We start from the raw sequence: 72,089 nt of genomic DNA, 5'->3' as shown, positions 1-72,089 counted from the left end.
TTACGTACCTGTGGTGATCGCAATATGCTACGTACAGGGGATGTTCTCTATATACTCCGTACCGGTGATGTTCGCAATATGTAACGTACCAGTTATGTTTGCTGTATTTTACGTACCGTTGATGTTCGATGTAGGTAGATACCGGTGATATTCGCAGTATATTACTTAGCGGTGATTTAAGGCAGTATGTTGCGTAACGTTGATGTTCGATGAAGGTACATACCACAAATATTTGCAGCAGGTTACGTTCTGTTGATGTTCGCGATATGCTACGTACCATTGATGTTCGCAGTATGCTAAGTATCGGTGATGTTCGCAATATGCTAAGTACCGTTGAGGTTCGTAATATGCTACATGTTCGTAATATGCTACATACCGGAGATGTTCTTAATATGCCATGTACCGGTGATGTTCGTAATATACTACGTACCGGTGATGTTCGTAATATAATACGTACCGGAGATGTTCGTAATATGCTACGTACTGGAGATGTTCGAAATATACTACGTAACGGTTATGTCCGTAATATGCTACGTACTGGAGATGTTCGTTATATGCTACGTAACGGTTATGTCCGTAATATGCTACGTACCGATGATGTTCGTAATATAATACGTACCGGAGATGTTCGTAATATGCTACGTACTGGAGATGTTCGTAATATAATACGTACCGGAGATGTTCGTAATATGCTACGTACTGGAGATGTTCGTAATATGCTACGTACCGGAGATGTTCGTAATATGCTACGTACTGGAGATGTTCGTAATATGCTACGTACTGGAGATGTTCGTAATATGCTACGTACTGGAGATGTTCGTAATATGCTACGTACCGGTGATGTTCGTAATATACTACGTACCGGAGATGTTCGTAATATGCTACGTACTGGAGATGTTCGTAATATGCTACGTACTGGAGATGTTCGTAATATGCTACGTACTGGAGATGTCCGTAATATGCCATGTACCGGTGATGTTCGTAACATACTACGTACCGGAGATGTTCGTAATATGATACCTACCGGTGATATTCGCAATATGTTTTGTACCGATGATGTTCGAAATATTCTACGTACCGGAGATGTTCGTAATATTCTACCTACCGGAGATGTCCGTAATATGCTACGTACCGGTGATGTTCGTAATATTCTACGTACCGGAGATGTTCGTAATATGCTACCTACCGGTGAGGTTCGTAATATGCTACCTACCGGTGATATTCGCAGCAAGCTTCTTACCGATTATGTTCGTTATATGCCATGTACCGTTGATTTTCGGAATATGCAACATACCGAATATTTTCTCGATATGTTACGTACCAGTAATGTTTGCAGTATTTTACGTACCGTTGATGTTCGATATAGATATATTTAGATTCACACTTCATTCCTTAACGATGGTTGTTGTTTACCAATTGCACTTTATTTCTGTATAAAGTGCAATGGCATTTCCCATCGATATCGCGTGCGTTTGTTCGATACTTCTGTCCTGTCATTCGGCGCAATAATACAATGGGCGGGGCATATTTACTACGGAACTATTTTTTTCAATATTTCGTAGTAAAATCATTGGCAACATGCAAAACTGTAATCAGTAAAGCAGATTAAACATAAGATAATGTCAAAATAGATGGAATAGGTGAAGAAACGTTTGTGTTTAAAAAGGCTGTTAAATGTCACGAAAATGCAACAACAGTTAGTTAAAAATATTTTTTTCTAACTTAACGGGTGCTTGTATGACGTCATAAGTGATGTCATTGAAACAGTTTTTCATTAAGCTCGATTCGGGCCGCAATATAACTCGGCAGCTGCATTTTGTTTCAACGCCATATTTTGCAGTGTCCATTCGTTTTGAAAAAAATTACAGGATTATTGGGATTATTTACACACAATACCAATTGGGTAATCAATTAATTACCTATACAGTCCTACTTTAACCATTATTTGTTTTGATAACTAATTTAAGCCTGAAAATTGTGTAAACATGTTCTTGATAAAATGTACAGCATCTTCACCTTCAGAGAAAAAAATGTTTGAAATTTCTTTGTTCATTGCATACGACGTAATCGAATCATGTAAGATAAGATAAGATAAGATAAGATAAGATAAAATTTATTTAAAGTCGGCAAGACAGATGTACAGACAACAAAAGCTCTGATGAGCTTTTATAACCGACTTATTTGTCGATATAAGTCTGGACATACAAGTCGTATGTTCTGAACAAAATCGACAGAAATAACTAAACTTCGGAGGAGCTAGTCGTTTTAGACATAATTTAATGCTTTTAATAGTCAAAACAACTGCAATAAAAAAATCGTTAGTAAACACATCAGCTTGCCATGAAAAGACAACTCGACAGAACATATGTAAGTTATATGTGGTTTATTTCATGTTTTGGTTTTTGTATGCAGCTACATTATATATATGCTAAATTATGTTTTTGTGCAAAAGTTTGCATCGTTTACCAACTTTCGGTCAGAAACCAGGTCGCTCAGCCTTCATTGTTATGATGCGGGCCCTGATAGCGCATATGTAAAATAAAAAACAGGGCATTAACGGCACGTAAATTTACTGAATAATGCACGTTTTCTACCAATAACGCCCAGGTTTTTGCGTTTTAATACACCACGATAACGGACCGAAAACACATATTTTATGCAATAATACGTATTAATAATAGCATTGACCTTGAAAAGATAGAAAATAAACATACAAATAAGGAACTATGTTATCTGTGCATTCATTGTCGTATAAAATTAGGTTACGATAGCTGTTCTAATATACACACCGTTGAGAACAACGAGAGAAAGAAAAAAGAGAAAATGCTCTTGAATAATCTATTTATTTTAGCAGAAATGTGATTTAAATGAATGGTAATATAAATATAAAAACTCGACATGTTGTACTAAATTGGGGTAAGGTATGCAATAATATGCAACATGTCGAATTTTAATCCTTAAATATATCCTTGATTTTCAAAGTATATTACGTACCGGTGATGTATGCAGTATGTTACGTACCGTTTATTTTCGATGTAGGTATATACCACAAACATTTTCAGCATGTTACGTACCGTTGGTGTTCGCGAAATGCTACATACCGCTGATGTTTTAAGTATATTATGTACTGGTAATGTTTTCAAAATGTTACGTACCCGTGATGTTCGCAAATTGCTTTGCACCAGCGATGTTTGTAATATACTACGTACCGGAGATCTTTCGCAATATGCCCGGTACAGGTGCTGTTTGCAATATGTTACATACCGTCGATATTCACAGTCTATAACGTACCGGTGATGTTAGCAGTATATTCCTTACCGTTAGTGTTCGATAAAGGCACATACCAGAATTATTTTCAGTATGTTACGTATCGTTAATTTTCGCAAAACTACGTACTGCTGATGTTCTCAAAATGCTACGTACCGGTGTTTGTTAGCAGTATGTTACGTACCGGTATGTTACAATCTACCAAAATGAGCCTTGATTTTCATATCAGTTCATTTAACATATGTGCCCAATTGAGGTCCCTCAGAAAACCAATTCAGTTATATATCTTCACGCATAATTGTGGTCATTGTTGATGTTTATATGTATATGAACAGATAATTACTGTACTCTGCTTGCATTGAACTATACTCTGGGTGAATGATATGTTCGAACTCGCAAACATGACATAGATAGAATTAGAATTTCCGAAAAAACAACACTTGAATATGTCTTAAAGTTGTAGACTCGTGCTGAATTTTATTTTTCTAAATGTACGAAATTATTTTCAAAGTAAGTAATATAAATGTTTAAAGATAAGAGACTGTTTGTAAACAAATTTTGCAACAAACATTTCATACGATATTTGTCATTAATTTATGTTTTGTAAATAAGGCTTGAACATTGGTTTGTCTCGAAAATACCGTTTTTATTTTTAATTCTTAATTCTACATTTCCCAAATGTGTTGAAATACTTCTTGTTTCAACGTAAGGTGTCTAGCCTACTTAGATGAATGTAACGATGGGATTATGTCATAATAACTTTTACATGATTTCGTTTCAGGCAGGAGAAAACGATTCAAGATCTGAAGGATGAAAAATTGAGCTCGACAATTTATGTTTTATGTCCTTTTTTTATTAAACTTTCACTAGTCAAAACAAGTGACTATTTCAATACAGTTTGATTCAACATTAGGTGTTTATGCCAATCGGATGGTCTAACGTTTGGATTGTTTGAAAAATATTTTCTTTTCAGGCAGGAAGAAACGAATAAAAAGCTGACGGAAGATAATTTGAGGTGAATGATTTATGTTTTACGATTTCTTTATTAACCGTTATATATGCAGTATCGTGCATTGTCTTCGCGTGTGAGTTTACTCTGTCCTTGATTATCTGCATCTACGACACTACTTATATAAGGTCAATTTCAAGATTCATCTGAAATTAAATGACTCTCGTTTACTCTGAATGGTTCTGAACTGATATAAGTATTTAAATAGAATGAAACAGTTTTCTACAGTATAAAGTATGTATGGATCATATAGTTCGTAAAGTTAATACTTTATACTCCATCGCGGGGATAAACTTAGAACTGTTCTGCAACTATGTGCATAACCTTAACAAAGTTTGTTAATTATTTACACAGACATGTTACTTCAATGAAAATGAAGAAAACAATTAAAAATCAAATACTTGCTTTGAATATAACTTGTTTCTCAAGAGACTGAGGACGTATGTTTTAATACTGATAATTAAGAATTTGATAGAAACAAAAACGCGAAAGGAAACAAAAAGTAGCTGCAACGAGCGTAAATGTATGCACTCTTTAGTAATCCCCTAGTTATGACACGAAATTAGGCTACGAATAAAAAAAACTAACTTACTAACAATATGATATTTTATTTAACACAGTAATGCCTACTTTATTTGACATAGCGTTGTGAAACCTAAGGTACCAAAAAACGACCGGGATTTGACCAAATTGCAAAAGAACACTTAAGATTACAAAAGGCAGCCACTTATGTCATGTTTACAGACACTATTCACGCTAAAGTTAAACGCATATAACGTTTGAAAAGGCAATGATTTACATTTCAGCAGCATTCGACAATGTGCTTCTCTTCACATTTATTTAAACACATTTGGAAATTGGTATACGTGGACGAGACTAAGAACACTAGTTAGCTGGTTCCAAGTAATCAGTAGCTAATCAGTCGTAAACAGGTATCTGTCCGCACCATTTACAGTACTCCTTGAAATATGTCAGGATAGAATTGTACTTCCATGGCTATAGTTATTTTTAATGCATCTATTGATGAAACTCAAAACGACTCAATCATCGGTGGACTTAAAACCGTAATCGAGACACAACCTGGCGACGTCACACAGTAAGCATTTTGCTTGACAGAGTGTGCGTTAAATGTATACGGACTTAATACTTCATATTGAAGACCTGGCGTCCGTGTTTGCATCCTTGTGTTTAAGTATTTTTAACACTTATTAAAGGGATACTCTCAAATATTCCTGTTGAAATATTCTCAGTAAGTTACGTACCGTTGATGTTCGCGAAATGTTACGTACCGTTGATATTCGCAGTACGCTACATACCGGTGATGTTCGCAATATGATACGTATCGGTGATGTTCGGAATATGCTTCTTCCGGTGATGTTCGCAAATTTCTACGTACCGGTGATGTTCGCAATATGCTCCGTACCGGTGATGTTCGCAAAATGTTACATACTGGTGATGTTCACAGTATATATTGTACCGGTGCTGTAAGCAGTATGTTACAAACCGTTGCTGTTCGATGAAGCTACAGATCAGAAATATTTGCAGAATGTTACGTACCGTTGATATTCGCAAAATGCTACGCACCGGTGATGTTCGCAATATGTTACATATCGTTAATGTTCGATAAGGGTATATACCAGAAGTATTTGCAGTATGTCCCGTACCGTTAATTTTCGCAAATCAACGTACCATTGATGTTCTCAAAATATTACGTACCGGTGTTTGTTAGCAGTATGTTACGTACCGGTATGTTACAATCTACCAAAATGAGCCAAAAACTTTATTTCATTTATCGTATGTGCACAATTGAGGCCCTGTAGTAAAGCTATTATAATAAATAAGGTTCATCCGTGACAACAACTCCTATGGCATTATCCATCTATTTTTATCCGGTTTGATGAAAATGATTCAGTTCTATATCTACACGCAATATTGTGGTCATTGCTAATGGTTATATGAATACGAACAGATAATGCCTGTACTCTGCTTGCCTTGAACTATCCTCTGAGTGAATGATATGTTCGAACTAGCAAAATTCGTCGAACATGACATAGATAGGATAAGATTTTCCGAAAAATGCACTTGAATATGTTTTAAATTTGTAAATTCGTGCTAAATACTTTTTATCTTAATTTACGAAAATATTTTCAAATACAGAAAAATAAATGTGTCAATATAGAGACTGTTTGAAAACAATTTTTGCAACAAACATTTCATCCGATATTCGTCATTAATTTATGTTTTGTGAAAAAGGCTTGAACATTGGTTTTTCTCGAAAATAATGTTTTTGTTTTTAATTCTACATTTCCCAAATGTGTTAATATACTTTTTGGTTCAACATAAGGTGTCTAGACTAATCTGATGAATGTAATGTTGCAATTATGTTATTATAATCTTTAAATGATTTCGTTTCAGGCAGGAAAAATCGATTCAAGATCTAAAGGATGAAAATTTGAGGTGAATTATTTATATTTTACAGCTTTTTTATTAATATTTCGTTATGCAAGCGACTATGTTAATACAGTAATATTCAACATTAGGTGTCTATGCCAATCGGATGAATCTAACGTTTGGATTGTTTAAAATATGTCTTAAATGTGTTCCTTTCAGGCATGAAGAAATGAATAAAAAGCTGACGGAAGAGAATTTGAGGTGAATGATTTATGTTTTACGATTGTTATTTATGCAGTGTCTTACATTGTCTTCGCGTGTGAGTTTACCCTGTCCTTGATTGTCTGCATCTACGACACTACTTATATAATGTCGATTCCAAGTTGCATCTGAATTGTAATGACTCTCGTTTTCTCTGAAAGCTTTTGAACAGATATAACTAGTCAAGCAGAAGTTCCACAGAAGTCAGTATGTGTGGATCATACAGTTGGTAAAGTAATACTAAACACGCAATCGCCGAGATAAATTTAGAGCAGTACTGCAACTATGTACATAACCTTAACAACGTTTCCTAATTATTTTCATAGACATGTTTCTTCGATTAAAATTAAGAAAACAATTAAAAATCAAATACTTGGATTGAATATATGTTGTTTTATCAAAAACTGAGGACATATGTTTTGATACTGATAATTAAGAATTTGATAGGCAGTCAGACAAATTTACAATTCACTATTTAATTATTCCCTAGCAACACAAACTTAAGCTACGAAAAAAAAAACGAACTCACTAGCAAAATGATATTTATTTAACATGTACTCCATGAAATCCGTCAGGATTTAATTGTACTTACATGGCTCTAGTTATTATAATGCAAGAACCTCCAAACGGCTCATGCATCGGTAGACTTAAAACCGTAATCCCTACACAACCTGGTGACGTCACACTGGTAACATTGTGTTTGACAGACTATTCGTTTAATGTCGGTTTGAATATCCTTTAAATATGACATGCTGTCAATAAGAAAGTCAGAACAGAACATGCATCACTATTTCACTGATGATAATTTGAGCAACTCCAATGACATTGACCATACGCGAAAATGTGGTCATTGCTAACAGAGACAGATGACACTAACAACAACACAAACATGTACTACTACTACTACTACTACTACTACTACTACTACTACTACTACTACTACTACTACTACTACTACTACTACTACTACTACTACTACTACTACTACTACTACTACTACTTCTACTACCACTACTACTACTACTACTACTACTACTACTACTTCTCCTACTACTACTACTACTACCACCTCTACTACTACTACTACTACCACTACTACTACTACTACTTCTACTAAAACTACAACTACTACTACTACTGCTACTACTACTACTACTATTACTACTACTACTACTACTACTACTACTACTACTACTACTACTACTACTACTACTACTTCTACTACTACTACTACTACTACTACTACTACTACTACTAGTACTACTACTACTACTACTACTACTACTACTACTACTACTACTACTACTACTACTGCTACTACTACTACTACTACTACTACTACTACTACTACTACTACTACTACTACTACTACTACTACTACTCCTTCTACTACTACTACTACTACTACTACTACTACTACTACTACTACTACTACTACTACTACTACTACTACTACTACTACTACTACTACTACTACTACTACTACTACTACTACTACTACTACTACTACTACTACTACTATTTATGAATATTTGTTACATGCAAATCAGACATTTAGTGTGTATCTCATTCCAATAAAATTTGCTTCACCATTTTGAAAGTGACCATAATTCATATTTAATTACATTTCGTGCTTGTTTTTATGAGCAAGTAATCAAAAAGAGTGTGTTTTTTTTATTTATCATTGAAAACACACACCAGACAGAATGACATGCACTATTTCGATGTCTGACCCTATAAAACATGATAGTGATTTTGGCTGAACAAGGTTTTAATAACACAACCTTAAAAAACAAACATCAATAAGCTTTATTTACCATTTTGTATATGAACATGAATGTATCCGGGTGAAAAGGTTGAATTCATATTCTATTAGATTTGATTGCCCTCGTAGTATTGTGTATGCCTTGTACATCGTTGTATTTGAACTACTATATTTCAGAACAAAGCAACTTGAGAAATACTGTTTCTTGTATTACTGGCTGCATTCGGACTGTCATGTCTCTCTTGAAACACCTGCAAGAACATACATAAGTATCCACCCACCTGACACAAAAGGCTCTCATCCAAATCAACCGAACGTGATACAATCTCTGGAGGAGGATATTAAACGCCTAGGGAATCCAACTGAGATTATGCCTTTAGTCGGTCTGAATGCTGACGAAATAGATGAATGGTACAAAACAATTGATGTCCATTTTAAACAGTGGACTGATGATTACCGAATGCTAGAAACAGCTCTCGTTAAAGGATCAGACGACTTCAAGAATTACTTAGAAAAACACAAACCAAGCATTCAAAACAAAATGTGTCCACTCTACATATATTCAGCTGCCTGGGATCACACATTGACACACTGCGACAGCTCAAGATGGCACAAAGATTGAGGATACTAAGCACTTACGTTCCTGAACATAAATTATCCATTTTGCATAGCTTATGTTTATACATTCTCATACTGTAACAATATATATGTTCACTATTATTTCATAGATTGGTTTTTTAGTATTTGTAGAATTATAGTGACGTGTTAGTCTTGTTTCTGGTGTATGAATTAGGGTATGTAATGTTAATATGTATGTGAATCTAGTTCATTGTCGTTAAGGTTCTTGTAGTGTGTCCATAGACAGGTTCTTCTTCATATTTCCCTGTAGTTTGTGTTGTATCATTGTGTAAAATGCCAATAAAACACTAATAGTGAAAATTATAGTAATACTTGCGTGCAATATGTAAGTCACCTGACAGTTAAATATTTCGAATCTCCTTTTTGTATTACTGCAAAACAATAAATTTAAAAAGTGTATAAACTATCCTGTGAACAACATAGCTGATCTCCTACTATGCAATGTATTCCATTTCTTACCTTCTAATTTAAAGTGACAATCTTATTCAAAATCAATACATACCCATGTATAACAAACATAAATTTATGTATCAACACTGATAAACCTTTAAGTACTTACTAAATAATGCATTTCTGGAACATATTTATTACTGACAGCAAGATTTTAACCGTTTATTTTATAGCAGAACGCTCAAAAATATTAAATAATTGGTGAATGCTAAAAGATTTACTGTGGTCTACATAACGTAGAAATACCGTGTTTTTTGCTCATTTCATTCAAATTAAACGTTGTATCCTTCACAAGAACCATTGTTTTCGACATTTATTATTTTTAAATATTAGAAAGGTATTTTTAATTGTGGTAAATATTGTTTGGGAGTAAGAGTGCATCTTTAACTCTAAAGCACAAGTAGATTGAAAAATAATTGGCTTTGTCATGACTTATATATTGCATACTACTCAGAATAAGTAAAATAAACTTACTATACTTTAACACATATTGTTTGAGTGTGCAAGTGTTGTTTCCCCCAAAATAAGAAATTGCTTTGATAGTGTAGCATGTGCACACTTTTTGGTATTTTTACATAGTTGAACATTGAATAAATGGTACATTATATAGTATTTGACTGTTCTTTATGTTGTATTGTGTGAAATAAATGATTTTATTTTTAAACAGTTGTTGTTTCATTAATTAAAAAAGAAAATAATTAAATGGGAAATCCAAAATATTATGCTTGTAGTCAAACAAACAAGTATTTTAAACAAACTATAATTACATGCCAAAGTATTGTTTTATAATTTTGTTTCCTGAAGAAATGGTTGTGGTAAAATAAAACATAGGTATATTACATACCCAAACTTCGAAAAAGTACTTGTTACAGAAATGAAAATAGTAATAGTATTTGACGAAATCAAACGACTTATTGGATAACTTTATTAAGACTAGATTCAAACGTGTTATGTTTTTATCTGTCTCTGTCATGCTACAATATACCAAAATGCATGGGATTTAGTTGTTCCCATCACATATTTTAAAAACTCCATTTCAAAAAGTGTCGGACAGCATTTGCTCCGAAGAATATATATATTAATAACTTTACATTTGGCATTTAAGGAACCATTTAGTTTTTTGTTGTTTTTTTTGATATTGACAAACCAAGGAAGTTAGTTAAAATAAACGTTAATGGAAACTAATATATATTGTGGTTATGTTTCCGGACAATCACACAGCACCACGAAAGCAACACGTTTACTAAAGATTTTAATCACACACTGTGCTATTAGACTAGTTTTTATTTACTTTTCTTAAATATTAAATTATGTTCACAAAGAAACAAACCAGATAAATATTTTACAAAGTTATATTGGCTTGCATAAAGATAAAATAAACCTTCTTGGGGATCCCAAAGAACCGTTTGATTACGTATGCAAAGTATGACATATTGATAATTGAAAAAAACATAGTAGAATTATAGCAAACAATCAGAGTTCAAGCATATACTGATGATGAGTTATCGGACCAAAACAATGATGCGGGTTACATTAGAAATTAAGAGAACAAATAACCACCGGAGCGGAATCACTAAGACAACTATTTGGCAGATAATTAATTGATGCAGATTTGTTACAAACATAATTAAACAGCATTTCAAACAAAAGTCGCAATCAACGAGATGCCCAATATTAAATGTTGGACACAAAAATGGTTATGCTTTGAAGAAAACATAGTTGGCGAAATTCGTAAGTAGTGGGGATGAGCAATTTTGAGAAATTGCCAAAAGCTATGCGGTTCTCCATTCTTCTGATAAGCCTGTCTGGCGTTCTCGCTCTGCAAGTTTGTTGAGTGCTTAACCAACATGGAGTTCTTTGAGATCATCAAGGATTATGTGGACGGTAAATTCTTACTCTTATGTTGTTGTTTTTTCGTTATAGTCACATTAACCTAATGGTTGTAAAATCCTGGTTTGGTGCCATTGCAATTTAGAGGCATTTAACCTAAAATATGTACTCTCTTCTTCATATTTATCAAAGGGGTCCTTCCTACAAGCTGTCTAGCACTGAAGTTTAACAATGTCAGAAATTCTCGTTAAACAGGTGCCATGTCAAATAAGTAGATATTGAGAGTTCCTTACATTACATTAAACATATATGGCAGTAATAAGTCTTCAAGTTTTATATGGGTTTTATGTACATTTCAACTGATTTCAAGAAGATTAATTTTCGTTTTTTTTAAATTGCATTTGTATTACCTGTGTCATTTTTCTGTCGCAAACAGCCTCGGATGTATGACGGCGCATGAGTAAAAGTCGTTCACAGAGTTATAAATATTTTATTAACTAATTATGATGAGTTGACATGCAATTTTCTTCTTTGAAGTTCAAACCGATTCATAGTGAAGTGTATTATTGCATACACATTAAGAATCCTCAGACTAAAGTTTCTAACTAAACTGAAATTGCAAAATAATACCAGCATTTATTTTCCTCATCGTCTTTTTTTTCGTTTGACAAAACAAAATTCATGGGATTCGCTCGTGTTTTTGTAAAACACACCAATTTTTATGTATGACGTATGATAGGTGACAAATTATAACAAGTGTTTAAACTAAGATACAGGCGGCCGGACCCCTTTAAAAAATGTTGATAAATGTCCTTAAAAGTGAAGGTGTATGAGTCCTTGTGGTCGTGACGTTTTGTTGTCAGTTTTCATTTAATGTACCATTTTGGGTATGCTATAAAATAAACGGAGAATATGTTTTTGTACTTTACACGTACGTTTCTGCAATTTCGGTAACAAATCATAAAACAGTTTCAGTTTGGTGTTTTCATATGCATAACCGGAAATATTTATGTTGGTGCCAAAATAGGAGCGAGTCCGTTTTTTTAAAAAAAGACGTTTGTAAAATTAAATTTCGGGTACCGACCTAACCGTACAAATTCCTGTCTGATTTGTTTGTTTATTGGAGTATATCAAGGTCTGCCTGCACCTATTGGCTGCATTATGTCTTGACCCCGTCGTGACGCTGCTATCACGACTTAAATTATGTTTCAACGCCATAAGTGACATCCGATAGAATTGACAGATATTCGCAGTCAATTTCAGACTTGAGGAAACTGAGTGAGATACAAGAGACCCTAGCTATTTTCGAAGAGACTCCTTGGTTCATTAACTTGCTTGGTGTTAAGCACCGAATCACGGGATACAACTTTCCTGCGTTGAACTAGTACTAAGTACACCATTTGCTAAGTACCACTCGCGGTACCAGGGCAGGGGTTGGGGGCGCACCCGGCGCATGCCTCCCCTATAATAGTCCAATTTACTTTTTATTTCAATAAAGGAGAAACAAACCAAATGAATTTTGGTTCTAGGGGAGGGGCACAATTCAAAAGGTTACGCCCCTAGGTTACGCCCCCTCTAAAGTGGAATCCTAGAACCGCCTCTGAGTAGTACCCTTAAAATGCCGATCGCTAGGCAAGCGAGGGACTGGTACCATATTTAACATTTTTCGATTTGACACTGCCTTTAACCCCGACCTTCCGCACCCAAAGCAAACGCTCTCCCACTGCAATATTGGGCGGTCTTATACAATAAAACAAAATATTTATTAACTGAATGCCCTTCAATTATACGCCTTGCACTAGATTAAAATAAGAATCGGACACTACTATATTTAGCTTTGTTGAAACGTCAAACACGAGGTAAACTGAATCACGACGAACAAGTTACGTACTACTGTCTTACAATCTCTATTGAAATGGTGTCATATGCTTATATTCTGATTACATCATTCCTTATTGATCACGTCATAACTTTATGTAGTAGTCGAAGAAGACGTTTCCAGTGATGACGTCATAACTGACAATGATGATGACGTCATTGACTTTCCTGGCGGTCCCGATGATGAGGTGGATTTCGATTTCCTGATTGACGCAAAAGACCTTTCCAGCATTGGGGAGAAGATATCGAAAGTGATGGAAGGTTGCACACTATTCTTATCAATATTGGTGTTTCTCAAACATATCTTATGAGATATCATCAGAAACAACATGTTTCAATGATATGCTTATGAGGCTATGGTAATATGCTTATATAAACGGTATAACATTATTTTATATCATAAGAATGCAACCTACACTCGCAGCCAATGCAGTTGCAGTAAGGTATTCAATTAGTTCAAGGTGTAATCATTAGGAATTCGAATTTTCGTGTGTTTTAAAGATCCGCATACTGCCACTCATCCGATACATTTGCTTGCGTAATATTTTGCGTTTGCAATGCTCTGAATTGAATCTCAAATCGCAGTCACGATGTCAACTGGTGACAACACTACCGCCATTTAAATATCAGCCAAACCAACATCAACGCAAGCCCTACTTTGTACTACAAACACTACGGACTACTTTTCGATAAGATTTATGAGTTAACATTATAGATTAGCCGTGGTCTATGAAATCACTGCTTCCATTCCCACAAAATGTTTACCCCAGTAGCCATCTGAATTTTAAAGGCGACACAATAAGTTCCAACCACTATCTTTATTTCGGCAACTCAAAGCAGCCATTGTCTAAGCTTGTGGCGCACCGAAACGATAACTAAAACCATCACCAATATCACAACCATCAACTCCACAATAACTAAAACCATCACCAGTAACACAACCATCAACTCCACAATAACTAAAACCATCACCAATACCACAACCATCAACTACACAATAACTGAAACCATCACCAATACCACAACCATCAACTCCACAATAACTAAAACCATCACCAATATCACAACCATCAACTCCACAATAACTTAAATCATCACCAATACCACAACCATCAACTCCACACTAACTAAAATCATCACCAATACCACAACCATCAACTCCACAATAACTAAAACCATTACCAATACCACAACCATCAACTCCACAACAACTAAAACCATCACCAATACCACAACCATCAACTCCACAATAGCTAAAACCAACACCAATGCCACAACCATCAACTCCCCAATAACTAAAACCATCACCAATACCACAACCATCAACTCCACAATAACTAAAACCATCACCAATACCACAACCATCAACTCCCCAATAACTAAAACCATCACCCAAACCACAACCATCATCTCCACAATAACTAAAACCATCACCAATACCACAACCATCAACTCTACAATATTTTATCCTATCTTTAATTGTTATGCAAAGCAAATGCCATAGATAAATTTTTTCATCACTTATACTTGTTGCTTCACAAAGCAGCCATGGTCTAAGCTGGTGGCACCATCACCACCATCACCACAACCACAGCCCCCACCGCAAGATATGCTCATGTCGCCATCTCTACTGCAAATGCTGCATCAGCCACACGTTCCGTATCAATCTTATCTTCAAGAAGTTCCACTTCCGGTTCAATCGTAAGTAGTACAGTGTTGCATTGGGATAACTTCTTTTTGATATTAAGATTCATGGAATTTGCTCGCGTGTCCTTCTCAATCTATATCGAAAAAAATCCTCTGTCCATAATTCGATAGCGGAAAATGCATTACTTATTCCTGATTTCCCTGCATACCATTCTATAACCTCCATAACACAACAAAATCAATAATTTTTAATTGGTAGTCTCAGTGAACCACTTGGGAAACAGATTGTCATGGACAGCATTAACTTGCAACATGAGCAAAGTATGTCTAGGTAACAACATGCTCAAAAAATGAAGCTTACAGACGTGGTCGACTGGCCGAGGAAAAACTGAGATAAACCCTCCTTCTGGGAATAACTCAGAAACCTCTGCCTGATTGTCATCCAGATTTACAGGATTTGTCTCGTACCACTAAATGTCGGGCCTCATCATCCATAAGCTCCTTAATAATGATGTATAGAAAACATATCGTTTTCATGATTCTTGTTTACGTATTTATCAAGTTGTACAAATGAATAGTACATCAAATTGTTCATTCATATCATGAAATAGCAAAGTAACAGAAACTTTCACAAACATATTTTTTTTGTAAAATTTAACCATCAATTGAATCGATGTGAACGTATCGATTCCCCAAACCTGAATGCCTTTACATGCATATGCACACGAATAACTCGTGCTTATAAATCACCACTTGGTGTTATTTGGTCATAAACAAGGAATAATAATTTCCTGCTAATTCTTTTTACTCAAACGTAGAAAATTATATCCAGATGTGTATTATGTCGTAAATGGTAATTGAACATTTCTATGTTACGAATAAATAAATCATTCAACTGTGTGTAAGCTTATTTATATTCGCATGCGTATCGTTTGACTACCTTCCTTCTAATTACGGGTTCGAGTTGACCATCACGTTGTTTCGTTCTTTATACAACATGCTTATTGTTTGGCTGCCTTCCTTCCAATTACGGGTTCGAGTTGACCTTCACGTTGTTTTCTTCTATATACAGCATATATATATCATTTGGCTACCTTCAAACTACTGGTTCGAGTTGCCCATCACGTTGTTTTGTTCTATATACAGCATATGTATCGTTTGGCTACCTTCCTTCCAATTACGGGTTCGAGTTGAACATCACGTTGTTTTGTTCTATATACAGCATGTGTATCGTTTGGCTACCTTCCGTCCAATTACGGGTTCGAGTTGACCATCACGTTGTTTTGTTCTATATACAGCATGTGCATCGTTTGGCTACCTTCCTTCCATTTACGGGTTCGTGTTGACCATCACGTTGTTTTGTTCTATATACAGCATATGTATCGCTAAGCTACCTTTAAAATACTGGTTCGAGTTGCCCATCACGTTGTTTTGTTCTATATACAGCATGTGTTTCGTTTGGCTACCTTCCTTCCAATTACGGGTTCGAGTTGCCCATCACGTTGTTTTGTTCTATATACAGCATGTGTATCGTTTGGCTACCTTCCGTCCAATTACGGGTTCGAGTTGACCATCACGTTGTTTTGTTCTATATACAACATGTGTATCGTTTGGCTACCTTCCTTCCATTTACGGGTTCGTGTTGACCATCACGTTGTTTTGTTCTATATACAGCATGTGCATCGTTTGGCTACCATCCTTCTAATTACGGGTTCGAATTGCCCATCACGTTGTTTTGTTCTATATACAGCATGTGCATCGTTTGGCTAACTTCCTTCCATTTACGGGTTCGTGTTGCCCATCACGTTGTTTTTTTCTATATACAGCATGTGCATCGTTTGGCTACCTTCCTTCTAATTACGGTTCGAGTTGCCCATCACGTTGTTTTGTTTTATATACAGCTTGTGTATCGTTTGGCTACCTTCCTTCTAATTACGGTTCGAGTTGACCATCACGTTGTTTTGTTTTATATACAGCTTGTGTATCGTTTGGCTACCTTCCTTCAAATTACGGATTAGAGTTGACCATGACGTTGTTTTGTTCTTTATACTGCATGTGTATTGTTTGGCAACCTTTCTTCCAATTACGGGTTCGAGTTGCCCATCACGTTGTTTTGTTCTATATACAGCTTGTGTATCGTTTGGCTACATTCCCGCCAACTACGGGTTCGAGTTGACTATCACGTTCAACGATCATCGTCTGTTCCACAAGGAGATTTCACGTAAGCATTAGTGTAATAGTTTAATCATTATTTCATTTTATAACGATTAAGAAAATTATGATAACTTTAATTAAGTCACTCTCGTTGGCACGATGATGCTCGAGAGTGTAGTCTTGTGTTTTTGGAGAAACCGGAGTACACAGAGAATACCCACTTGTCAAGCTTAGTGACCACTAATCAAACCACACTCAACATGGCTGGGAATCGAACCCGGGTCGCCTTAGTGAGAAGCGATTATGCTTACAGAACAACATAGGCATACCTAGTTTAGTTTTTCTTTAAACACCTTTAAAAATGACCGTGCGTCTGACAAAACTTGTTATGGCAGAAGAAAGGGAAACATTTTCATTAAATCATGTAATATTTATGTTTTCGACCATTCAGTGAAGCATCCCCCTACGCTATGTTCTGGCGTTCCTGGGCTTCGAACGTTTGCGCGTGTCTGTCTTGAAGTATACAACGTGAACCTGCAAACCAAACACATCTGTGTTCGCCTAGTCGGTGTCCTTGACCTTAAGGTTAGTTTTTTCCTGTTTATATATTACGTCATTTCCTGTTGTCCAGATAAATTTTACGTAAATCAAAAAGTAATGAATAAATAATATGTGCTCGTCTGGTTGGTTTTCCTGACCTTCAGGTTCATACTCTCTGTTATCTGTGACGTCATATTTTTCACGACTGTGACTGTGAATATATTTTAAGGTATTGTTAGATCATTTGATCTAAACCTTGTTTATTTGAGCCATTTGTATTTGTACTTGTTTTGACATTAATTGAAATGTTCAATTAAAATTTACAAAACATATTGCAGCTAAGCATAAGCATTTAAACTCAAAATTACAACTTAAAAAGTCAATTTGTGTGTTTAAATATCGGGGTCTTTTCATACTTCAAACATATTTGCTAGTGACATATTTTGAACCTGTTATTTTCTTATCCATCTTTTTATTGAACGTTTCCACTCTTGTTTCGATCATGGACCACAGCAGCATGCCTACCAAAGTCATGAATATAACGTTGTAATAACCATGATACAACGTCGTTATATCTCGCGACTGTGGCAGTGAGAAATTGGAATATAGTGTTACATCATTCTTAAGAATACTAACGTGAAAAACTACAGAAAAAAGACATAGACCCGGTTTAATGGCACTGAGTACACGCCAAAGACATAGAACACAAAAACAAAAATTCACAAATAAGAAACATGCACAAAACTCCACAAACAGCACAGTGCATATATTATATATAAACAAACTAAGTATGTTTTTTCAAGGATTGTTAGGTACCGCCTTCTAACGGTCAGTAATATGTAAATTTACTGGGTGGGGGGGGGATTAACCGGTTCACGTGCACAAATCTAACTACAAATAAACAAATAATAATTAACTAATAAGTAAACCCCAAGTACTTCAATGATAAGAGATCTGAGTCTGCAGACGGAGGAAATCAATTCAGAACACCTGATGCAAAAACTTTTCAAAGATAGGATGCAGTCATTGTTTGAAACTATGAGCATCACACACAGTCTGCCTTATAGAACAGAAGTTGTGTGATCATAGAGTTCCATAATCAAATGCATCATTGCACTAAAACTGGGAACAAATAAAGATAACATTATTAAAAATAAAAGCGACATAAATGAGCTATGTTTTCTTCCAAATTTTGTATGTTTATATAAGCCATAGTTACTTTGTGTTATGACATAAGTCAACATGTACTATTAAATTTTATTAAAGTTATATAGTTCAACTAAGCATGACTAACTCAAAATTACAATAAATAAAAGTCAAATTGTGTCCAAAAATAAGCGTTCCGTTTTTAAATCGAAATCTTACACAGGTCTGCTAGAGTTTTTTTACGTGCTATATTGCTTTCTTGCCCCTTTTGAATATTGAACATAAATACCCTTGCAATATCGTTATATGGGCGTATTATTCCATTGTAATTAGCATTTTCAGATTGTTATAAGTATTTACAAACTTATTCAAGTAAAAAAAAAAAATATTGGCATTTTCTCTAGTCAGTAAGGTCCCTACTATTTGAGTAGGGACACCTGCTATATTTCAAAGGCAATGCTAATTTATATTTTTCGTACTAAATTTCAGATTCACAAATTCAAAGTTCATCTGAAAATAGCCTGCTTCCGTATCCCCCTCATCGAGGCTGAGAGAGTCGCCCAGATGTTGGAGTCACGTGACTTACACGTGGCATCACTTGCAGAAACAAGATCCACCAATGGTAAGCGTGTACGGTTGTTTATGTATAAAGCTATTTTGAAATCATTATCATCAAAAAGAACTGAAGTGGTGAGAGTTGTCTTGTGGTATAGGTGTCCGCCTCTCTCACCCAACATATCGTGGGTTCGATCCCCATTAATGTTGCTCTCTCATTGTCTTTCAAAAAGGTCACTCTACTGGTTTCTGCCCAGGAAACGGACTCGCGAGTGATTCTTATACCTTTTAGATTTCGTCACAAACGAGCTAAAATAAATCCGTATATACTGAATCTTACCTTAAAAACTAACACATATTGAGCACATGTAATTTATTTATCCAGTTTGAATTACAGTCACTGTTATGTCGTGATAATAACATAAGGCGTGTTAAGTATGAATAATAACATTTCCATGCATCTATTATTAATTCGTTATTGAATCCAAAGTAGTACATCGATGTATGTTTATGACGTGATAAATAACATATTAAATGCTACGTCTGAAGGCAATGAGTTGGTTTGAATAACGACTTAAAATAAATTAACTATTATTTCCTTCCACCATGTTAAATTAAAAAAATTGAGGTGCATGCCGCTTGAAGAGCCCCGCCTCTGAAAACAAACTCTGGTAAACTACCAAATGACTGGCTTTGTAGACTGCGCTAAGTTTGATTTGAAATGGTGAGGAAATAATAAAGTGATCTTTTTTGAATGTCTTTATTGGAAGTCAAATATTGCCTTTCGATGAATCATTTATGACGCAATTCATCACGTGGTTACACACACTGTACATATCGCCATCAAACGATTGCTTAACATTCTGGAATAGTTATGATGTTTTTGTTGTGATTCAGAAACAACTGTCTACGAAGTGGAATTCATCCACGAACTATTTGACCTGACGAAAAATCTCGACTTGACCAATGACGTCACTGAGAAAATGACGTCCGAGGACAAAGTCATCGATCTTTTCCGGTCGCTTCAAGTCCAGGATGACAACGAGTAATGAAATAATCAGAACAATGGCGACTTCTTTCAAAAACATTAAACATATTTAAGAAGCAGTTGGAATAAGTGGATGTAAACTACAGGGACATGCCTAGTCGCCTGCCTTTTACACATGTCCAGGGGCGGTATTCATAAAACTTATGGGGGCCGTTTCAAGAAAGGATTTCAGTCATAATTTAACTTATCTTAAATCTGTATAAAGGGCACAAACGGCAATACAGCATATTGTTCTAATTTCCTCTTCTCTGTGTTCATCTTTAATGATGGTATAAAGCTCATTTCACTCAAATTAGAAGCAAAATGATGGAACTTTGGTACTAAGATGATATCAATTTACGACTAAAATCGACTAATATGTTTAATTGAAACGGTCCCAGAACTTAACTTAAGTCACTTACTTAATTTTAGTATCTCTTTAGTCATATGACATTGAAATAAAGGTTTTCAAAATTACATTATTTTCATTGACCTTATTGAAAAAAAAAATACTTTAATGTTAAAAACACTTATGCATTTCTTGCAATTTAATTATGAAAAATTTACGAAATCCACTTCAGGTAGGAACACTCTTAAGATGCATTATAAATATGGCCCCTGGCCCCAATATCTCGAAACTTTAATTCCTATAATGCTTATGTTGCTGATTTTGATCAGCCGAAATAATATTTTAATTTGGTTTTGACAATGAAAATATGGTTAACGGGATAATCATTAAAATAATTTTGATTTGAAGTCTAAAATCTCTTAAAAATGTATATATTACGCGAATTTTAGAAAAAAACAACAACTCTAGCTTAGCTAAATCGTGCTATTAGAGAGTTCAGAGGTTTCGTGATTTTTGGGCCTGTTTAAAGACTGAAGACTAAATTCCTGTGAGAAAACCTGCAGATTACAAAGTTCCAGAGAAGAAAATATTTGAAAAAGTATTGCATCGATGACGTCAACGATATAAATAACTGACCAATAGTGTGAATGGAGTCAACGATGTATGACCATTAGATAAACAGACGTTATATATTAAAAACCACCCAAGTTCCGCTAATCGTTCAAAGGCGTATTTGATAAGCTTGTGTTGAAGAGTGTTAGACCTTTCTTGGTTACTGGACGGTGTTTTTTTTTTTCGTTCAGGGTCTGAGTATTGTACCTTTTAATAGGGTTATTTTATAAATTGGTTACTTGGTTTGTCCAGTTATTTTCATTGTAATACTATATTAAACATTAATGCTCCAATTTTTTTGCTGTGTACAGTTTATGAATTGTATAAAAAATGTCATATTTAAAGGCAAATCAATACATTTGAGAAAATGTGTGTGCGTAAATTATTGCTTCCTTTAACTTAAAGAACAAATATTTTGATTAATTCTGATTATACATAATATGAGTTTTTTTTTAATATTTTAATAATTTCTTGATTGTTTAACCGTAAAACCAGAGTTCAAGAATCAGAAACAAATAATGTGCTCAATTTCAAATTAACATAGTATTACAATTTTATCCAAATAAGTTTTCGGTTGTTTGATCAATAATTAAAAGTTCGTAGATTACGGGTAATATTTTGGACATTTATTTTACACCTGTTTGTATGTTTAAAATATAAGCTAATAAAATGGCATTCACAGCGCATTGTCCGTTTTTAGTCCCACGTCTTTCCTTCTTTGTAATTCATTTGATATTTTAGGACATACATGTTCACTAGTAGAAGAAAAAATAATGGAAAGGACCCCGGGGCCTTATCATTCAAGCGATGGGTATGTGCAGTAACCGTTTTTCAATATAAGGTACACTTTTTTATTTAAACATAGTTTATTTCAGGTTGGAAGTTCTTGTTTCTCCTTTGTTATTCCTTTGTTATTTGTTAGACGACCAAATTCCATATACACTTTTAAAAGAAAGGACCCCTCCCTGGACACCCGGGGCCTTATCATTAAATCGATATGTATGTGTAGTAATTTTATTCATTTTGAATAATAGGTGCAATTTTCGTTTGAACATAGTTTATTTCATATTATAAGCAACTTGATAAATATATTTGAACTTCAATCTTTCTTATTTTAAGTCGAACAAACATGGAAAGATGGTTATGTCATTCGGGGCTCCAATAATTGTTGTGGGGACTGGAGTGGGATCTTTTCCCTGGAGTTAAGTAAGCAGATCAATTTTGAATGTTTCCAGACTTGTATCCATAGCGAGTATTCCTATCACATCCTACATAAAGTGAAGACATATTCCTGCCACGTGATTGTCCCATTTTGGCACAAGTTATATTTCTAACTATGGTTGTTGGGATGTAAGGAAATACGATTATGATGTATTAAACAAACTGATTTGTACGGATACCTATATGCATGCTTAAAACTTTGAATACAATAAAGTTGTTATCATCCAAGTGATCGTCGATAAGTCCAGATTTGTTTTGAATGTAGCGGAGGGTTCGGTTATAATTGCTTACGTACTATTGCTGGTGCTAAATACAAAAACGAAGGTACACCACAAGCTTTAGAAGAGGAAACGTATGTGGTACGGTGTCAGAAATGTACAAATTGCCCATTTCCTGAAATTTTACAAATGAAGAATTAAAACTTTTACCTATATATAAAATCGAGGAATGTGTTTTGCTCTTGGCTGACAATGCATCCCAAATGACGAACGATGTATATAGCATTGCTATGTCAGGGGTTGGTATACTGGAGCAAAGTAACACTTTTTTGCACTTAACCACCTACTGATGTAGTACAGAGTATGCAAAACCAAACCGTTTGTGAGGGCAGAGCTTCGGTCCTGGTGAGAAATGTAATGGAAGAGCCTTTCCCAACTGTATGTTGTTTACTTAATTTGTTCCTTTAGTTTTAATATTAATATGTTTTAGTACTGGGCTCGTCCATGCCAGTTTCAATGTGTTATGGAATCAGCAAATTCATGTTATAACAATGTATTAATTACCTTCACAACGTGATCATTTTATTAATCCTGAATCCAACGGAAACCGCAGGAAAATTATATTTTTCAGCTTCATATTAAAGCAATATAACACTGTTGAAGAAGTGTTCAATTGTATAAAGTATTAAGATAAGCTTATCCAGCTATGCAGCAATATTTGGACAGCACTCAGCTGGAAAACTAGTGTCGGTGTGATCGTATTATACGTGACATGATATATTACGATAATATAGAAAGTAATTGTTTGTTTCTGTGTAATATGTTTCACCGAGTTAGCATCAAATCTATATTTCATGAGTTGCTTAGAAATAAAAGTATTTCCTGTTTTGTTCATGAGGTGAAATATGATAAAAATAAAAATAATAATAATAAAAATATAATAATAATAATAATAATAATAATAATAATAATAATAATAATAATAATAATAATAATAATAATGCGTTTAAGATCGTAATCTATATCTTTCATTGTTCGATATTTTAATATGTCTTTTATATAACTCGTTGTAAAATTGTTAATATATTTATGTACCATAACACTCGTTTTACATTTGAACGCTATTCAAATTGAAGCCATTTTTTAAATAAGTCATGTGATGGCGTTCTTATAGGCTTAAAGAAAATATTTTTTGCAGCTCTTGTTTGAAGCATGGTTATTCGTTTCATATGCGTTTGCTTACTTATCCCCAAACACTACAACAATAGTCAAACATGGGAAGTATATTTAATTTATAAAAAAAGTGTCTCATTAGTCCGTTAAAAAGTAATTTAGTCTTTTTAAAAGGGCTATCTTTGCAGTTACTTTCTTGGAGACAAAGTCAACTTGCAGATTCCTTGACAATGATAAATAAACATTGAGAACTTTATTCATAAAATACGACAGTCAATATATCATATCACGTCATTGAATACGGCATTCTTACGAACTGAAGACTGCAAAAACGCAATGATTAAATAAGCTTTTTTAAATATACAAGTCTGATTTTTTTCTCAAAATTACGTTATGGATTTATTTTAAACAAGCAAAATGGATGCCCGTTGAATCACTATGTAGTAGTTTATCATTTTACTTGATTCGAGGACAGAATAAGCAAACGTTAACCAACATAGCCATTAATCGCTGCAAAGTTTGCGTCATATTTAGAAGATAAAATGCATACGTTTTTCATGTTATATATGGTTGTTGAAAAGGATATGCTTTATATAGAAACTAAAAGTATTGTGCATTTTCTTTAATAAACATCATTATTCTATACGCAAAAGGTACGTTCATTGATATTTGCAGATAATGCAATGTATATATTGTGTGGGCGACAACTTACGCAACAATAAGCTGCTGCAAAAGGTATATTTTATTTATTTTATGAGCCAATGACACTGAAATCACAAATACTAACAATAATCGCAAGCTTCGTATTCACATAACTATCTACAAACAGATGCTATGCAATGAAGCAATACAAACTAGAGACAATGAGCCGAAAGCTCAGAATTGTTTTATGATCGGTAGGTTTCATATATTGACTTTCATTTAGGCCAGCACAGTTCGGATCCATGGACGTATTTATGTTACACAAAAAAAATAGCTTTAGAATAAATCAAATTATCAAAGACCAGACCAGATCGTAAAACTGTAATTCAGAACACTGCAGAACAACAAAAACGAGTTTTTTTACAAAGCAATATATACATTATTACATTCCTTGTATAACAATTAATTGAAATCCAATAACAACTCAGATGGTATTTGTACATTATTTTTATTGAAAACCAATAGCGTATACTGACACTTCTCTTATATAATTTGTTATGATCATCCATCGCCATTTAGGATTTTTTTTCACTTACTTGGCACTTTATATATTAAATTACTATATTTCCGAACAACTATGTGCCTTCACTAGCTGATGTAAACAAAACCATTGCGTTCATAATGTACTTAGTCACTTTTCATACCACGTTTGTAACAAATCGTCAGTTACTTTCGCTGATGAGTTTATATTCTCATTGAATCCATGCAACCTAGTTAGATACTTGTTGCGACCTCACCGCCTAGGTAATACGTGTTGCATTGCATCACTTATGTCCACTAATATGCACGTTGCATATTCACTTTCTAAGCCTAATTCGCTGTATTTTGACAGAAGGTTCCCCTGACTCAAAGTTGGATATTGAGACCCCGACTTGAAGAATCATTTTGGCCTTCCCCATCTCATTCATTTGCTTGAACCGCTATTTGGATTTCTTCCTCGACATCAGCTAAACAGAAAGAGGGTTTTGTTTCATTTTGGTGTAAGTTTATTTCACATAAAAAACTCTTCACATGAGCTTACGTGTGATGTCACCATGTTGGAAAGTTTCCTCCGAATTAGTATTTGCCCTTTAAAATTTGTTTAACCTACGAACCATATTCCTTTCAACAAACAATAAATCTTAAAAAATATTAGAATTATTTATAAATAAATGAACACACTTATTCATTCTTGGTAAACAGCATAAAACAAACAGATACAAATTTTGGCGTAAAGTGTTTTATATACCAAAGTAATCTTCAAGCTTTTCCCATGCGACAACCATATCGTCGAATTCTTATGCGCACTCTTCCAATATTATCAGCATTGTTCTCATAGTCATGTTTGGTAGAAGAAGGGCCGCCAGCTTTAGCATGTGGTAGATCTGCATCTGTGTTCTTCGGTACTTAGCGACAATGACATCTCTGTCATCTTCTGTGAGTCCCAGACGGTCAGCGTAATACTCCCAGCCGTTGGCAATCTGGCTTGATAAGATCCCTTAGTGTCTAACAGTTGTTGGTAAAAAATGTATGGTTTATTATATGATGCAGTAAAGGGCTGGCGTTTCGTTCAAAGAAAAGCATACGTTCAAGTTGGTTGGATGAACCGCAAGGCGTCGTTGTTTATTTAACTGATGAAGTGTGAAAGTGCATTAATAACCTTATGGTGAAGAAATGTTAGATATTGGCAATTCTCCAAAATTGAACAATTGAACAATTAGCATCTCACCTACAATGAACTTTATTTCTGAGACTAACAGCATAATTAGGCTAAACAAAATATAATATGTTTATCAAGACCCTTCCTTTTTGATCTTCGGATATCTGGTACAGTTATATGTGCAGTAGATAAGACATATCGTATCGTCAGGTGAATTAATGTTCAGATTGGAACAGAAATACCTTTCCAATTTCTTGGAGGGCCAGGGCCAGGATTTGCTTCGACACCAGATCGAAAAAGGGGTATCAATATTGTACTCAAGTCACATTGTGAGCCATGGTGTTGTCGTCCGCTTCTGTTCAGCAAGGCGTACAACAAACAGATACTGATTTTTATCAGCCGGATAAATTCAATTCTGTTTTGTAACTCCAATATCAGGTTTATTTCTTGGAAATCCTTCCACAAGCCTCTGACCTTATTAGTTTCTGCAAGAAATGTGTGTTTTTAAAAAATGATAATAAAGAATTGTGAATTGTATTGTATCTATGAAAGGTCATGATACTTATTGTGTTACAACAATCTTCTCTTGAAGCTAACCCTTAGTTGTATATTTACAAAGGCATCGAAAAAAGGCTCTATAATTCATCGACCTCAGAAGAACTAACAAATCAACTGCGAACAAAACAAGCCAAATTCAGCGATAACTCGAATTTAGATTTTGACTAAAACTAACTGTGTTTATTTGTTGTTGTGTTTCTTCCTGAAGGATAAAGCAATACATATAAACATAAATGTATTTATTTTCAGAGTTAATATAGCTAAAAACGGTAGTGCGTTTATATTTCATATGGTACTGTTCGCTATTTGAATTTAATTTTCTTCGAGGAATATTAGTATTTTGTGATATTACAGCATCCGGATTAAGTTTGCAAATCCGGATTTTTTGCAATTTATTTTCTTTGTTTTTCACCCAATGTTTTTTTTATTTTTATTTATTTTTGAAATGAGTTCGGTAATACTAATAAGATATTCTTTTTGTTTCCTGAAACATGATTTAGAAATATGTTTTTTTGCATTTAAAGTCAAGTTTTCCAATGAGATTTCCATTCGACACAAGTTGAAGCTTTTTAAAGTCTTTAATAAATTTTATGGATGCCATATTAAGCGTCATCAACACATATTTGGTAGAGATGTTCCTTTGAAACCATTGCATGTGTTTCATACAGAAATGATGCGCAGTCCCTTGATATCCTGTTATAATAGCTATTCCAGAGCTCACAGCCATAAAGAGCTTTTGAGACAACTGAGGTGTATATTACTCTTAATGTCTTTGCGCTGATGGTGCCCGGGTCGATGCCACTACTGCAAATATTCATATATGCCCCACGTAACTTGATGCATGCGTTCTTAAAACAATCTTGTACCGAGAGTGTTTCATTACACTCTATGCCTTAGGGCATATAGCTTACACACCTTGGTATCGGATCTTGTCCTAAGAAGAATGAAGGCTGTATAGTACTTGTTGGTATGCATTTTGTATTGAATACGACAACTGCACATTTTTTTAGTTATACAGGAATCAAAATGTACCATGTCATCAGCTACTGTAGGTGCGCTCATATTGATGTCATAAATGCACAATCCATTTCCACTTCGTGCCAATTCATCAACCAATCCGTTAATATAGGCCAGATACAGTAGACGCGAACTCTTACCTCCCTGTTGGGTCCCCTGTAGTACCGGAAGTTCCTCCGAATATAACCCCCGGTACCTCACACGACTCGTAACGCCCGTGTACATGTTCCATAGTGCTAGTATCGTGTTCCCGCCGACGGTCGGTTCTGAAATTTCTTCGTATCGGTTCAACATCAGCAGTTTAAAAAAGAGGCCGTCGTGCCACACCCTGTCGAAGGCTTGACGGGCGTCAAGGAAACAAAGATAAACGGGGGATGAGAACTCTCTGGCAAAATGTAAACACTCTCTCAATGAAAAACTAGTCATAATACATCCTAGCTGCTGTTAAAAACCACCTTGAAGTATTTTCAGTTTTTTAATAATTGTTTCTTTACACCGCTCCAGTAAAACGCATTCATTTATCTTTAGTATACTGGATGACAGAGTTATTGCCCTGTAGTTATTTGGGTCATCTTTCCGTTTATTTCCACCTTTTTGCAACGTAATTATGTGCCCCTTCATCAAGAATGTAACCAAGTCTCAACATAACGGTATACACTACCGAAAGGGGTTTAACTATTGTTTTTTGAGCGTATAGCAAGAGTTCATGACTCATTTTATTCGGCCCACAGGCCTTCCCCTTCGGTAGCGTTTTTTAATACAACCGGCAAACACTTCCGGTGAAATCGTAACTTCCGGGTCAAGTATGAGTCTTTCTAAAGCCTGATCAACACTCATTTCAACAGTCTGTTTCCATTCACTATCAAAATCCTCTTGTTCGGAAGAAACATATAAATAGTTTTAAAGTAGTATCCCCACTGTTTGACAATATCCTTCCGATTTCTATAGACAACGCAATTGAAATTCAGTCCATCCACTAATTTCAGCTTCGATTGTTTCTTTCAAGCATTAATAGTTCTCCAAAAGTAAACCGAGTCCGTCTCAGCTGAAAGTTCTAGTTTACTGTTTAAACGAAGTAAATATTGTTCCATATACAATTTGTGTCTCTTTCTAAACAACGCTTTCTCAGTTCTATACTTTACATATATATGGTATGTTGTATCACGGGGCCGCCCGGCCCTACACCATGCATCACGTGACCGCTGCATATCTTTATGTAAAATGGACAGCTCCCCATCCCAATATGGTTTTAGGAATGACCGAAACCTCTTAAAAGGCAACGTTTTCCTTGCATTTTCACGAATAACTTTTCATAATGAATCATAAAACATATCTACGCCATTTGAATCAAGCAATGTTTTTTTCAATAACCCGAAATCATTCATTAACGCATATTCATATAATTGCCAGTGGTCTAAATTTACATTTTTCCAATTAATACAATTACACAACTCATCATTTTCATCTAAGTGCATATCAACATTTTCAAAACATAAAGAGCATAAAATAGGTTTGTGTCTTGACATGTTCAAACAATTGTCATCCGCAACTTCACAATGCACAACACAATCAACTATTTCTAATGGCATACAAATATAGTCAAGAGTTGACGTAGTGCAGCCGTCATATGATACAAAAGTTTCTACAGAGCCTAATCAAGAGTTAAGCATGTTAACAGCGCACATATTACAATCATTCATGAATTTGTAAAGCATTTTGTCTCTGATTCTTAACTGATTAGCATTGAAATCCCCCATGAAAATTGTCCCACCTTTATCACAATACATGAAATATAAATCATATAAGCGTGCAATATACTGTTCATATTTTTCAATAGAGTGGTTTATACAAGGTAAATACAACTGGAAGATAAAAACATATTTTCCCGGTATGATTTGAAACTGAAAAACTGCGATGCTGTCATCATCAATACTTAAAGGCAAAATGAAATTATCATAACGTTTATGCCACATAATTGATACGCAGCCTCTACCTAATTTAGTGTTATTCAATCTCGGTTTTTGGCAAATCGTATGGTGTCTGTAATCGCTTGAGATCGATTCCATGTTCTGAGAGTCCACATATATCAATAATCAGTATCCCCACCCGTCAGTACATCACAAAGGTACGCGGCACTAGACATGATGCCGGTTAAGTTCCATGGTAAGAAGCTAATACTTAATGTAGACATTATTATCAGGTAATTAATGATAACAGCCATGTTCGATTAATAACACTTTTCGTAACCTAATACCCACATTTAGTCAACATATATCGACAACACATTGAAACGACTTCCTTGAGGCCGACTAGTGTCATATTGCGTGTAGAATTCCTCACGTTCGTTGTCTTTATTGTCGCACACTTTTCGTCCGTAGTCTTGCCGGTCGCCAGGATAACGTCCTTCAGATTGCCTATGAGTCGCCCCACTGAGTCTAGGAGGAATCTCATATGATGTTCTACGTGAATCATTCGGTTTTTGCTTGCGTTAATCGCCCACTCGCGAAGACCATCGACGCTCTTCTCCGTCACGCGACTTCACTTGACGTGCATGTGAATCATGTCGACGTGGCTCACGTGACCGCCATGGTTTACAGCTCACATAATCAGGCCAAACGCCATCGATAAGCACGCAATTTGAACTCTCGCCTGAAACAACAGTTAGTTTAACTAACACCCTCTGGCGATTGGCTCTTAATGGAAACACCTTCATTGATTTAACAGTCGGTCCCTTACTCTCAATCACGTTGGCCAGTACATCAGTGTTAACGTTAGAATTGAGCCCAAAGATGCAGTATCGTTCCACACGCTTGCGTTCCACTAACCGGAAGTTGTCGTCACTGCGATGTGTCACTATCACCGGAATAAGATTCCCTTCAATGTGAGATTCAGTGTCTATATTTTTCACGCAGTCGTCATCTAGCACCTATCTGTCGTCTGGAATATGTACATCGACGAGCACCATGACGTCATTTCAGGTTGAGACAGTGGCGACAGTGACTTTGTTCTCATCATCCAGAAATACCTCCGTATGTCTCACTCTATCCTCCACCTCTGTTTTCCTGCCAACAACAGATCTTGTAAGATTTATCATAGCTCCTAGCGTAGAGGATGTATATGAACAGATCGAGTCACTACATTCAATAATGTCCGTTTTGATTTTTCCAGCATTATTTTTAATGACACTCATCTGCTCTGATCGTAGTTTTTCACTGGCATGAACTGTTTGCTTTAAAAGCAGCGATGAAACAGTGTCTTTAAGATAAGGAATCCGACGCGAAGTCGGTGTACTCTTTCTTGCTGGGCGACGGACACGCGGTGCGTTTTACCTACACTTATCATGGATTTAAGAACACTAAAATCACCACCCTCAGTCACCTCAATAATGCTGAAGATGTTCTGAGCTAACCGCACAGCCAGCGGCTCACACAAACGCGAAGCCATTCGCCTCTTCAGCTTTGCGTCCTGACCAAACGGGAAATCTCCACTGACCTCTTTCAGATTTTCGAAGTACTGGCGTCTGATACGATCAAGGTCACTCTCACTCGATGCATATTCCCTTAAGATATACTGTACACACATGTCTCTAAAATAGTCTCGGTACAATTGAATAAGTTTCCGATATTCCTCGACGACCCGGAAGTCGACGTCTTCCAAACACATGGCATGATCCTGTAGCCATTGATCCTCGATGTTGGTTATAACGGTCTCGGGGTCACGCCGATCAACCTGTTCCGTGGCTAAATCCGATAATTAGAAATTGATTCTCTCCGCACCAAAATCCATTTCTAGTCCGTTTGACTGAACACTTGTCACGGTTTCACATTTTCACAAGTTAGTATTCCAATTGAAACAAAGGGAAACTTATTAAACTTAAATAACTCACTTATATTCCAACCTCTGTTACTAAAACATCCATACTCACATAGCACACATAAAATGCTAAATCCACATATGAATTTTGTGTGAACAAACACTATAAAACATTACTAATTTATCGAAAATAACAGAGCAAATTTCGCGTGACTTCGCGCTTTTTCTAACAAGTAGGGTGTATTCCACATCTTTTAGAATAACAGCGTTTCTTATAAACTTTTCATTTCTAACATTTGAAGTTGGAGTAGTTCTTTTTACATAATATATTTCTCCTGCGATGTTATTTTTGCAGGCAACATAGAAGACGGAGTATCGAAAAAGGAGTCTGAACCTGGCCACAGTGGGTCGCCGCAAATATGAGTTAAATGTCACGTGTTGGAGAGCAAGGTAGTCTCTCAAGGATAAGGAAGATCTTGTTCAGGCATTTCGTTTGTTACTACAATAGTTGATACTCAGCTAGAGAACTTTAAATGAAGATCTTTTAAAAATACGAACACTGAGGAAAAGCCTGAAACACAAGACATCCATCGGGCAAAAGACTAGTCAATGGTATAGTCAAGTATTTTCATGATCAAAGCGACCGTTGGAACACTATTGGTGGAACTTTTGATGTTATAGTTACTATCGGGCACGGATATAGACTTCTAACTTCTAACAATAAGAAATCTGCATTATTAAATTTGAATTTTGCTCAGGAACTGTAGATGGCATGCTCGAAAATGGTTTTATTACTAAAAGTCAAACAATTCTGCACGTGGCGAGTCACTAAATTGTATCTGTGAATTATGACAGAAAGAAAATATTAATTTTAGATTTTGTATATAAATGTATTTGGAAAGAAAAAATGACATCTGAAGATTAGAAAACAGGAATTAGATTATTTTGATAAAAAAGTGTTTGTTAAAAATTTGATTTGTCGAAACGATACTATCACATTTTTACAAGGACATCGTACGTGTGGGGTTTTATTATAAAGGGAAAGTACTATTGTTGTACAGTGATACCGTTCTATTTAAGTAGCGTCCCTTTTTCATTTTGTTACAACGTTGCGTGAATTTGTGAGATTGGAGATACAATGCAATTACAATCGTGATATTCCTTTATGATGGTTGTGGCACGAATAAGAATATTGAAAGTACAATTGAGGATGCAAAGAATGTCAGAAAAATTAACCTAATGCATGTCTGCTGATAAACAATGTAAAATCAATCTGGTATTCAGTTCAAATACTTGAGTGAAAAGGTTTAATCTGGGAGAGTCTACAGTTGTCTATTGAAAATGATTCATACGGTAATCTCGCTAGACTTATGACTATAGTTTTGTATCTAGTAATTACTTCTCGTGCCTCTTTGGATAAAAGGTTTGCAATACCCTCAGAAAATATGTGTGTTTCAGGACATGACTTCTGGATGGACAGTATTGACAACAAAAATTGCAAAATTATTTCTGTAAATGCACCCATTGACGTTTGAACTTTCATATCGCTCGATGCTAGATGTAATGGTTTTATTGCAAGATGTACATGCTTAATCTTTCATGATATGTGGTCCGACAAAGATCTTCACCTTTTAATGAACTTAAAGGTGCTATTTTTAGCACTAAGAAATTATCATATTCTTGCACGAAAATCTATACAATGGTTATCCGATTTACATACATGTGTGCAAGAAGTTAAGGTAGGCCGCCCAAATTAGAACTGCACGAATTGGCGTTACGTATTTTTGGTATTTGCTTCATCAAGAATATAGATGTCGAGATTTAATCGGTACCTAAAGAGTTAAATAGTTTTTCTGATGACATAAGTAAAAACAGAAACACTGATAAATGAAAGGCTTTTTTCCATTATCCCAAAGGTATTTTGGGGCCCTTCACGATTGATATGTTCGCCAATGCAAATAGAAAAGCTGCACGTTACAATTACGATTCCTCCTTTCTTGAAACAGAGGCTGTCAACAGTGTTACCCAAAATTGGAGAAACGATCACAACTGGCTTGCCCCCCACCCCTACATTTAGTCAGTAAAATATTATACAAGCGTTGGCTTGTAAAACACACATATTTTAGTAGTTCCAAAGTGGCCAAGCTCACCATTTTGGCCTCGTCTGTTTGATGCAGATTTTGCTTGAACTCTTTTTTCCTGTAATGTTTCTTTTTAACAAAACACAGCATATATTTGTTTGTAATAAAGTTTCGGTCATTGGTGCAAGAAGATTAACTAATAGAGGTTTGACTGTTTGTTTTTAAAATTAAAATGACGGGAAATGAATTGCGCATTCATTTATTTTTATAGTGATAGTTATAGCATTTACACCTTCTGAAGATGAATATTGCAAACTTAAATATATCATGTCGAAGGGGTTTATTTTTTATTATAGTTCTACCTTTCAAGTTAATATTTAAATGTGGTACAAAGTTTGTATGGTGTATCAATTGGACAGTTTCTGTTCGAATCACATACTTCCGACGTCGTTCTCTGAGTGCGAAATTTATAGGACTGTTATCAAAACATATACAATTATACTTATCATTACTCGTGAATGTGTGTTTATATTTTTTGTAAGTGGAGTTCGTATATTGTGAGCAAAGAATGTACAGATGATCGTGAAGAGAGTGAAATTGTATGCACAGTTGTTTTTGTCAAGTCCCTTGGACAGTGTCTGCATGTATCAGACACTTGCGTAGACATAAACTGAGAACAAATCTTTTGAATGTGAACTATATGTAATTGTATTTATATCTTTTTTATTTATTTATTTTTGGAATTTATTATTAATATAATTCCTGGATTTGTATTTACAGATTACAGATGCCTTTTAGATGGGAAATTGGCATAATCAAGTAGAGCTTGCTAGATATCTCAGACACTATCATGAATATTTAAAGTAGTTATTTCCTCAAAATCGAAAAAAAAAATCAATATAGCTGTTATTTTAAACATTTATTAAGTTGGTTCAAAAGATATAATCTTAAATCTTTACCGACATCTGGTAACCATTTAAGCTTGTATCGTGTTTCTCTGAAAATTTCAATATATGCGCATTTACTTGATGTGCTGCATTCATACCATTTACAGTGCTGGTTCTAAACAATCCAACCTTCTTAATTGATCAATTAAGATCACTCTTATTTTCATATCATGCAAACCTTTATTATTCGACTTTAAACTTCTGGTCTAGGATTTGCATGTAAGCATGTATCAGCAACAACCCGATGAATTGCATTGACACTTTATGAAATGGCTTCAAACTATCAAACCTACGTATTTAATTTAGTCAGATAATCATCTCGCATATGAATCAATTAAAAGTTTCAAATAATCGTAAACTTGGTGTGACTGACGTGCAAAATCCTCAAACTCCTTTTGTGTTATTCCATACCGATTTAATAGAATTGCCGTTTCTGAGCCGTAACATAATTAATATTTGTTTTACTTTATGGAACTTTAAATAATTGTAGTGCTATTTTGGTAAGTCTGCTACACTAACGTTAGAGCTGTGGCATTATCACTTTACTTTGACAGCATTTATCAATTACACTTCATTATTTCTACCATTCAAAACAATAATACACGCGAAAATTATGGCGACAGTATATAGGACTTGCAAGATATGTTTATCATCACCATTAGAGAACACCCACTTGAGGAGAAAAACTGTTTTCCCGTCTTAATATTTCGCAAAACCGGCTGATGGTTTGTGTCTCGAAACGTTTTCGACGAGAATATACTGTATATACTTTCTTTATTATGATATATACATGTACTTTAATTGGGTATATACAAAACACAAATCGTACATATTCAGTTTGGTTTAATGAACATGTGTACACTCTCAAGAAATCCGTTTTAGCTTGGAACATCCTTCACCCTGCAACAGAAATACCACATTAAACTGAATGTTTAAAATATTGATTGTATAATGTTGTTTTTAACTTAACCTTCATTAATGTATTTAATCAAATATATATTGACCAAAACACCTCTTGATGGAATGTAATATATGTTGGTTTGATTCGGTATGAACGGATATTTCCATCATGCACTTGATATTCTGTGCAAAATATGGTTGAACATCAGTTTTAAAATGCACTCTTATTCCCGGTTAAATTTTACCACAATTAATAATATTATTTTAATATTCCAAAAAGAATGAATAAATGTCTATGAAGGATACCGAGTTTAATTTGACAGAATTGAGCATAAAACACTGTATTTCTACCTTATGAGACTGTAGTAGACCACAGTAAATCTTATAACATTCGCCAATCATTTAATATGTTTGCGCTTTCTGCTATTAAATACACGGTAACAATCTTGTAAAAATATATAATATATATATATATATATTTTCCTACAATGCATAATTTAGTAAGTAGTGAAAGGTTTATCGATTTTTGTCTTACATGTGTATGTATTGATTTTGAATAAGAGTGTCACTTTAAAAAACTGAACAAGTTAAAACAGAAAAGGAAAGTGATTAGTCATAACTTCCCTTGAACGATGTTCTTGTTGGGTTTCAATTTTCTGTTTGATATAATAAATCTTACCAATTACACCCGGGATTATGCTGGCATCTGTGCAGTTTGAGTTGCAGAAATCTGTTGTACAACAGTGAGAGCAGACCGGCATATTTCTCCCTTTCCTGTCCAGCTCAGCCACGGCTCGTTTTCTTGTATTACTGCACAGCTAGAACAACAAAATAGGAATTGGTAGTCCGATTAGCGCAGTGGCTAGCGCACTCAATTCCCACCAATGCGACCCGGGATCGATTCCCGGCATGGGCGCATGTGAGTTTGGTTAGTGGTCACCAAGCAAGACAAGTGTGTTTTCTCCGTGCCCCCCCCCCCACAATACATGACAACACTCTCGCGCAACATCGTTCCAACGAGAGAGACTTAGTATAAGCTTTAATCACACCCTTGTAAAATATAGAATGTTTAAACAAAAATAGGAATGACATTGACCAGGACCGATTCAATTGGAATGTCAGAAAGGTACATAAATGATAAGAGACAGACTCAATCTTTGTTTCCGGTTAATTCATTGTGTAACTTCAGGTATGAATACAGTGCTAAACGAGTTACTAAAAAAACGAAAATTACCGCGGCCCATACAATTGCAGAACGGCAGGGTCTGATTTTACGGCATATTTTTTCAGCAAAATATGCGTTTACATTGCATTGCTAGAACAATGAATGGATGTAACTGCATATCATAGCGATACTTCGAAAGACGACAATATTTTATTATCACAAGAAACACTCATTCAACGACAGAATAATTAAGCATATTGTGTTCAGACAGTTTTTGGTTTTATTATACACACCTGAGCGTCAGTGCATCCCGTAATGAAGTGTCTGTCATTTTCACCCCACTTATACTCCTCAATCAAGCACGCCTGGAAAGATATTATTACTTGGTTCTAACACGAACGTTAAAGTTGCATACCCTACACATCGTTAGCTGGGTAATTGGAAGAATATAGTAGAATATTCGTCAATGATTGCTCAACATCGAGCATAATCGGTTAAGCAAACCTTATTATTTTGCAAACCATTAAATACACTTGTATACTCTTAATTATTAATGAATATTATTATAAGTGATTAAAAACATTTTTTTTTAATTCATGGATATTGCATTCAGTGTGTGTTGTTTCCATTTTGAATTATATAAAAAATATAAGTTTATTTTTTCTCTTTTTATCTTTGATCGTTAATGGGTGTCCAATTTGTATCGATGATTGGTTTTGAACTTTGTCCGATAATAAACAGTACTTAATTGTATAATGCATTTCATTATTAACATGGTTTTCATGTTTGCTTTATTTCAGATTCCATCGGTTCTCTTTTGGAGTTTAAAGAGAGATTGAAGACCAGATGGTCCAACAATCTTCAAATACGGTCCTTTCACAAAGTAAGCCTAGAATTTTCAATACGATGTAGTATGAGGCCGATGATTCATTATTCCACATGATTAAACAATATGTTATCACTGTATCAACTGAGTTTAACTTTTTAAAAATAGGACATAATGGTTTCCCAGTTAATAGTGTGTATATTTAGCATGTGAAGGTCCCATGATTAGTACATATACATATACAGAGGCTATATTTTAATTTGCTGGAAAATACGTGGTAGACAAACCCAGTAAATTTTGTAATGAGAAAATGGGGCAAAATCGGCATAAGAGACATATGTTGTAAGCTCTGTGATGGATCAGTAATTACGATTCAATGCATTTTACAAAATATTATCAATTGTATTAACAATTTTGAAATTTTTATCTTACAATAGTATCGTCTGGTGTATGGTCCCTTTAATCATTAAGGGACTGAAGTTTAAAACATTTTAATACAGTGAGTAATGATCAGAAAATTGGCAACGTTTAAGGTACCTCAGTCACGGAACACAACCGGACGGTTTCACATACATCTCCGGCCCCAGTGTGACCACATTCAAAACAGAACGGCCCTCTCTGAGATATCCCAACCATACCTGTAATCAATCAACAATTTAAGAGCATCCACCTTTTGTGGAGGCATTCAAAGCAGAGTCAACTTCACTGGCCTGTAGTAGATGAAAACACTGAAAAGGAAGGTATAACTGTGCTACAGTGAATACAAAACAGGCGAAGTTTCATCATCTATACGTTGGTGGGAACAATCAAAGCAGAACGTTGGTCTTTGGACCATGTTATACACCCGTACACTCGGAGACGTGGTAACGGCATTTCTGTCAATAAGCATAGCCCTACCAGTACGAAAACACTGCGACCTTTTGGCGGCGAAATTCAAGGGAAAATGGACTTCGTTTCCGTGTGTCTACGTTGAGCTGTAATTTATAGTTGGCGATAAGTAAAACTAAGACATGTCCTACCGACCATTTTATCAAAAAGAAAAAGGATTGACATTTTTTTTAAATATTTTTCTAATAAAAAGTAAATTATGTACTTTTTCGTAAACACATATTTCTAAAAAGAAATGGTTTAAATGTGATGTATTAGGGTTTGATCACGGAGAAGTAACTACACTTGACTTAATTTTTGTTCTTAAAGTTAATATTTTCAATCCTTATTTAGCAGTGAAAATATCAGATTGATATTTTCAATGTTGCTATTTCGCTGATAAAACTGCAAATTTCATCAAAAAGCATGCAAAAAGTCTTATTCCATTTCTGGGAACAATATCACTGCCTCCATAGTGTGACATTTTTGGAAAATCAAGGATACTTTTACTGATATTAACAGTGTTTGTGTAAATAAATTATTTGATATGATATTTTTTTATATGATTCTACAGTAAACAAGCCGAAACACATCGACAAAACCTTCTTGTTGCTTAACGCGGTACACCTCATAATGACATATTTACGTATTCAAATATTTATATTCATTTGTCATTATCGTGTATTCATATTTTACTACAAAATTAAAATACTAACCATCATCCTTACACCCTCGTATATTGCAGTAACTCCTATTACAGCATTCAAAGCAGCCGGATAGACCGTGATTCCTACAACGCTGCAGTGGAGACAAAATGCATCAATAAGTAAATTGGCCCTGTGAATGTTAGAAAATGGGCCGATTGTTCAGAAATTTATTTAAGTTAACATCGTGATTAACAAAACTGATGTTTTCTCTAAGCGCCCAATATTTTATGACGTTCTCACAATTTAAACATGAATAAGTACAGCTGTGACAGGTGTTTCAATTCTTGTTAGAAATAAAGCAGACTGCAGGTGTATCCATAAGACTTCCATAGCAGTAACGAGTTTGAAAGTAAACAATTACAAAGCTAACTTTACTTCGACCAAGTCAGAACAATTATTATTTTTATCATTTACACTTTGATTGCCGCGATATCCGCCAATAAAAAAGTGTTGCGATAACTTTTTCAGGTGATCAATGCTCTCAGGTAATATAATTGATTTAATGCCGTCAATATACAAGTAATTATAATACGATTTTATCTGATTTGATCGCATGGTGAAACATTCATACAATCTACGGTCAAGGTAAAACAACAGAGAAACCCATCGCCGAATATCCCCGAAACACAATACGTTATGCTTCGTTGTGTACCATGGGAAATTTGGCAAAGAAAATCTCGTAATCATGAATAATTAATGAGGCGGTTTTATTGGTCCCGCAAAGTACCATATGCTTTACGATTGAAAAATATTCTGGCGAATTGCGGGTCAACCTTTTACGTACAATAATATTTGGTGGTAGTCAATACCACACAGCCACAAAGGCTACTGAAACTGAAAAGTTGAAATCTCACACTGAACTAAATAGTTCTTTTTTTAAAGAGCCTTAAAACTTAGGAAACATTATTGTACACGCGTAACTTGGACATATCGTCGTTCAAATATTGTCCAAATCTTGTGCGTGCTGACATTTGATTTAAAAATAAGGCGCACGGCTACGGCCCACAGTACACTTAATGAGGAATACAGAACATCTAATAAATGGACAGTCAGTTCTGTTTATTAACCATGCGCTGCGAGTACTACGCCTTGTGCCAATGTTTAAAACAGGCAGGTAACTTATTTTTATAACATAACAACTGCTAGGTATTTATTAAATCAATTACTAGCTTATATGTGCAGCCAGACTTGTAGCGAATGGTGTCGAGACCCTTGGAGTAGCTCTGGACGTAGCAAATCTGAAGATCAAATTGAACAATTACAGTCGAAACACGTCTGCAGGGACCAACGAGATATTCGCAGGCGAACGAACATTCAAAGCAAGCAAATATATCTGATTAAAAATTAGTATAGTCGTTTAAGTAGTTTTGAGCAAAATTCATGACGCAATTCTAAGATGGTAGAATGCACATATTATAACAAAAACACATTAAATGACCTATTGTTACCTGTCTCATATTCGCACCAATAGATCATGCTGTCCCAAAACATATGATAAATCATGCCACATGTGAAATGCACACATGCATATATAACATGAACGCTTGTATGATTCATCTTATTTTTCCTCCACGTGAGCAAACTGTCATAGTGTTAAAGTGATTCATAAAATTCAACAACAAATACATGTACCATCCATGAGCTCGTAAAATAACGGAATCATCTAACACTATTTTAACCACTCACCTCGTTTTCCATACATGTTGTCACCCTGTCGCAATACTTGAGGTGTGTCATATCGTCACAATTGAAGCAGTGAACACCATTACCTAAAATAAATATTTCTTATGTTCTCAGGTTAATGCAAAATAAAGTACATGTAAGCAATGGATACACGGCTATCTGATAGGACTGCCATTAGTTCAATTTTGGTTTATAGTTTCACATTGTTTATGACTATTACTATGTAAAACATTCAATTTAATTAAGAGCAACTTTCAACTATTGAGGAGAATAACATGACAAAAGGCCACCATTTATCCTGTTCGAACAGCGAAACAAATGTTTGGAGGTATTTGGGTTTACAATTTCGATCTAATATAAAACAGTATTTATTTGTAGACTGGTTGGTGCATATCCTCAAAAACTCTTTAACTGAATTGGATTTTTGAATTACGTCTAAAATTGCGATACCAGACTGGTAATGATTGGAAATGTGGCCCAAGATAAGACCCGTACGATTCTTGATTACCCGTACAGGCCCATACCGTTGTAGAATTACGTCTAAAATTGAGATACAAGACTGATTATGATCATACATGTTGCCCAAAGCATTATCCGTATGATTCTCAATTACCCGTACCGTACCGTACCGTTATAGAATAACGTCTGTTTTAGAGATACCAGACTGATAATAATAAAATATGTGACCCAAGGTAAGACCCGTATGATTCTATATTTCCCGTACAGTACCGTACCGTTATAGAATATTATAGCGATACAAGACTGATTATGATCGTACATGTTGCCCAAGGCATTACCCGTATGATTCTCAATTACCCGCACAATCCCGTACCGTTATCAAATTGAAAGGAATAATCATTACATCTAATAATGAAGCATACCGCATGCTTGATAAGCCTACCTTAGAACCGTTTGATTTGACGTCATTATTCAATTTAGACATGTTATGCACTTAAATGACAATTGACTAATATATCGACCTTTTTGTTTCAGTGTATAATTGCCATCTATTTCACCGAGTGAGCACCAAAGCTATATTTTAATAGTGAATAAGCAAAGTGCTTTTTTTCTTCTGGTGTAAGCCTGGTTAAATGTTGAACAGAACCAGCAAACTATATGAGAACAGAACGTTTGTTCATTTCTTAAACTAAGTAAATTAAACTGTGTATGGACCCTGAATAACCTGACATTATATTTGGAGAGTGAGCACAATTTTTCAAAACATTGACAAATATCAATTATACTCTACAAATTTCTTAAACAAAAAGGATACCCTTAGCAAAAGCAATTTTCCAGTTTGGTTTGTGGTCACCAAGCCTGACAAGTGGGTTTCCTCAGGGAACTCAGGATTCCCCCATAACACAAGACCAAACTCCTGCGTAACATCGTGGCAACGAATAATGTTGTAATATCATAGTAACCATAACTTGAATCTGAACAAAGCGTAGGATAAACCTATAGCTTGTTATTAGGAACAATGTCAGTTGATGCCTTCATTTAATGACTATGCTCATTTCTGAAATACAAATTATCATCTGAAAGACATAACATCTGTCATTTTCCGTCGATGTATATTCGAAATAGCTCATGTATGAAATTAGGATTTATAACCATACTAGAAGCTTGGTAGTCGATTTGAGACCCATGGTGAGACCCTTGTCCTGGGTCGAACGTACTGTTCGTGCCATTGATCAGGTAACATTCTGAATGAAGAACGATACAACATTTAAAACTGTTGTTCCAATATTGCTTTACACTTGCGGGCTGGGTCTGTATCTAAAGCATATTTAGGATGAAACGTGTTCGCACACCCTCGTGTTTTTCTGCATAATTTACATTACAAGTTCAAATACACTATTAGAGTTTGAATTGGAGAAGAAATCGGTATAATGTTTGAATACTGAATTGGCTGAACATTAAAATCGAAAACTAAATAAATATAAGGTATCTAACTGTGCGAACTCAAACGTTTTTCTAAACATATGAACAATATTATATGTTGTGTTTCTACTTAATCTACTTCGACCTGTTTATAAATACTATTTGGTTATATTTTTCATTTACAAAATTATGTCATACTAACCAATATCTGTCAGCGTCATCTGAAGAGGCATTCCGTACGCATACTGATTTGTACCGTACAGTACTGCTCCAAACTGTCGCTGCCTAGAGTGATGGATTCGGTGAATTGTTGCTTCAGTGATTGGTATGTATAGGACACTGTAGTCATGCAGAGGGGATGCGACCTGGGTGACTTTGGGGTTGTCTATGGTAACTTTGTTGCCGTCAAGATATAGTTCACTGATTTCTGCTGTCTTGATAGTTACATCAATGATGTTAGGATTATATCTGCCTTGAAGGGTGAATTCATACTCAGACTGATACTGTGACATGGCCTGCGCAGTCATCATGAAATTGCTAGTTGAGTAAATCATCACATAAATGGGCTTATCAGCTAGCAGCACGGTCGGTTCCGCCATGAAATGGCGCTCATATTGTTCAAGCCTTTTCAGGAAGTGGGAGTCATGAGTAGTTGAATTGTACATGTTCACTTCCGTGTCATCATAAATGGAGAAAATTCGGATGTAGTAGTCTTCGCTTGGGCTAATTGCAGGAACAATGAACTTGAAGTCGTAGAATCTGGTTGGTAGGACTTGCTCAACCATGTACCCGTAGCTTGTGCCGTTGACCGGCACTGTACCATAGGAAGTACCGGCGAGAACAGAAACTGGTTTATCACTAGTGACAAGTGTTCCAGTGGTGTCCATTCGGTTTTGAAACAGATACGTTTGGTACTTTTGCAATTCAATCTTAATGTGGCCTTTTGCCCATGGCGTAAATGTAGAAGGAAATTCAATATCCACTGTCGTGTCAGTTTCTGTGGCAACGATTAAGAATTGGGACATATAGGTATTGGTAGAGTATGGTCGGTACGAAGGAATGAGGTATTCCGTTGACAATGCGCTCACCGGAAGTGGAAGAAATGCCTCGAATTCCAAACTTCTTGTAGTCACAATCGCGGCCCAGATTGGACTAGTTGAATGGAGTTCAATAGCTTTTTATGAAAATAAAAAATGCATTTCATAGAACTTGTTCATGCTGTTACACGTGATATTTACTTCAAAAGGCTCAAATTTAGGCTTGCGTAATTGACGCTGTATGTGTATATAATAGTAATAATAATAATAATAATAATAATAATAATAATAATAATAATAATAATAATTAATAATAATAATAATAATAATAATAATAATAATAATAATAATAATAATAATAATAATAATAATAATAATTATAATAATAATAATAATGATAATGATAATAATAATAATAATAATAATAATAATAATAATAATAATAATAATAATAATAATAATAATAATAATAATAATTGTAATTATAATAATAATTAAACTTAATTCAAGATTAATTATTTTAACCCGTAACCCTACCTTTAAACTGGGTGCCATTGACCTTGTGTGCCACAGTAGAACCGATGTTCACAGAGGTGTGTTTTGTAAAGACATAATGTTTATTGAAGTTCAGGAAAGGAACAGTAACACGTACATCTGCGCTACTCTGAGTTGTCATATGCAGTTCAATAGTCGAAAATCCATTGTAGGTACTTGGTACACCGAAAATAAAGTCTGTTCCTACGCTTGCTGAAAAAGATTATAAGTGCATACGTATTATTTGGTCGTATTCGTATGCTGTATGAACGCTACGGAGCATTCAATCATATTTTCTGAAGCGTAAACATATGATAAACCCATATGTTTGCATTTTAACTGATATTCATTCAGATTGGAACAAGTAAAATCTTAGTTAGCTTGGTATTATTGAGCTGTTATTGACACCATATGTGCGTGTAAATGAATAGCCATTAATTGAAAAGCTGTACACCATTGGTTAAATAAAGTAGATATAATCCAACCAGGACGCATAATAAAACAATAATGATGTCATAACACAAATCAAAATGCAAATAAAGCTGATCATTACAGCTCTTGCTTCCAATCCTTAACTATGATACCCATAGTGTAACAGTAAGGTCGGGAAGAGCCACTGTAACACACATTATGTCTAGATATATTATAATCACTTAGGCGCTTTTATCCAGTAAGCAACGATTATTCTGATATCCCGCTTTCAACACAAATGACGCAACGCTATTGGTCAAGGACTTGTCACGCAGTTAAACCATATATTTCCATGTTGGATCACTAATATAAATCGTACCAAAAATGGCCTCTATATTCCGATTCAGATGAAAACATTAAACAGGTTGGTGATATGATATATGCATTACGAGGTAAGAGGTGACTTGATATGGAAAATGCGGGGCGCAGGAAAATATTTTTCATGGTTTCAATTGCCCCGTATATCCTCCAGCGGATAATCTACAAACCCCCTTAAAAACACCTTATCAAACGCTCTATGCTTTTCTCGGATATTTTCGCCAGATTTAGCAGTGTATTAGTCATAATGAAATGATCCTGTTATATTAATCTACTGAAAATTAGTTGGATATAGAAAATATCCTTTCCAGCGGTATGCTATTCATCTATATAAGTATGAACGCGGAACCCTTTTCGGCAGCTATGTCGCCACTACTGATAAAACACTCCTCGTTTATTTCAAGATGTAAACACTTGCTAGTGTAAATAAAAATGAGACAGCACTAAATATGTGACTTATCTTAATAAAGGCCTGTATATAGCCATCCATATATTTGACCCTACTGCCGACTTAAGTGTCATGTTAACAAAAATGTTGAGGCTGTAACTGAAGTGTTTATGCTATCATGATAGGGGTTTGGAAATTAATCAAAGTGGTTTACATTATGCAACACTTTAACAAAATCACCTTGGCATTTAAGTTAATAAAATATATTTGTGTAAGTTGACAATACTACCTATGGCATTATTAAACGTTACTGCACACGTGACTAGCAGGTGTTTCCATTATGTTAACAAACATGATTAATATAATGATCTAATACCGTGTTTTAAAATTGTCGTTAAATAAGTTAGTGTTCAGAAAACATGGTCAGCCCAGTAATTTTATTGTGAACTAAATTGGTTGAACATCTTTGTAGAGGCCACTGGTGTAGTTTGAATCCCTCTCTAGAGAATAGATATGGTCATAGTGCAAAAAGACCCCGTTAATAATCATAAAACAGACTTCAACTTTTACGATGACTGTAAATTATTTGAAAACACTAAAACTATTTTTAAAGAGGAAATGTCTATATATTACCATGTTCATATGAAGAGGATTTGTGTGCAGCTAGATGTATTGCTTTTAACAACAAGGGTTACACATGATAAACGCACGAAATATGTTTTTAATTTAATGTTTTATTATGTGTAACTCATATGACTTCAATATTCAAAACACAAAACAATACACTTGTGAATAGATATTTGCAACATCTTGCTGGTTTGTTTCTTTTAACTTGGGAATCGGTGGTCATGTAGCTATTAATCGATTATAAAGGCTAATATTCTCTTATCCGTATACATATCATATGCATTGTTATTCTTTATATTAAACGTGTTAAACATAGCAAGGTATTAATAATAAATCAAGTATACACTCAAAGTGTGCCCCTTAAAGATATGGAAAAAAATGTCATGGTATATAGGACAACCTTACTTAAATTCATTGGCTTCCTAATTTAGACAATAAAACACATCCCATGCCTTTTTATCGTTAATATCAACGTGTTAAACATACTAATGTATACAATTAATATCCAACAATTATAAACTCAAAGTGTGGCCTTTAAGATAAGAAGGAGAATGCTATATGGGCCAACCTTACTTAAGTTCATTTGCTTCTTAATTCAGACAATAAAAACACATCATATGCCTTTCTGTCTTTAATATCAAACGTGAAAAACATAATAATGCATACAATCAATAACTAGCAAGTATAAACTCATAGTGTGCCCTTTACGAAAAGGAGGAGAATGCCATGCTATATGGAACATCCTTACTTAAGTTCATTGGCCTCAGATATCAGACAATACAAATGTATTTGTCCCATATATGTCCCACATAAAGGTTAGCAAGGGGAAGTCCTGATTTCAGAGCTACGACCTGATCATGTTTGGTTAAAGACCGGCAGTTGATGTCAGTCGTCAAATATAAAGGCTCTGTGCCTTTTCCTTTATTCGCTGTTGGCCTTGTTTCAATAAAGGAGTTTAGTCATACTTGCAAAACTCTTACATCTGTAGCTACATCACACTCATGAATAGGGGAATTTGTTTTCAGTTTTACAAAGTCCCGTTCATTGTAATGTTAAGTTTTGTTCACTCGAATATATAACAACATAATATTCATATGACACTACGATAACATTAATATTCGACAAGAAACTACATTGAAACAGTGTTCTTGGTTCAAGGAGATCCTGGTCGAATATCATAATTTATAAAGATCATTTACCTATTTCTCATTATCAAATATTTATGACCAATGCATTTAAAAGCAAGGGAGATACATAAAACATTTCGATCAAACACATAATTCAACATAGTGTTATTACTGCTAACGATTTTTTTGTACGTGTTGTTCCTCATTAGTTGTGTTTAAAAGGATTATAAGAGAGTGCCTATGAAAATAGAAAAAAGGTCTTACATATCACGTGACATTCTTCCTGGCTTCTGATTGGACATACCGATGTTAACAACAGTGTCTGTAAAAATGAATTCATTCAATACCGTATGTTTATCATATCTTTACACAAAGTTATTCGGTGATGAAAAGCTGATTTCTATTCAAATGGTGTGGAAACTGGCTAAAATGCGTTAGCCTAATCGCCATATATCAAATCTGTTGCATTTTAGTATATCATCCTTTTTCAAAGTTTGTTTTTTTCTTTTAAATTTGGTTTGATTTGAAGTATAACTTAAGGTTATACATATGAAGTTGTGATTTTAGTTAGTACCGCAATTTACTCAACAATGTTTTATATCATTTTTGTTGCAAAATAATCAATATTTCAGGCGATTTCAGGAATATCTTTGTTTTAAAGAATAATATAATAACAACCTCAAAATTGTTACTAGTTTTAAGTTATTATTCAAATTGTCTTACTCAAGTCACAACTGTTCTCAACGTAGCCATTATAAGAGTTGTGCGATCAAATAACGACTGCCCCTTAGCTTTCAAAATTTGGTTAAATAGCTAAAATGAGAATATGTCAATGTTCTATTAAATCATTATCAGTGTAAGGTCGGTAAACCAAAGACAAGGGACTCACACTATGTAAGGGTCACCGTAATCACACTGGGAGAGGAGGCAAACGTCAAAATGTATAACCTATATACTATTTATTAAAGGGACTAAATGATACATTTGCAAGAACAAAAGAAGTTGTCAAAACATTACATAACATTAACATCGTTTTTTACAACGTACTAGCTTCTTCTAATTGATGTATCACAACGATTACGGCACATGCATCTTCCGCAGTTTTTACGTTATTTTCCAGTTCAAAATTTACTGCGGTTGTCTACTACGTAGATCCCAGTAATTAAAATATAGCGTCGGTATGTTCATCTGTACTCATGAAAAGATATGATTTTAACTGAGAAACCATTATGCGCTATTTCTAAAGGGGGAACTCAGTTGAGACATTTTCATTTATCGGAGGTTTGATAATAATACATGTGGCACATTGGTGTACGAAAAGAAGATGCCAAAGCAAAATGATTTTTAATCATGTTATATCGCCAAATTTCGTATCGACTATTCTGACATTGTTTTTTGTTTTTTTTTGTATTTTAAAACTGCCTTACTGTATTGTTATTAAATTAGCTTTGATAAATTTGAAAATAATATAATGTCTTTTTGTTTTCAGAGTCATTTGAAGTCGCAATTATTAGACAGCTGATGATTTCAAAAAAAAAATTGCTACCCAAAGGAAAGGATGTCAGTTCGTTAAGTTATACAAGTCATGGATTTGTAGTTTCAGTCAGGTGATCAAACCTAGGATTCCCTGGATTCCGTGCTTGCAAGTCAGGTCCCATAATAACGAACAGCCTCCGTCTGAGTTCAGACCCAAGTGGCAAAAGTGCACATCTTCTTAGCGTTATATTTTTATTTCTTTTTGAGGTTCGATGATGAAGTTCGCAGAAAATAATTATCATTTGACACTGTATACTAATAGACGCTCATTTTTGTTGAAGGAATTTAATATATGTTCTCTTTGAGTGAGATTCTCGACCTTTCGTAAATATGACCCCAGGTGCATTTGCACCGAAATATCAAACTGAATTTATATGTTCTTAGTATACATGCTTTCATTAATATACACTTTCTACTGTCTATATATTTTCACATGATTTTGAACGTTTCGATACCCTAGTCACTAAATCCTCTCTATCGATCATTCTTAAAATACACCTTACTCCGCGAAGAAGCTCGCCGATCATTCGAGTTTATTTACTTTATTCCCGTGTGCCAGTTTTATGTCCTATCTCTTTTCACTTCCGGTTTCAGAGTAAGGTTTAAAACGACTTATTGTATTGGCTAATACAAATTTATGAGACGTTCCGCGTAAAAGTGTCAAACATTTTTATTGCTATTTCTAGAATTGTAGAAACATGCACAAGTTTTTGTAAATACACAGCTGTTCGGTGTATGTTTACATGTATACAATATCTGTACATGTCTGTGTAGTACTTTGAAGCAAATTTGCTCATTATATCAAACGAAATACGTCCTCTTTTCTTGCAAAGTTTTTTTACAGAGTAACTATTTTATAACACTATCAACATGTTGGCACATAAATCAGGCCGTTTCTTTTGATTTGGGCTGACCTGATTATTGGAAGCTATGGATTCCTGACCTTGACAAACATTGATAACGATGATATGATACTGTTAGAGAACCACCAAGCAAACATCTGCACTTACTGAGCTTATCAGACAGAATACTTCCTGATATGTAGAGGGGATTTTAGGGGTTAACATGAAAAAGTGCTTAGTAATATAATTATTTTTTCTGGCTTAATTGGTACGAGACTGGTAGCTTTCATATTCACACTCGAGTCTGTTTCGAGGTTAGAAACTAGTACATATACCCAATTTTGTATACTACAAATACTACAGTAATTACTCGATCTTGACTCATTTTTCCACCTTACAGAAAAGCATGATTCAAAAGTGTTTATGTTCAACCTTTTCAAGTGAATTCTCTGATAAATTATGTTAACAAAATATTTGGTCAATATTTTAAACAAAAAAATAAACAATTTGTATTTGCGTTTAATGTTTTTATTACTTGAAGACATTTTTTGCTATTGATAATGTATAAACCAACAACAGTGATATCTATTATTTATTATCCTTTTTTATTTAGATTCAGAAACCACAATGCAAGGGAAAATCAAGTGTAATTAATGGTTAAGTATGTTGTTTTTTTTCTTTCAGATGATTTATGCAATCCACTGAGTTGCGATAGGGAAGAAATGCCAAGAAATCACGCCTTAACATGTCCATCAAATTATATGTAATGGTTATGCTTGTACACGTATTGGCACCAAAAAAGTTGTTTTTTTCTGGTACGAATCTCAGGACAATTATCTAATATAATGTGTAACGCTTTGATATCATAATTGTAAAAAAGGTACCAAAATGTAAAAATAATTGTGTCGGAGACCGGGTTCGAACCCGTGTTGCCAAAATTGCAGTAACGCGTCGTACTCACTGAGCTACAAAGGCTTACTCTAATCGGGTGACATAATTAAGCTATAAACCTACCTCGGTAATATCACGTGATAATGCCGTCTAGCCAATCACGCATAAGGAATGAATTCAACCTGGTAGACCCCTAGTTCGTGAGTTCTCGCCGAGCTAGAAGAGAAATTGAAAGTCGGACGGAGCTTGCAATATTAAATTAGGACGAGATACCGGTTTTCCCTCTTTAGTGCGTATGCCCTAATGGTGATGATAGCCTGATTTAACCAGCTGTATATAGTGCATAGAACTAAGTAGGACACGCAAGGGGATCTCGGATTCCGTGATATCCTGGCATTTCTCCCCTTGCGTGGCCTTCTGAATTTCCTTTTTTATCTAAAAAATGAAACAGAAACTAAGATCATTTATAGTAGTTATTACCCTTGATTTTCATTTCGTAATTTCCTGGCATTTATCCCCTTGCACAACCCTTTGTATTCTCTTAATAATCTGAAAGTAAATTAAATATATCTCTAATTGTGTTTAATACTCCTGCCTTTGAATCCCCTATTGTTGGCTTTTCATTCCCTCAGCTCTTTTAATTGTCTTCATAATCTAAAAATAAATATTTCATTTCTCTTATTGCTGTTGATACCCGCGACTTTCAATCATTGATTTGTTGGCAGTTTTCCTAAAAATGTATAACATACATCACTTCAGTTGGTTTATACTACTTTGACTTAAGTTTGGTGTAGGTTTTCATTACTTGGCACTGACCTCTCCTTAATAAACTGATAAAGAAAATCAAGATATAAATTTAAAAAAAAATAACAAAAGAGTTCGTTTATATCCCATACTTAGATTATTTTTTTCATTTTCAAACATGGAAATTTCTTCTTGTGTGACTCTCTGGATTTTCTAAAGTACCTGATAAAAAGGAAAACTGTTTTCATAAGGTTTCATCAGTTATTTATTAAAATGGCTTAGACTTGAATAATATTTATTTTATGATATCCCAATGAAAATTGTATCAAAACAAAACTTATGTTGAGAGGTATAATAACAGCAAGCATTTAGTGTTGTCAAACAAAAGAGGAAAACACAGAAAACTAATACTCCAAACAGTAATCATAGTCAGTCAGAATTAGGTCTTATTGTAAATATAGCATTATCATTTACTGCAAACAGGTCAGTGGCTTTCTTTGTTAACATGTTTTCGATATATCTGACAATTCATAAATATATTGAAAGACCTGTTCCAAATGTAAACAGTAGTTATCACAGCAGTTACCAAATGCCCCTTAATGGGCCTTGTTAAAATGTGTATGCGACATTTATTTCAATATCATGTTGAATAAAACATATGATTGAAATCAATCTGTTTTATCAAACGACATCAAAAAGTGCTCTTCAAAACTGCAAAGATCAATTGAATAATTATGTAAAAAAGTACAGAAACAAGCTCAATAGCCACAAGTTCAAACATAATCCCCGGTAAATGGCACAGGGTAAACGCCAAAGACATAGAACACAACCAAAACAAAAATCACAAACAAGAAACATGGAACAACAGCACAGAGCTCCATAAACAGCACAGTGCATTTATACTATATACAAAGACTATGTATGTTTATCAAGGATTGAAGATACCGCCTTGTAACGGTTAGTAACATTTAAATATACTGGGGGTTTAAACAAGTTAGTGTGCACATCCTCACTCGTATCCGAAGAATCCCGATTAAAACGAATAAAATAATTACGAAATTGTTGATCTTGAACAAATTTCCAGGTGTTTCTAAAACAAATGACCTTTTAGTTTTTGCTAAAATTGCATACCCATTATAAAGTTAACCATCGAGATAGTAAGTTCTTATACAATAACATCTACTTGTGTTTCTAATGTCAAGAATTGAAAGTCTTAATCCAAAGCTTCATCTTTTTTCAGCATAGAATTAGCATTCAAAATACATATAATTGTGCATAATGTTATTTAACATTATATCAATAGCGCCACATATATGTAGGTAACATCTCAAAATAAAACAATTGAACGGCTATTTTTGCTCAAAATGTATTTGTTTTTAAGATAACGACATAACCTTTTATCAACATAATCTATGAGAGAATGTATTATTAAATTATCAAAACGTGTAACATTTAGAGTCATGCATTTGGTGGATGTGGGTAAAATGGATTGAGATTCAGAATCGACTTCATAATTTTGAGCAATTTAGGGCCGGTACTGGATTTCGACCTTACTAAAATGTGTATCTATAAGCTACAAGCTTTGTAATAATCTAGTAAAAATTGTATGTTTAACTAACACTGTATAAAAGACCTAATTGTACGATCACCCGTAACAAATATGTCGGTAAGTATACATTTTATCCAGGCTATCGAGCTTAGTTAGAAGAGCACATGACTTGTAAGCAGGGAATCCAGGTTTGATCTACTGACTGGCAGTAAACTATTTATTCAATGTCTTTGGAATGTCATTATTATTATTATTATTATTATTATTATCATTATTATTATTATTATTATTATTATTATTATTATTATTATTATTATTATTATTAATATTTTGGATACATATATCAACTGTTTTTAATCAGGTATTCATTATCAAATGCAAAACGAAACTTCAATTTAATGTTCTGATTGGATATTTAGTGAGAATAAAAAATGGTTCTTACAATTTAAACAAAACAGCTTGCGATGTTCTTGGTCTTTCATATGGCTCTATGAAATACAGGCTCTGCCATCCATACACTTAACCGGGATTATTTGCGTGGTGATACTTACATGTGTTCCCCGTACCTCCGACCATCTCAGTGTCCGGGAACTCTGAAATAAGTGTACCCATCAGACGTCTAAACACTCCTATACATGATAAAACGCACAGGGTACAAAAGGTAGAAAAGTCAGGTTTCGAAATGCTTACCAAATATTGCTCTCTCACTGAGCCAATGTCTGACTACTGTGAGAGGGTGAACAGTAGGCAATGACATCAGAGAGAAATGTACATAAGTCATCTCAGTTTCCAAAAACTCTAATAGAATGATCTCAACCAGACTAATGAACCAATGGGAGTAACCTAGTTATCAACAACTCTAATAGAATGATCTCCACCAGACTCATGAACCAATGGGAGTAACCTTAGTTTCCAACAACTCTGAGAGAATGATCTCCACCAGACTAATGAACCAATGGGAGTAACCTCAGTTTCCAACAACTCTGAGAGAATGATCTCCACCAGACTAATAAACCTTTGGGAGTAACCTCAGTTTCCAACAACTCTGAGAGAATGATCTCCACCAGACTAATGAACCAATGGGAGTAACCTCAGTTATCAACAACTCTAATAGAATGATCTCCACAGGACTAATGAACCTATGGGAGTAACCTCAGTTATCAACAACTCTAATAGAATGATCTAAACTAGACTAATGAACCAATGGGAGTTAGTAACCTCAGTTATCAACAACTCTAATAGAATGATCTCCACCAGATTAATGAACCAATGGGAGTAACCTCAGTTATCAACAACTCTAATAGAATGATCTCCACCAGACTAATGAACCAATGGGAGTAACCTCAGTTATCAACAACTCTAATAGAATGATCTCCACCAGACTAATGAACCTATGGGAATAACCTCAGTTATCAGTAACTCTAATAGAATGATCTCAACCAGTCTAATGAACCTATGGGAGTAACCTCAGTTATCAACAACTCTAATAGAATGATCTCCACCAGACTAATGAACCTATGGGAGTAACCTCAGTTATCAACAACTCTAATAGAATGATCTTCACCAGACTAATGAACCTATGGGAGTAACCTCAGTTATCAACAACTCTGAGAGAATGATCAACACCAGAAAAATGAACCAATGTTAATTCCTAAGCTGCCATTTAGAATATAAATGTACAGAGGCTATACTGTTTTCTGCAACATTGGAAATATATATTCTCCACCAGGAACCTAAACCAGGGATAGCTGCCACTGAAAACAAAGTGCAATGCACACATACACCCTCGGCGCCCGGCTACTCATCAGATGCCAGAATCGACTGTAGAGGGCTGAGTTTCTAGCAACTCCGAAAGGGTGTATTCCATCAGATGCCAGAATCGACTGTAAAGGGCTCAATTTCTAGCAACTCCGAAAGAGTGTATTCCATCAGATGCCAGAATCGACTGTAGAGGGCTCAGTTTCTAGCAACTCCGAAAGGGTGTATTCCATCAGATGCCAGAATCGACTGTAGAAGACTGAGTTTCTAGCAACTCCGAAAGGGTGTATTCCATCAGATGCCAGAATCGACTGTAGAGGGCTGAGGTTCTAGCAACTCCGAAAGGGTGTATTCCATCAGATGCCAGAATCGACTGTAGAGGGCTCAGTTTCTAGCAACTCCGAAATGGTGTATTCCATCAGATGCCAGAATCGACTGTAGAGGGCTCAATTTCTAGCAACTCCGAAAGGGTGTTTTCCATCAGATGCCAGAATCGACTGTAAAGGGCTCAATTTCTAGCAACTCCGAAAGAGTGTATTCCATCAGATGCCAGAATCGACTGTAGAGGGCTCAATTTCTAGCAACTCCGAAAGGGTGTATTCCATCAGATGCAAGAATCGACTGTAGAGAGCTTAATTTCTAGCAATTCCGAAAGGGTGTATTCCATCAGATGCCAGAATCGACTGTAAAGGGCTCAATTTCTAGCAACTCCGAAAGAGTGTATTCCATCAGATGCCAGAATCGACTGTAAAGGGCTGAGTTTCTAGCAACTCCGAAAGGGTGTATTCCATCAGATGCAAGAATCGACTGTAGAGAGCTTAATTTCTAGCAACTCCGAAAGGGTGTATTCCATCAGATGCAAGAATCGACTGTAGAGGGCTCAATTTCTAGCAACTCCGAAAGGGTGTATTCCATCAGATGCCAGAATCGACTGTAGAGAGCTCAGTTTTCAGTGAAAACATATTTAATGACTAGTGAAAGCGCTATATTCAATTATAATCGTTTTATATTTGAGGGGTGCCAAACATAATAGTAATTCGACCATTTTACCCATAATCAAATCTTAATTATTTAATTCATAAAACTTAAAGTTGATATTTTAAGTCTTATTATTGCATTACAAATATGCTGCTATGGAAATACAAATAAAACTTTCTGTAAAGAATATATTTTTCTATCATTCCATAATTTGGCTTTTTTGTAAAGTTTGAGACACAGATGTTGTAGACAAATAGTTTCCATACCAGCATCTAGTTTGTATAAACACCTTTTGAAAATAAGATAAAGGTTATTCATTTCGAGTTCATTATCTATCATGAAATTTGAAAGATTTATCATTACAATAAACTAACAATTACCTAACTAATGTCCCAAATCAAAACCGCTCCCTAAAGAATGCTAAGGTCTGCAAGACTCTAAGGGCAAAGTGTGATAAGGTCAGTGACTCAGGAGCATATCATCGAATTTAGACTAGTTAGCGTACACCACTTTCTCTTAAAGCAACTATAACATTTAAAACAAAATTTCCTAATGGCATGCCTGAGAGTATAATACACATATAACCAGTCTAAACAACTACATTAAAGAGGTTATATTAACTCCTATAAACATTGTAGGGAAATACGTAGGCTTATAAGCAGTAAAGGGTTATACTTAGGCTATTAAACTATAAAGGGTTTCATGTTAGTTTAAAAATTATATATAAATGTATACAAAGGCTACGTAACAATACATGGCAATACGAAGGCTAATAAACCATTTCGAGTTTTGCGTAGGCTAATTGACACCATTGAAGCTTTCGGTATGCCAATTAACGATTTTAAAGGTATACGTGGCCTGAAAATGTATATATAGGTTATACGTTTGACTTTTGCTTTGTCTCCCAGTGCGATTACGGTGACCCTTACAAAGATTGTGTCCTATGTTCTTGTCTCATGAAACACTGATAATGCTTTTATAGAACATTGACCTCTTCTCATTTTAGCTAGATAACCTATTTCACTAATTTAAGGGTCAGTCATTAGTGGATCGCATAACGATCAAGATGACAACAACCAATGCAGTTGTGGTTTTGGTAAGACAATTTGCATAAGTTTACGTGAAGCAAGTTACAATTGGGGGTATTTTTCTTCATTTCTATTTTTTAATAATGGTTTGTTCGTAACATTTCCTTTATAATTCATTTTCAAATTGTAAATAAATAAAATATAAAGAAATGTTGAGTTGCATTACCGATCATCTTCAATTCGTTTTAGAAATAAAGTTTAAAGTTGTTGTTTTTTTAGTTTCTTTTCATGCAAACGTGTGTTTTCTTTAAAAATAATTGCTGAAATGCAAATGCAATGTCCAAATATCCTTATATTAAATATATTTTAAAATTTCAAAGACCTTTTATCAAGATGAAATAATTGTATAGAACAGATTAGTATGTATTTGTATAAATCAAAGTGACGACTGAATAATACTTTTATATATAGAGATGGGGTTCAACGCATTCTAACCAATTTTTATAACGTTTAAATGGAAATCAAATTGTCATAACCAAATGCCTTTGTTCGAATGTATGTGAAACACAAAGTATTGAACAAATTAATTTTTTTACAGACGCTGTTGTTTATATCAGTTTGGCCAATCAGAAGCCAGGACGAGTGTCACGTGATATGTAAGACCGTTTTTGTATTTCTATATGCACTTATTCTTACAGTTTAAAAATCAATATTTTGCGACTGGAATGAATATACAGTAAATGTCTAGAGACAATCAACTCTCGTCGAATGTTCCTTGCTTTAGTAACACAATTTAGGGGAAACTCCTCGCATTTTCAGTTGTCAATCCTGAATTACAGTAAATTTAATCGCATGAAGTAATGCAACTAAAATGGTAAATTAAGAGCAGGTTTCCCGATCAGTTCCTACTTGTCGATAGATGAAAAAGATGAATCGCAATCCTAGTAAAAAGGCGGTGTGGGAAATATGTAAACCGTTAACTTTTAGTATTAAAACGAGAAACTAAATATTCTGCCGACTGGTTTAAATCAACATTTGATTTGACCGACTGTCCATGACATCGATTTAAAATATCATGCGACTTGAAATCGAAGATCGGCAACGAAATTCTATAAAAGCTGCTACATTGCTGTTATTCTTACTTTTATATTCATCTGATAACACAGTGATGCGTATATATATATATATATATATGTGTGTGTGTGTGATCCATATGTGTTCTTTAATATGCACAAATAATTAAACCTAAGGGTGTACATCAATCCCAAATGTAAATAAGCGTGCACTACAGCTCCAACAGTGAATTATGGTGTTTAATTGAAAGATTGGTCTTTGAAATGTATCTTGGAATGTCCGTTGCATTACAATGCATACATATAAAATATGTGATATGTAGAATCAGGAAAATCATCAGGTTTGATCTGGATTTTCCCTGCAACGGGCCCTGATTCAATAAGTATATTCGAAAAAAATCAATTATCTTTATTGAACTTCATTGAGCAATAAACTTGAAAGAGTCATTGCGGAATTGAGAGCTTAATCACCTTTTTTTCAAGTGTGATGTTCTTACAGACTTAAGAGTGATCTCAGTTATGACTAAAATCCTTTTTTTAACGGGCCATAAACTTATAAATCAAAATTTGTAGATTTTTGATACCTGGTTCTAGCAGCAACTTGCTGTCCTAAACAAAACATATCGGAACTCTGATGTCAAGAATTTTCTTATGTTAACACAGGTCAAAGGCATGTTTTGTCTGAAATCAGAAGCCAATAAAATCAGTCAAGGGTGTCCTATATAGCACGTTCATTTCCTCATTATTTTAAATGGGCACATTATAGGTTTACACTTAAAAGATGCAAACAATGATTATGCTTAGCTCATTATACTTTTATATTACAAAAAGAACACATGATTTGTGTACTTAAATAACTTTTATCATCAATCTAAATTTATGTTTCACAAACTAAAAAAATAAAAAGGCGCCAAGATATCGCCAATATTTTACATCTGAGTTTATCGTTACAATGCATTAAAATTAAAAGTGTAAACTTGAGTGTGTCCCTTTTAACCTGATTCATCTTAATGCACATAAACCCTCTTTTTATATACATGTTTGTAGACATACCTTTTTAAAGTATGTAAGAGTGTTTAATTAACTACAGTAAGAAAAAAAGTACATTGATCATCACAGTTAAATGTAATAGTTATGAAATAAGCTACAGAAACATGCTCAGTAGCCAAAAGGTTTAAACATAAACCCGGTTTAGTGGCAATGGGCAAACGCCAAAGACAAAGTAAGTTTACGATTTTATAACGGGTTTCCAATGCATTATGAACATATTTATTTAGTAGCAGAACTGTAACTACACCAGTGTCCACATGCTGCATACATGTGAATACAGTTAACAGTAAATTAACTGTTGATGTAATAAGTTTAAAAACATATATTACTATTTATAACAATTGTCTAAAAATAGATCACAACATTATATAAATCATGCGTGTTGGAAAGATAGCGAAAACCTGACAAGTAAGTCACGTAACTTTACCAAGGAAATCAGGAATATAGTCAAATGTAGTTCATTTGAATGTAATAGTTATGCAATAAGCTACAGAAACATGCTCAGTAGCCAAAAGGTTTAAACATAAACCCGGTTAAGTGGCTATGGGCTAACGCCAAAGACATAGTAAGTTTACGATTTTGATACGGGTTTCCAATGCATTATGAACATATTTATTTAGTAGCAGAACTGTAACTACACCAGTGTCCACATGCTGCATACATGTGAATACAGTTAACAGTAAATTAACTGTTGATGTAACAAGTTTAAAAACATATATTACTATTTATAACAATTGTCTAAAAATAGATCACAACATTATATAAATCATGCGTGTTGGAAAGATAGCGAAAACCTGACAAGTAAGTCACGTAACTTTACCAAGGAAATCAGGAATATGGTCAAATGTAGTTCATTTGAATGTAATAGTTATGCAATAAGCTACAGAAACATGCTCAGTAGCCAAAAGGTTTAAACATAAACCCGGTTCAGTGGCTATGGGCTAACGCCAAAGACATAGTAAGTTTACGATTTTGATACGGGTTTCCAATGCATTATGAACATATTCATTTGGTAGCAGAACTGTAACTACACCAGTGTCCACATTCTGCATACATGTGAATACAGTTAACAGATAATTAACTGTTGATGAAACAAGTTTAAAAACATATATTACTATTTATAACAATTGTCTAAAAATAGATCACAACATTATATAAATCATGCGTGTTGGAAAGATAGCGAAAACCTGACAAGTAAGTCACGTAACTTTACCAAGGAAATCAGGAATATGGTCAAATGTAGTTCAGACACATTTCTGTTTGATAAATTTGAATGCCTGAGGCATTTTTGTAAAAGTGTAGTGATTTCTTTCACTCCGGTGACCTTTCAATTATCTAGCATGATAGAATATTATACATCTTAGTTACAGCCTCAATATGTCAGTGAAAGAAAATTTAGGCCAGCAAATGTTTTAGATATATGGATGGCTATACACAGACATTTGTAAATACAAGTCCCTTGATTCTGTACATTAACAATTAGGCTCAATTAGAAATGTATGAGGAGCGTTTTATTACTAGTGGCAACATAGCTACTAAAAACGATTTCCTCGTGCATATACCTGGAAAGTATACTGGTTAGCGACCTATTATTTGCCCGTACCACTTTTTTGCCCACCCAGTTAAAACCAGTCAAAACGAAATGTTTACACAAATCAGTCTGGCATGTCATTGTGGCATCTTTTTTTGACATATATCAGCTGTTTTCTGCGTTCAAATGTAAGTTGTATGTGACATTCGACCCAAATAAACATTGTTTACACTTCTGACCTTGTAAGTTGCACGGGAGGGATGACGTCATCACGCGCGCGCTCATTAACATGAGTCCCTGTAAGGATTTTTTTCTCTTACACCTTGCACTATCAGACGATTATTTTTTGTCATTATAAAATATATATGACGGGTGATAAATTATATATATTGATCAATTGTCATTTTAAATGGTCGCTTGACTGGTCGAATAAAATAAAATGTTTGAAAATATAGTTTAGAGAGAAATATATAAATAAAACGTGGTAAGAACAGCGAATATATACGGCAGGCGAATAATTGGTTCAGTAGGGAGCTTATTTTAGCGAAATTATAGGGGTACTTTGCACGAATAATTTTCGGAATCCCTAGCTATTTTATAGTACAAATGACACACACTAACCAGCTCGTTGAAAAGTTATGGATTTTCAATAAACCTTTCCAAATGCCACACGTTTTCCACGTGCACAAGTGAATAATTCAACTTAGCATTTGACCTTGACAACATATGCCTCAATCTGTCGAATATATCTTAGAAGAGGAAGGAGCGTATTGAAAGATGCATGGCTTGCTGGGTAAAAGCCCCATAGCAATTCAAAATGATCTAGACAACGTGTAGTCGAAATGCCTCTTCCGTATTGTATTATTGTTATATAGGTATCCTTGTTAAATGATGGAAGAAGTAGCCTTAATTGTGTTAGCCCAAATTGGAATTTACCTATTAGTCTTTTGCAATGGAAAAAAGTTGGCGTAAACAATCCACAAGGGCTTATGACGTCATTGCCATTTGCATAATTGCACCCTGATTTAATTTTATCAAGTCGTTCTTCATCTTATCAATGATGTACAACTTATAAAAAGTTGGCTATTCATTTTTGCAAACGTATGCTGTCAATAACAGTTCAATATATACTCAGATGTGGTATACTTTACCAACTATAAACTAAATATGTAAATTCGCTTCAAGAAACTAGCTCATGTGCCCTTCCACCTTCAGCATTAATGTATAAACAAAAAGCGACCAAGACTAGATAAATTATTTTCATTATTTTCAGCAAGCGTTGGAACAGACTTTATTTTCGGTGTTCCAAGTTCTTACAGTGCATTTTCGACTATTGAACTGCATATGACAACCCAGAGTAGCGCAGATGTACGAGTTACTGTTCCTTTCCTGAATTTCAACCAACATTATGTATTTACAAAACACACCTCCGTGAACATCGGTCCTACTGTGGCGCATAGTACCAATGGAACCCAGTTTAAAGGTAAAGTTGCGTTTAAACCCACTAAGCCAAGTATGAGTTATTGTAGATACAATTGACCAGATGCACATAAGAAAAGCGTTTAACATGTCTGCAATTGTATATTTTGTCTGCAATACTGCCTTTGGGTTGACAAATAATGACCCAAATAGAATAATAATAGGGAAATGATTTTGCAATATTCTTTATAGAAATACTGGCACTCAAAATGTACAGGATTCACCATACAGGTTTAGAATATTAACCGGGCCGAGAAATCCTGATAACTTTTGAGCCTATTTGTGTGCATACCCGACACTGTTGGCTGAAATCAGCAACTGTAATTTGGTATTCATTTTCTTTCCAAACCCACTCATATTTTGGTGAATTATGTAATTTCATCAATGAAATTGGTTATACAATGCGGAATTTTGAACAGAAATATTATAGAATGTAAACCATTTTGACGATTTAAAATTCATATTTGAATACGGGGGGAGGGCATCATATACCATATAGATTTGTCAATGTAACCATGTATATTCAACAGTCAAGTACAGTCTTTTAAGCAACATTTGTCCCAGAGTGAACCGGTTTCCTTTCGCCCCCAGTCGCAGCGCAGATTCTACAATTTCATTGATGATTGTACTGCCAGCTGACAATACGCCCACGATATAGTCGAGAATAACCTTCACAATCATTTCAGACTCAGATACGTTCTAATTTAAAATTCTGATGTATGAACAGTTCTATCAGCCAAGCTTGATACCACCCTTTAACGAATTAACCTCGTTTACAAAAGAAACATGCTTAATTTATTAAATTGGGTTATGCACCAATGCTTTGGAATACGTACTAACAATAAAATAGTAGTCGTAACATTTGCAGTAGGAGTAGCAGCTGTAGCAGTTGCAGAAGAAAAAGTGTTAGCAAAAGTAGTAGCAGCTGTAGTAGCAGCAGTAGTAGTAGTAGTAGTTGTAGTAGTTGTAGTGGAAATGGTTGTGCTGGTGAAGGTGAAGGTGGTGGTGGTGGTGGTGGTGCTCGGCGGTGGCGGTGGCTGCGGCAGCGGAGGAGGCAGTGACAGTGGTAGCAGCAGCGGCAGCAGCAGCAGTTGCAGTAGCAGTAGCAGAAGAAGTAGCAGTAGTATAAGGTGTAGTAGTAATAGTCGTAGTAGTAGTAGTAGTAGTAGTAGTAGTAGTAGTAGTAGTAGTAGTAGTAGTAGTAGTAGTAGTAGTAGTAGTAGTAGTAGTAGGAGTAGTAGGAGTAGTAGGAGTAGTAGCAGTAGTAGCAGTAGTAGTAGTAGTAGTAGTAGTAGTAGTAGTAGTAGTAGTAGTAGTAGTAGTAGTAGTAGTAGTAGTAGTAGTAGTAGTAGTAGTAGTAGTAGTAGTAGTAGTAGTAGTAGTAGTAGTAGTAGTAGTAGTAGTAGTAGTAGTAGTAGTAGTAGTAGTAGTAGTAGTAGTAGTGGTAGTAGTGGTAGTAGAAATAGTAGTAGTAGTAGTAGTAGTAGTAGTAGTAGTAGTAGTAGTAGTAGTAGTAGTAGTAGTAGTAGTAGTAGTAGTAGTAGTAGTAGTAGTAGTAGTAGTAGTAGTAGTAGTAGTAGTAGTAGTAGTAGTAGTAGTAGTAGTAGTAGTAGTAGTAGTAGTAGTAGTAGTAATAGTAGTAGTAGTAATAGTAGTAGTGGTAGTAGTAGTAGTAGTAGAAGTGGTAGTGGTAGTGGTAGTGGTAGTAGTGGTAGTAGTAGTAGTAGTAGTATTTTTTACCATATGCTTTTTATTATCAAAGAAGTAACTAGGGATAAACACACCTCGCGTCCGTGACAGTGTAAGTGTAACTATATTTTATATTAAACGTGCATAAACTTTCAAATACGATGGAGGAAAATCTCATTTGAACTTTAAAGGTCTCTGTTTTAGAACAGACACCTCTCTTTCAAGCTTTCTAGTGTATCACTACTTTTGTATAAGGCACATTTGAAATCAATTGCAAAGCCTAGGTTTCAATCTTATTGACGTTGGTAGCACAGGTAAAGAAATTCCATGTTATATATATGCATTCTTATTTCCATATTAAGCTATCGAAATCCATTCAACTAAACCAATCTGGGCTGCGATTGTGACTACTGCAAATAATGAATTGGAGGCATTTTTGCTTCTCCCGGTGAACGCATTGTCAACGGAATACTTCATTCCTTCGTACCGACCATACTCTGCAAATTCGTATATGTCCCAATTCTTAATCGTTGCAACCGAAACTGACACGACAGTGGCAATTGAATTTCCCTCTACATTTACTCCATGGGCAAAGGGACATATTCAGATTGAATTGCAAAAGTACCAAACGTATTTGTTTCAAAATCTAATGGACACCACTGGAACACTTGTCACTAGTGATAAAGCAATTTCTGTCTTTGCCGGTAATAATTATGGTACAGTGCCTAAAGACGGCTCAGGCTTAGGGTACATGGTTGAGCAAGTCTTACCAACGAGGTTTTATGACTTCAAATTCATAGTTCCTGCAATGATACCCCGTAATGACTACTACATTCGTATTTTCTCCGTTTATGACGACACGGAGGTCAACATGTACAATTCAACAACTCATGACTCACACTTCCTGAAAAGGCTCGAGACATTTAAAGGCCATTTCATGGCAGAACCGACTTTGTTGCTGGCTGATAAGCCCATTTATGTGATGATTTACTCAACTAACCACTTCATGATGACTGCGCAAGCCCTGTCACAGTTTCAGTCCGAGTATGAATTTACCCTCCAAAGCTATACTAGTGCAAACATCATTGCTGTAACTATAAAGACAGCTGACGTCAGTGAACTTTACCTTGACGGCAACAAACTTGCCATTAACAACACGAAAACCATCCAGGTCGCATCCCCTCTGCAGGACTACAGTGTTCTCTATATCTCCATCACTGGGGCAACTATTCACCGAATCCATCACTCTAGGCAGCGAAAGTTCGGGGCGGTACTGTACGAATCCGGCAATAGCTATGCTTACGGAATGCCTCTACAGATGACACTCACAGATATTGGTAAGTACAAGACAAAATGTTGTAAGTGACACTTAGTTAAGTAGCAGAACTGATTACAACTGTTTTGCAGTTGTTCATAAAATTAAATTGTTAATTTATACAGACTGATGCCAAGTAGATAGGTACGCTTTCTTGCTATTTTGTTAAGAACACCGTATGATTGGTCAATGCTAATAGATTTAAATTCGTTTGTTTTGCGGTTCATGTTCCTGCCAGTCATGCTAGGTTTATTTTTGCATCGCCATTCTCTATGAAAATTTCACAGTATCGTTCTAACAGAGAAATAACATTTTGATAATATTCACTGTTTTGAAATGTTTGCCCGCTCTCAATTCCAAATTCCAAAATCAATATTGCTATTGATGCTCATACGGTGAGATAAATTACGATATTACACCGAAACAAACAGTTATCCTCTAATTATTTGTTTATTGATGTTTATATGTCTAAATTATGACGAAAATGCGAGTGGTACTCAATTACGTATTGTTTTCAGAATGGTTTTAACGAATAGAAAACCCGCTAGTGTTAAGTAATATATGTACACAAGGTTTGATTTATATATTTCTTCATTCAGGATGTTACCTGACCAATGGCACAAACAGTACGCTCGCCCCAGGACAAGGGTCTCATCTGGGGTCTCAAATCAACTACCAAGCTTCAGGTATGAACATCTTGATTTTTAACAAAGGAGATATTGACGAGCAATTGGTCGTTATCATGCAATTTTTAATAACAAGGGTCTTTCCTTAGGCTACATACAATTTAACAATAGTTTGGTATCGTCATAATAATCGTAACTTGTACAAACCTGGCTATACGAGAATGTATAGGTTAGTGTGTATTTAAGTAATTTCTCCGTGAATAGTAATCGGAAGCGGACCGGAGCGCAGCGACTTAGTGTTATTAACTCCCAAATTGCATCACCTTTAAAAATAAACGAGCAACTGTCAAGAAGAGCTGTTAATAACTGTATGATATTATGACGTCATTTTAATCACCGCTGACACTAAAATTGCATCATTGCATTTGCAAAAGAAGGCGTGGCTGTAAAAGTATGATTAATTATATAGCTATTAACTTAATCATGAAGTTTCGTATATAGCAATTGAAAATGATTCTTCGCAAATAAGAAACTAAACACGTTAATAATCTAGCGCTCCTGATTGGCTGACAATGTAGGGCAAACTCAAAATTGATATTGCAAATCTAAAATTACTTCAAAGTAGATAGAAAAGAGTAATGTTTAGTACGAATAATTGATGTTAAATATCTTATAAAGCATCAGAACGTTGCCTCGAGTTGACAAGGAAGGGCACTATATTCGCTTTAATAAAGCGAAGAAAACTTGCTTTATTTTCGGGAATCGTTGCACACCTTGCCATTATCGTCTGATACAATAATTATAAACAAAGCGTCTACACGGTACAGAGGAAATGGTAGAAGCTAAACCCCGTATCGCATCGTATCTGTGACGTCGTGTGGTAACAGCGTGCTATCGGGTGATAGTAAGGGTCACATTGAAAATTTGTATAAGTAAATTGTATAAAGGAATGAAAGGAGTGAGGTATAATAATCTGAAATAATTCAACTAGACTGTACTAATTGTGGCAATCCTTACAAACAACCGAGTAGTCCTTGTTTACATAAAATGTAGTATGCAATTGCCTCCAAATATTGTACCTATTACATTTAGGTAAGGATGTTAACTGCTTCAATTGTGAGGATATGACACATCTCAAGTATTGTGACAGGGTGACAACATGTAGGGAAAACGAGGTGGGTGGTTTGATTTATGATACACGTGACCTTTGTTATATGAGTTCATGTTATATTATTGTGCCCGTATGTGTTGTTAATTATATGAAGCACCTTAATTATCATGGTCATATATGCGTTCATGTTATATGCTAGTATACGCGTTTGTGTTGTTATAAGACATGACACATCACGAGTATCGCGACAGTATGACCACGTGTAAGTAAATTGAGGTCAAGTAATGTGTTTTGCGTAAAATTTTGTCAACAAAATAAATTGACATACAGTTGTAATAACGATTTTGACATTCGTTGTGAATGAGTTTAAACTAAACGAAAGAAAAACATGAACCTTATAGCGTTAGTATCAGACATTTTTGTTCGGTTGAAATGATCGTTCGCCCGATATTATCTCGCTTGTCCCGACAGGTTCGAGCCACGAACTATACAATTTAATCTTCAGGTTTGCTACGTCCAGAGCTACTCCAAGAGTCTCAACACCGTTCGCTACAAGTCAGGCTGCACAAGTAAACTGGTAATTGTATTCATAAATACCCATTAGTAGTTACGTTATGCAAAATCAATAAGCTGCAAGGTCTTTTTTAAGATTATTATGATTTAAACGTTTTTCGGGCGTAAGGTTGAGCTTTCTCGTTCCTGCATATATAACACATTTGAATTGAAACATTCGTCACAGTATTTATGTAATGTAACAAGATCTCTTACGTTCGAGATTCTGTTCTAGATTATTTTCTTTTAACATCGGCAAAAAGCTTACTACTCGCAGCGCAAGCAAAATAATGACAATGGTTTTAACCGTTTCATGATTGAATGCTTTTGAAGTAACCTCGTTCAGTGCCTTGGGCACTGCCTTGCGACTTATCACAGAGTTTATACTATGTTCGACTACTTAAATGTAGCTGTAATTTTCATTTAGGATGGAAACCACTGCAAATAGTCATCGAAGCAATGTTGGTTAAGGCGGATAATTGCAAAACTTCTCCCCCAACCCCCCCCCCCTTCCCCAAACACACACATGTTTAACATTTTGAATATGTTTTTAAACCAAATTGATGAATAATGGCCTTTATGGACTAGTTCCATCAGGAGTAATTTTTTCTCCCTTGCAGAATTGCCGGAGTCATGGTTCATCCGGATGCTTTGAATGTTGCGATGGAAGTTACTGCAATTTTCATGGGTGTAGTGATAATGGTAGGTGTTAATTCCACATTTCCACTTACGTCTATTTACCACAAGTCTTATTTCTGATTATGACGGTTCCGGCAAAAAGGTGACATTATTATTTTGCATAGTTTATTTTTAAGAAATTAAGATTTATTACCTTAAATATTAATTGGTGCGTTAACCTTTTTGTATGAATTTTTGTATTTAATAAGTATTAATTTATGCCAAATGCACTTCCGTCTTTGCTTTTCAATTGATGTTTTATATTTGTGCAAATGTTCTCGTTCATCGTCCTTAGGGTATATCTTACACGTAATTGGACCATAACATTTGAAAATAAGCATAAGACTGTTCCAGAGGTAGCAGGGAATGCTGAACAAGATTGTAGAGTTTTAACATGTTGCTAACAATATGCGAATAAAAGAGCAAAAGCATTCTCCTTTAAAACAGATCTTGGGAAATAAACTTTCATAAGTTATGAACTCTCTTCCAGTCCAACCCTATAATTTGATATTGTATATATAACCTTGCATACTTTGTCTGTCGTTTTTTTTTGTTTGTTTTTTTTTAAATAAAAAAATATGTTTAAACCAAAACTGGTGTGTTGGACCAATGTTGTTGGATCCACTCTGAATGTCATCACCAAAGTAGATGGTGAGATCATGTCTGTTTCATGTTCACTGGAATAACATCTATACGTTCTTTAAGTTAAGTGTTTTGATTGATTACAGGTCTGGTTGGGATTTCTCAGAGAGGTCCGTTCTGTTTCGAATGTCGCCACATCAGGGCAGGCGAAGTGTGTGAAACTGTGCAGCTGTGTTCCGTGACTGAGGTAATTTAACCCTTGAAAACTGCATTAAAACTCCTAGAGGGAAACGATGGAGTCTTTGAGTTATTAAGATTTTAACGATTGAGTCTTTGAATTAGTAAGTAAGATTTAAACATGATAACTATGTTGAAAGGCAAAGTTTAGTATATTACTGAAAAATCGGTCAAATCGATTAAAAAGTAATTGTACGTAATTGTACTTGTATTTCAGTACCAAATATACATTACTGTTATTCTAATCCCGCGTTTAAACAAAATGATTCTTCTCCTTTTCAAATTTTATACACCAAACTAAATGGTATAATAATAAATTTAAAACGTGAATACATTATTTATAATGTCATTCCCAAATAAATAATTGTAAACTAATGCATTTTATGGTTTTTGATTGAATTCATAATGTTCGATGAAGAACGGTTTTTAGATGGTCATAATTGATTTTCGCTGATGTTCGGCATTAATTGCCCATTGCACAATCAATAATGTTAATACCTTTTTATATCAACTTTAAAAACAAAATAAAATCACGTCTTAATGATTTTCCTCAGACAGTAATTGTGTCCACTTTAATGACAATGAGAATGGTCGTCAACTATTCTGTCCGTTGCACGAACGAATGGTGTGCAACGTTCAGGTTCGTAAAAGAAGAAAGTAACGATATTTTCCAGGCATGCATGGTTGAAGAGTATAAATGGGGCGAAAATGACAGACACTACATCCAGGGATGCACCGACGCTCAGGTGTGTATAATATACCCAAGATCTTCCAGAATATAACATGCTTAATAAGTATACCTCAATATACCTGCCCATGTCAAATTCACATTATATCGATTATTGACAATTTTATACTTCAACACAGTGACAGTACGGTTTTGACCATTTGGCATGATACTGTCATAGCATGCGCATCTAAAAATATACATTTTGGTTTCCCGCGTGTGAGGTGGAAAACACTTATTGAAATATGTTGTAATTCTGTAACTTCAGATGTTTGCAACCTTTCCAAACGAAGTATTTACAGAATAAATTGATTAAACCTGAAAGTTGTGAATTAGTGAAAGGACTTACTTATGGTGTAATTGTGTACGGTATCGTAAAATAAATATCGCATGGCATCCCGTGTGAAATAACATATTGTATTGTCCACATTCAGGTTAATGCCATATCTCACGTTTTGACAATATGACCGTTCAAATGAGGGACCTAACAATCTTTGATAAACATACGTAGTATTATATATATAGTATGTATGCAGTGTGCTGTTTGTGGAGTTTTGTGTTGTTCTTTGTGATTTTATATTCTATGTCTTTGGCGTTTACCCCGTGGCATTAATATGTATGCAAAAAGATACAAAACAAGCACAGTATCAAAAAGCTTAAACATTAAACCGGGTTTATGTTCATTTTTGCTACTGAGCTTGTTTCTGTAGCATTTCGCATACACATATGTATACTATTTCACCACTCAACTTGTGTCTGAGTGTGAATTAACACTTAGTTGTCTTCATTCAAAACAGTGCAATAATATGCAGTTATCTAATTTTACAGCATTAATATCTACCTTTCCGTTGTCCGTGACACATTGTTTTTGTCTGATATGCAATTGATGTAATAACTTACGCAAAAAAGGTTACCAGTTTAGATCAAAGACACATATGAATGCTATATTGGAAGATCCATTTATTGTTTTGTATGTTTTGAATGGTTGATACTTTTAACTGTCTGTGAAATGTGTAATGAGAAATGTGTAAATGTTCACTTGACTTTGATTGTTATGTTGCACTATGTGGGCAGGTAATCTATGTGTACGTATATTAACACCTTTTCTATGATGTGAACGTTCACCTTTCGAAGTTCACGTTGTCTTTAATCAAGTCAGTCTTTATCTGTAATACTTTTGCATAAAAACATTCGAATAGCTCGTATCTAAAAAAGGTCCTTATGCTGTACTTGAAATGTCATTTGTTAAGGTTAATTTGTGTATTTTGTTTTTCTCATGTGGCTTAATAAACCTGTATTCAAAATAAACTATCTATCTATAAGTATGGTCCTAGCTAAAACTGTGCGTGCTCGGGAAGTTTCATTTGTGAATCATTGTTTGGGCAATGCAGTGACACAATTAATCGCACAGCTAGACAGAGAATGTAGAGAAATGTGCTTCTTAATCTAAACAGGCTTCAGTAGCTTATTTCACTTAGCCAAACTACTTACTCAAATTTGATTTCGATAATGAAAATTTGTTTATACAAGATTACAATAAACATCTTTTTTTTCTTTTAAGCCTACAATCTCTAGAAATGAAAATATTACAAAAAATCCTAGGAAAAGAATAATAGTAAGATTAGCTAAACCCTGTTATAAGAAACATAAGAATATTTGGGAAATTGGGCCCAGACTATATTGATATTGATAAATATGTTTCCTTAAAGTTTGATTTGGTTCTGATACATACCACAATTAAAGAACCGGACAAGAAAGAAAGGATTGTGTCGGTCTGTTTACACGTCTGCACCTTTCTGCAACTAAAACTGAATCAGGCACAGCCATTATCATTCCCTTTGTTTTGTTCTAGCTCTGCAGTAGTACAAGAAAACGAGCCGTTGCTGAGCTTGACAGAGATTGGAGGAATGTGCCCGGCTGCTCTCACTGTTGTACAACAGATTTCTGCAACTCAAATTGCACAGCTTCCAGCATCAGCCCAGGAATAATTGGTAAGAATTGTTGATATCCATCAGACATTTCAGCAAAGTATTACCAAAATATAACATGAAACATTGGATATACCAGTTCCCGTTGTTGCTATTACAGGTTATGAAACTGCCTATATATCTAACAATGAATTATACAAAAAATGAAGTGCATCATGGGAGTATTTGTTGATACCGAATCAAATAAAACATTTGAGAAGCCTATCAAGAGGTTTGTATTGTTAAAGATTCATTTAAATCTGAAGATTTATGTTGCAGGTTGAAGGCTGTTCGACATCGCAACAGATTTTGTGAGCTTAAACATATTTATTAAACAAACTGAATATGTACGCATTCATTTTAATAAACAACGAAATTAAGAACACCACATTTGTCGTCTCAATAGTTTCGAGATTCTAGCCACTGGCCCTCGGTTGACCGATGATGTGTATGCTATGCCACTGGCCGTTTTTGCGACGTGTATCGGCTGTATGCCGGTGCATCAGTATGCGTGGTTCGTAAAATCATAATGGCGACAATGTCTACCAATATGGTGTCTGATTGTGCTTTATGTCTAGGGTCGGACATGATGAAAATAACAAAGCAGCACAGAGCCGTTATATTTTCAAACCGAATGACTTCCCCATCTTCTAGCAGCATAGATATTTGTTTAGAGGTTGTAAACCGTACATATACAATCGAGTTCGTTAGAATGAAAATGGCGAG

At 34.8% G+C, this 72,089-nt stretch overlaps 3 protein-coding genes across 3 annotated transcripts in view; all 3 read left to right on the top strand.

Moving 5' to 3' along the window:
• Positions 1 to 6,737, top strand: part of LOC128221455 (trichohyalin-like) — a 13,686-nt gene extending 6,949 nt beyond the window's left edge. Inside the window, exons 5-7 of the mRNA XM_052930063.1 lie at positions 4,049 to 4,090; positions 4,241 to 4,282; positions 6,692 to 6,737. Coding sequence (XP_052786023.1) covers positions 4,049 to 4,090; positions 4,241 to 4,282; positions 6,692 to 6,737 — 130 coding nt within the window. The remainder of the gene's footprint in view (positions 1 to 4,048; positions 4,091 to 4,240; positions 4,283 to 6,691) is intronic.
• A 108-nt stretch (positions 6,738 to 6,845) lies between these two features.
• LOC128221902 (uncharacterized) lies at positions 6,846 to 10,343 on the top strand. Its single transcript, XM_052930554.1, has 2 exons — positions 6,846 to 6,928; positions 8,871 to 10,343. The coding sequence occupies exons 1-2, from the start codon at positions 6,897 to 6,899 to the stop codon at positions 9,313 to 9,315; spliced, it is 477 nt and encodes a 158-aa protein (XP_052786514.1). The 5' UTR covers positions 6,846 to 6,896; the 3' UTR covers positions 9,316 to 10,343.
• Positions 10,344 to 62,854: 52,511 nt separating this feature from the next.
• On the top strand, positions 62,855 to 71,647 carry LOC128221454 (uncharacterized). Its single transcript, XM_052930062.1, has 10 exons — positions 62,855 to 62,993; positions 63,931 to 64,905; positions 65,483 to 65,569; positions 66,602 to 66,684; positions 67,126 to 67,197; positions 67,793 to 67,874; positions 68,579 to 68,679; positions 69,224 to 69,415; positions 71,249 to 71,387; positions 71,643 to 71,647. Exons 1-10 carry the CDS (start codon positions 62,855 to 62,857, stop codon positions 71,645 to 71,647), a joined length of 1,875 nt encoding a protein of 624 aa, XP_052786022.1.
• Positions 71,648 to 72,089: the final 442 nt, after the last annotated feature.

The sequence above is a fragment of the Mya arenaria genome, chromosome 16, assembly GCF_026914265.1.
Source record: "Mya arenaria isolate MELC-2E11 chromosome 16, ASM2691426v1".
NCBI lineage: Eukaryota > Metazoa > Mollusca > Bivalvia > Myida > Myidae > Mya > Mya arenaria.
The sequence above is the reverse complement of the archived record's forward strand: the minus strand, read 5'-3'. Positions and strand labels throughout refer to the sequence as shown.

What these genes read in the sequence shown, in the direction of transcription:
- LOC128221454 (XM_052930062.1), top strand. Translation starts at nt 62,855, where the DNA reads ATGGTTGTGCTGGTGAAGGTGAAGGTGGTGGTGGTGGTGGTGGTGCTC. An exon ending in TCATGGGTGTAGTGATAATG is followed by an intron (nt 67,875 to 68,578) that starts GTAGGTGTTAAT and finishes GATTGATTACAG; the next exon opens with GTCTGGTTGGGATTTCTCAG. An exon ending in AGCTGTGTTCCGTGACTGAG is followed by an intron (nt 68,680 to 69,223) that starts GTAATTTAACCC and finishes GATTTTCCTCAG; the next exon opens with ACAGTAATTGTGTCCACTTT.
- LOC128221902 (XM_052930554.1), top strand. Translation starts at nt 6,897, where the DNA reads ATGAATAAAAAGCTGACGGAAGAGAATTTGAG. An exon ending in CTGACGGAAGAGAATTTGAG is followed by an intron (nt 6,929 to 8,870) that starts GTGAATGATTTA and finishes ACTATATTTCAG; the next exon opens with AACAAAGCAACTTGAGAAAT.